Source organism: Phalangium opilio, unplaced genomic scaffold (assembly GCF_054372755.1).
Source record: "Phalangium opilio isolate 3A_F unplaced genomic scaffold, DU_Popi_V2 ptg000087l_1, whole genome shotgun sequence".
Classification (NCBI taxonomy): Eukaryota; Metazoa; Arthropoda; class Arachnida; order Opiliones; family Phalangiidae; genus Phalangium; species Phalangium opilio.
The window spans coordinates 1,158,628-1,230,716 of NW_028324192.1; the positions used below are offsets into that span (position 1 = coordinate 1,158,628).

The following is a 72,089-nucleotide window of genomic DNA, read 5'->3' on the forward strand; positions in this document are numbered from 1 at the left end:
TCTAACGACCCAGCCGCGTCAGAGATACTGGAAAGGCTAACTTGCTTTTGCACTATCAGCGCCCTCTTCGATGATGACGTGCATGGCGTTACCTTAGTTACGCCAATAGAACAGAGGCGTGTCACCTGACCCGAGAAATTACAGGAGGGAAAATTCAAACTAGAAAATCAGATGTGTTTTCTTGCTTTTCAGTCTTTTGTAACGTTATGTTTCTAGTGTTGCCAAAAAAAGTATTATCAACTTCTGATTGTGGGTCGAAATATAGTATAAGTTAAATATTTAACAAAAAAATTTGGTGGCATATGCGGAATAGAAAAAGTCAAAAAAACCGTCCCACGGAAAAAGAAGGCCTATACAACAACTTCGTTTTTCATTTTACTCTTTTTAAACGTGACAATACCGACTAGCGGGAAAGAGTTGGTAATCAATTGGCAAAAAAAGTTGGAATTTCCTACAAGGTAGGCAAGCCTACTTTAAACCATCTCTGTTCCAACTGTCAGATATATGTCGGCATTGCCAACTAAAAGACGTAGTCGGCTTCATGAGTCGGAAAAGTGTCGGAATAAGCATGGTACAGCTGAATGGACCGTAAACCGACTATTCGACTTTTAACCGACTGTTATGCGGAAGGCTTGTGCTACTGGGGTATTGTGTATGCTAGAACTTCCTCGAATGCGTTTGTAGTCTGGTGTTCTGGACAGTGTTGGTAACTGGTAAGATTCTGAAATGTTTTATTTAATTTTATAATTTAAGTAAGATTAGTTGTAGAAAAACGGTTACCCCTGAATTCCTACGATGAAGAAAAAAATATTTTTTATTTTCATTCTTAATGGCCAGTTGGGTTTATTTTGGCAAAGGTTTAACATTTTACGTGAATTCTCTTCTATTTTTCTCTTTCTAACTTTATCATTGTCGCTACTATTTGCCTAGAAAATTCATAAATGCTCTTGATGCAACAATACATTTTACCAGAAGTAAATGAACCGAAGTTATTGAAGAATGGATAATTAAACAAATGCATTGGCCCCGTCGAGGGGGGGGGGTTGAAACATTGATGTATTTGTTCCCCATTTTCTACCGAGAAAGGTCGTGCAATGGTTGTTGGGATACTATCTGACGCGCCACATAATAGCGACCTTTGGGATTAAGAAATCGGGAAAATAGCAGAAGTAAAATGGCCGTGGGTTGAAGCAGAGGCTTAAGACCGTAAGTTTAAGAAAAGACGTTATGATTTAATAATAATAATAATAATAATAATAATAATAATAATAATAATAATAATAATAATAATAATAATAATAATAATAATAACATTCATTTTGCGAAGAAAATCGCAGGCAACCACAGAGGCAAAGCCTATTCGTTAATAAATTTTGGAATGGAACTTACGGAAGGGAATTTATTGGAGGAAGCTATATCGTACCTTAGGAATATCAAGCGTCCATTTCAACTCGAAAAGATTTTTATCAACAACTACTTAACTCTGAAATCACGAAAACCTATGTGGAAGGGTTAATCACGCTTTATAACACCTTGAAAATACAATGCAAGTCTCCAACGCCTAAGAAAAGAGGAAGGCCCAGAAAAAGACCTGTTCATTCTGTGGTTACCACTTTGGAAGAGGATTCTGATGTTAATTTGTCGAATTCTGATGAGGATAGGCCTAGTCAATCGACTCAACCCATACCAAAGCCTTCTCAAACCAAAGCTAAAATTAGAACTAATCGGTCGATGGCAGAATTAACTGTACGATACTTCTACGATGTCAAAAATCTCAGGTCTAATCTCATTACTAATGACTGCAGCCATGATGAAGCTATGCTAATTAATGTGATTACCTCCTCAACTCTGACATTTTGCAAGATTTTAACTAAGTATCTAGAAAAACTGAGCAAAGATGAAAATATTAACAGTACCGAGGAAGTTAACTACGCAATACTTAATTTTAAAGATGAAACTGACTCGGCTCTCTATAAACTTGGGGGTGGATGCTTAGGGGAGATCCTATCAAGAACATCAAAATCTAGCGTTAACGTAAAACATGCAATGAAGAAGCGGATAGCCGATCATAAGCTCCAAAAGGTTGCACTGCTTATTAAAATGAACCCTTTAGAAAAGGGAAGTCTACCGTTGGATTTACAGATAAGAGATAATGGAAAAATTATTTATCCGAAAACCATTTTCTTGGATTTTATACGTGCGCTTAATCAAAATGTTCGTGAACACGCAAATAAAGCAGCGTTGATGAAACATGGATCAGAAATGATTAAAAAATGCGTGGCCGAATGTATCGCTTTTATACAATGTAAAGAACAAAAGGTGTTATTTGATGCTGCCTTACCAGAAGGCTTTAACTGGGAAGAAATGGACATCAATAACTTTTACAAAGAGTGGACGAGGAAAATGATCCATGCCAGAATCCAAGAATTCATTTCAAGCAGCCTTAAAAAAGGTAAAGGTGGTCAAACTCTTCGAGATCAGCTTTACGGGTTTAAGGGAAAAAGTACCAAGTTTAAATCAAAAGCCAAGAGCTGTGCAAGTAAAGAGACTACTAGTCAAACAGTTAAGCCCAAAAATTTGAAAGTTCCCTCCCAAAAACCAACTAAAGTGACTCAAGTGAGAAGAAACAAAAACATTGTTCCGAATACAGTCAGCTCTAATTCACCAAAAGCAAGTACAAGCAAGGAGACTAATAAAGCATCAAAATTGAACTTAAAAAGGGCCAGATCAACAAGTGAGTCAAGCAATAATTTAGTCAATTTAACATCTCAGTCACTACCAACTGCTAGTCAAACGTCTAATCAACGATGTTTTAAGAACCCCCCGAAAGCAAAGTAAAGTGAAAAGAGGCAAACTAATAGTTCCAAATCTAGTCAGCCATAATTCACCAAAAGCTAGTACGAGGAAGCAGATGGATAAAGCATCAAAAATTAAATCAAAATCAGCCAGACGAGCAAGTGGGTCAAGCGAAAATGAAGAAAGTTTCCAAAATAACCCTCTAAAACAAAGTAAAGTGAGAAGAGGCCAAAAAATAGTTCCTAATTCAGTCAATATTTCACCAAAACCAAGCACAAGCATTAATGACAACTACGATAATTCCCCAAAAAGACAAAACTGTGATACATTAAAGAGAAATAATTTATTTCCTAGCATCAACAGCTGTGATACAAAGGCGAGATCCGTCCCTCGTAGGAACAAAACCAAAAAACGTGACAGTGATTATGTTTAAGAATAGAGAAGCTTGATAAAAACTAAACAAGTTTTATTTCTGGATTTGTATTACACTAATTTTTAAAGAGTACAAATAAAATGGTCTCATTTTTAATATTAAATGTCTGATTCACGGATTGCAAGTAGTTGGTCTCTGTAATTCTTATTGCCTTGGTGTTGTCCTTCAACATATATTCTTGTCATACCAGCTTTTAATGCAGTGTTGAAATTAGTTCCCGTTAGTTTACTCGATGTTGCATACTTAATCTGCGAGAACAAACTTTCTATAGCGCTTCCATTTATTCTAATCTGGGATAAGAAGTATCCTGGATAAAGATCGAAGAAATCAGCCGCTAAGCCTTTTAAACCAAAAACATTACTCTTATTTCGAAATATATTTAAATATGCCCAAATAACGGTTGAACACTCTTTATAATCAAGCTAAAATATCATAAACTCATAACTCAGAAAACTAAAAACAATATTAAAATTACTTGCCAATTATGTCCTTTAGCCACTTCGTGAAATAATCTAAGCCGGTCTGAATGTTTGCCATAACTTCACAATTTGGGCTTTCAATCTTGGTCCAAGAAAGAGTTCCGTTTTCAAACAAATTATTACACGCTTTCAAATAGTTAAACGTGGCCATCACTTCTTTCTGGTGTAGGGGGGGGTCTAGTCACCTTTGGGTTTGCATACTCATAGAGTGCTGAGAGAACATCATTTTGCTACATTGATAAAAACTCTAGTTAGTCCTGAAATGTTTAAGTATATCTTACCTGCAGAGTTACTTGTAAAATTTTAGCTGGTTGGACATTCAGCTAGTCGACATAACTTTGGACTAGCTTCGGAACTAGACGGGGAATATTTTGCGATCTTAATTCATCATCTCTTTCTTTTAGCTGTTTAATCTGAAGCCATCCAAAGTTCACACCATCATTACAAAAGCGTTTCGCTCTTTCCGGATCCGATGAATAAAGGGAATTAATTAGGCTCTTCAACTGTGAAATGCATTTATTTATAAGTTAATTTTAAATGGAGTTAAAGATGAAATTACCTCGTGCGAAGGAAAAATTATCCAGTGTATATTTCGGTCTAAGCGGTAAGGATTTGGGAAGCAGGGTGAAAAAGAAATATCAATATCGTCCATGTCATCCCTATTTACGCAATTAAATGGCCCTCCCAGTCCGGCGGTCAATTTTACTAGAGAGAGATTGGCACTCGCCCCATCACATACTATTGCCGCAGTTTTAAAACCACAGTACTGAAATGATTGGATGACTTCAAACAAGCAATTAAACGTAAAGTGAGTGTCGGCTGTGGATGTGGTGGAAAAAAATGGTCCCACAACATCGTAATTTGCAGTAACATCTCGCCACAAAAACTGGAGCATGTATTTAGCTTTGGCGATGTTTTTATCGTCAGAAACTTCTTGATAAAGATCATCTAGATACGCATAGTCTTCTTTAGGCATAGCCAATCCTATGAATTTGTGGTTTTTGCTGTTCCAGACCACTTTTGCAGCGACCCGAACCTCATCAAATATTAGTAAGCCATCGCACTGGGGTTTTTGTAGGCCTAGAGATACTTGTTTTTTCGCAAAACTGTCATATGTAATTTTCTGTTCCTTCAAATATTCCATATTAATTCCAGGTTCATCCAGTTTTTTGCTTGTCTTCCTTTGAACTGAACGCCAAGACGGTAAGTTTAAGATCTTGAAACCCTTCAGAGCTTCGTAGGCAGCTTTACTACGGCACGCAACAGACAGAGCTGTAATTTGCAAATTTGTAGGTTTAAATGGTAGCTTATTGCATATTGGAAGAAAATGAGGCTACTAGAACCATGGTTTATTTGTACGTGAACCACGTGCAGCAGCATGATACTTATTTATTCAAAAGTTTGAAAAGCTGCCCTAGTCTAGGATATCCTTAATTTTCCAACAGATATGAAGTTCGGTTAGATCTATTTTCAAAGGTTTTTTTAAAAAAGAACCATGGAAAGTAGTTGGTTTTTGTTTTCAACCAAACCCGAAAAGAGGAGGGGGGGGGTTTGAAACATATTAAAAAACGTACCAATCCTGTATGTAATGATGCTCCAGCGATTACCTTTGTAACCAGGAGCTAAGGAAAAATATGAGAGTAAATATTACAATAAGTCAGGTTATCATAAAGAAGTGCTTACCATTTTTGTCTTGATCAGCTTTAAATTGTTCTTTTTCATTTCTCAAATATATTGCGCAATCTTGATTCCAGATTTCTCTAAGTCTTTTGCGATTGTCTTTTGTACTTAAGTTTGTTTTGTTTCCAGAAAGAGCCTCGTCGATCTCTTTTGTGAAGTTATTATTTATCACAGTCGTGATGTGTTTCATTTCGTCATGCTGCTTTGGTTTCAAATTCACTTTAAGTGCTTCAAGTTTTGCCATCAATTTCGAATTTTTAGTCTTGAGATTTTGCAATCGAAAGAGCTGGTGACGTTTCTTTTTATTTGAGCTATAGGGGGATAAAAACTTCTCTGGAAATGTGGACGAAGGATCCATTTTTCTTTTACGGCACGGAGATTTGATTGATTCTTCGCGTCGCTTTAAGCATACTTTCAATTATCGAGCAAGAGTTTTGCAAGCTGTACACACGTTTTGTAAGGGCCCACTAGCGTTGCTTGGTTTTTTAAACCACACTGGACAATCTGACGATGAAAAATGTTTCTTGGGAAACGAGTGCGTAAGGAGTTTTTTGGGTTTGTTAACCAAATAAGGTATTATTTCAATTGAATCTTTATCGATACCACCGCAAAGTACATAGTCTTTGGCACCAAAATCACTGAGAAACTCTGACACCAAATCATGATTTAGCCCTTTGTCAGAAAGAACGCAGATGTTTCGAATACACCCTCTAAAGAGTAGATGATATTCCAAATAGCCAAGAGGTGTAAGGATCAGTTTTGAGGGCTCGCAACCAAATTCTGGCTCGAAAGCATTCTTTCTCAGTACTTCAATGAAACACTAAGAAGGGTTTCATTATAAGTTATATTTTGGGGAAATATTGAAGCATAATAATTGTAGTATAATATACCTCCTTTGATGAAGATAGCTTCTCAGTCCAAACTAGCGTAGTAAATGTTGACACCAACATCTTAATTCCTTCCACAAAATTTGCCCAAAAGTTTTGCAATTGGCTATTCCACGTACATTCCGTCTTTCAAATACACTTCGGAATAAGTTTATCTGCTCTGTATTGTAAATTGTAATTAACTATTTCATACCTGACATTCTCTGGTTACTTTACTGGTCAGCTTTGCATTCATTTGGCGCGATAATTCCACTGCTTCATTAAGCCTTTGCACGGCTTCATATTCGGTAAACAAAGTAAATGTACTAACGTTCTTGGTTTGACTCGAAGCGTTTTTCTTTGGATTTAACGCGTAATAATTATACTGGGTTGATTTTGCGCTCTTCATTTTTTAATTGGACTTAAAGATGCAATTTATATACCCTTATACTTACCGCAGTAAACTATAAATACCGACATAAGATTAACCGCCTGCCTCACCCGACTCACGACACGAGTCTGCTTTACAATTTCCGGTTTCGTAAGAGTTTTCTCACGTACTACTTTCGCCATCTCGATGCCTATTCGCTAGATGTTTCAGCTAGCGACCAATCAGACCTTAGCCACACAAACAACACATCGTACAAAGTTTTTAAGAGCATTTGGCAATCTATAGTTTCTTTTGTCGTTCCGTGACAAGCTCTCATTGAAATATTTGTATGGAATTTGCCGAAGTGACATACTTATCGGAGATAAGTTATAAACTTATGATTAAATATTCTACCGGTTCATATGCCTATACTATAAACGAGGAATATTGGAACTTAAACACAAGCCCTGAAAACATATTTAAAGAACTCGGACACTATTATAGCAAGAGCCTTTTTCTTTAAGTCCAACTTGTAGATAACAACAGGTGTACCTTACTTTTTGCTTAAGTAACGAAATATCGTCTCTTCCTCCAATGTCATCAACAAAACCGACCTGAAATATTTAAATTTAAAAAAGGCAATAAGCGCTCTAGAAACTTAAGGACAGCAGCATGTCGGGATTCTTATTAAAATTTCGCTGAAGGATCAAAACGGGTTTTGGCAGGCAGTGGCGTACATTGTACCCCCCTAAAATGTTACTAGGGCGCTAAAATAGGTCTGAAAGGGCGCCAAATTTATAATCAAAGGGCGCCAAAATGATATTGAAATAAAAAAATGAATTGAATAGACTATTTCGGTATTACGCGCAGTGCCGTTTCCCGACCTAGTGGCGAAGCTAAGAGCCCGTCTTTTGTAAGGCATAAAAAGGCTTATTCAGCTTATCAATGACAGCCTCACAAATTTGAGGCGCTGAAGACCGTTCGCGCCTTCACAAAGATTAATACCGAAATGGTCTTCTGTGAAAATAGGGCGGACTCGGAGAAAACTTGTTTCAAAGGCAATGGCAGCATGAAAGTTGGACGACGAAACCCAGTCTTTTTCTGTTTGCAACTCAATTCGTCTCTTTCTTGTTGTGCCTGCCACTTACACTTCTGCAGAAAGAAGTTTCTCTATATTGAAGCTTTAAAAAACGTACTAACAGCAAGGTCCCAGAAGTCCTATAATTCCCATAAAATCCTATATTTTAGAAAGTATCCTATAATTTCACAAATAGTTCTATAAAGTCCTATTTTTGGTAGTTTGATGTAACTATTTATAGTCCGAGCTGTATAACGTTTTAAAACTCAGAATTAGCCAAGGTCTCATTTGGTCAGGCTCATTTGCTTGGCTCGCTCAGGTAATTTTTTACCTTAAATTTTCTCTTATTGAATTTGAATTTTTTTAGTTTTTATTTGAAATTATAGCAATTACTTTGCATTCTGTGCTTCGTGCCAATTTAAGTTCACCTAAGGCCTTTCAGCTGAATTGTCTGAGCTCAAAGATTAAGCTTTATTTTATAAGAAAGATATTTTATAAATAGGGTTTTCTCTGAAAAATATTTTTCCTGTCTGATACTTTTAAATAGTTTTATTTGGTAACTTTTCTATCACTTTTTAGTCTTATTTTGCATATTGTTTTTTTCAAGTATTAGTCAATTTCCCAGTAAATCTGAATGTGTGTCTTCTGTGTGAGCCCTTCAGTGTTTGATTAAATCTAGGTGCTATAACGCTCTTTATGACATCTCACATTCCCACTTAAATAAAATAATCCACACTCTAGGACTTATCATTTATGAGTCCAATATAATCCTATAATTTTATAAATCCGGTCCTATAAAATCTTATAATTTAGCAAAAACGATCCTATTTTTCCTATTAAAAAATTCTCTAAAAGAGTTGGTGCCCTAACTTAGGGCAACAATTACTCAAAAAAGACTAAATCGTTTAGCAGTGATCTAAACATATCCAGAGACGATTGATAAAAATTTATTGTGCAAATCGATTTCAACAACCAGCACCTATCGGATACCAGTTTTTGAATTCGACATTTCACATGTCACTGCATTTAAAATACTATGTTTCAATCTTGTTCAAAATATTTTTGGTCATTTTTCTTAATTTTGGGAAGGGGCTGCCCAAATCCATATTTAAACTGGACCCCCCCTTAAATTCTAAACGTTCCTATGGGCCTGTTTTACAGGATTACTGGTATCGGGGATATATGGATTTTAAATAACTGAAAAACACTATGATTCACATGAAGTAATAAAAGGTTAATGAAATACTTACCTTGTGAGTTAACACCGTAATTAACGATCCATTACACTCTTTATTTCTGGTATAAATAAACAACAAGAAATATTATATTTGTAAATATGCAAATTAATCATCGTGAACGGATAATTGGCTGAAGAGGGAAAGCTCCAGTGCTAAAGTTTTAATTTAAATAAAACCACTTAAGAATTTCATGAAGTAGTAGTATTCATTTTGAAAATTATTTTTGATAAAACTATGGATCAGAATTTTGGTATTATGAGATTTAGAAATAAGTGCCCATAAATCTGTAGAAATTGAGTACCTATCGATGGCGAAATTGACACATGGAAGTGAGATTTTTTGAGAACCTAAAACGTGAAATTCATTACGTAAAAGTATAATTACTTGTCTTTAACTTGCCAAAGTGTATGGTGCACTAAAAATCATTTCCAACTAACTTCCTCTCTAAAACTGCTCTAAAATAAAATAATAGTAAAAGTCTAGGTTAAAAGTCTGATAGCCATTTAAAAACTAATCAGGTTCGGTCAATTTAATCCCAACTTAAGTAAATCAGTCTAGTTGTTAGCATTCTCCACTAGAATTATATCTATAAATTTGAGAAAATTTGTTTTCCACCGCTAACTAGGCCTATCTATTTCAACAGGATTTTCTGAATTCATCCTTTTTACAGAAAATACGAGAATCCATTTTATACTATCAACGTGTGGACTCGATATGCCGCGAAAAGTCTAACGCACACTCGCGTTTTGAACTCATTTCTAGGCTGCTTAGCAGAGCCATAAGTAACGTAACAATACTAAATATGATAATCAAATAAGGTAATGTAGCCGTGTTTCCAAACAAAACGTGAAAATCATTGTCAAATATTTCTTAGAACTGACTAATTACAAAACAGAGCCAACAGTCATATACACCAACAGGTAATATGGCTTTGAAGTTGCGCTTCTTCATTTTACATTCACGCAAAACTAACAAATATGTTAGATAGACAGTTGGAAAGTAACAATACTTAGGTATTGGAAATGTTCTATTGAAAGGGTCATATTTACTGCTATTATGATATTATTTGCTTGTTAAATCGACGTTGCGCTCTGATTACTTTATGAAAATAACTTAAGTATATAATCCATATCTATATAATCAAGAATAGCTGAATCTACCATGGTCGTTGAAAATAGGTTTTAAGCCTTGTTTTCACGGACCAAAGTTTCACTGAACTAAAAGAAATTTTCACCATTTTTTTTGGTTTTCATTGAAATTGAACTATTAGCGCGAGCTGCATTGTGGAGATCATGGCTTAGCTTAAATGTTGTGAATTGTACTATTTGCAAGTTAGCAACCCATTAATTTTGCGAAAAGTCTCAGTTTCATCATATGAATAACGACGAAGCAGAACTTAACTATAGTTAAAAACTCAACAATCCAAACGCCTTCACTTCAATACAAGTTGGGAAACCAAAACAAACCTCTCCGAGTCGAGACGCAATTAAGAGGTTTTCGTTAAATAAATAAATATAAATTATACTAATTATTTTAATCGTCGATACTTTACCTTAATTGTAGTTAAATCGTTCTAAGAAACTTTATTCCTAAAATCATTTAAGTATAGTTATTTTAGACATTTCAATTCAAGAGTAATAATTTTTGGAAATTTCGGTTATATAAGGCGATTCATTCACTATAAATGACATAAAACCCGCAATTGCGTGAACCTTTGGTGGAAGCTCTGCCAATTGGAGGCTAGACGTTTCTCTTAAATCTAGCCGATCGCCACTTATATTATAACCCTAACGATGATAATGGAGTAGAAGCTAATATTGCTTTCTGCGAACGCGGTGACAGACGCACACAGGCACGTCCAGTGCAATACCTCTCTGTGACGTCATCTTCACTCGAAAAGGTAACAATGGCACAAAAAGCACTTCTGGGGTGCTGACCAAAACCACGTCTATGTCGTTAAGAATTCATCTCTTCCACCGCATAAATTTCAGTAAAATTTTCCTAAAAAATAGAAAACCAATTCAGCCAACCTGAAAACGACATAATTTGCGTTAAGATACCTCTGAAAAAAGCTTGATTTTTTCCCGCGTTTTTGGCCAGTGAAAACCAGCCTTACCATAAACCGCAACAAGCTTTCATTATATGTCCTTAATGTTTAGTTTAATGGTACATTAATTCTGAAGAGCATTACATTTATAATAGAGATAAACAATTCAGATTAAGCTCGCTCAAAACCTTTTAACTTAATTAAATTGAAAACATTTTAAAAGTTTGTTTACATTTTATGTCCTTAATGTTTAGTTTAATGAAACATTTCTTCTGTAGTTTAAAAAAACAATTTAACTTAACCTTTTAAATTCATTACCTTCAAAACATTTTTGGTAGGTGTTTTATGGAACCAGACCTTGCTTTCTGATAGTGTTTTGTGCGTTTGCATTACTATGCTTATGAGGACCGCAACGAGAAAGCACACCAATCATGTGGGGACCGTAGACACTTATGGGGACGCACACCCCGGTCCCCATTAAACCCAAAAACAACATTTGCTCAAATTAATTATTTTTTGATTTTAATTGCTTAAGGTGGTCCCAACAAAGACGGTAAATTACAAATTGCCGATTTTGTGTTACACACGGACTGATAATAGCGCCCCTTATCGGGTTTCGCAAGAACTAGAAAGCACACACTACTACTCCTGGTATGAGTGAAGTTCCCATAAGAGTGGTATTTTAACAATGATCACAAAAATTAAACACAAACGCACCGTTTTCTCTATTTTGAGAAGATAAACGCATGAATACTTGCTATCTTAAGTAGCTCTTATATAAAGCGACTATAGAAAGGCACATGTGTTGCCAGTATTACTGTATTAATAAAAATTTAAGAACTCATAATTTCAAATGATAATAATAGTATGAATAAAATTATGGTATTATCCCATTGGACCGCATCCCATTCGACCGAAACCGCTTTTTGTTTTTTTATGGAGAATATATTTAAATTTCCAGCCCAATGGCGGGTTTCTGCTGAATGGGAATTTATTTGAAAGAATTAGTTAGTTAAATGTCTGTGAGGATTTCGAATCTTCGCAGCAGCATGGTAAAATATCAGGCTTTTAATTCAGAGGCTCGGGTTCAAACCCAGAGAAGGAAATTGTAAGTTAAGTTAGGTTAGGTTAGGTTAGGTTAATAATATTTTATAAATCATTTAACTATTCTACGCCTTTTCTAAAATATTTATGTTTAGCTTCATTGACTTCTCTAATAATATGCCTTTTCCAAAACATTACTGTTATGTTTGGTTAGGTTTGGTTTGGTTAAGTTAGGTTAGTAATATTTTATAAATCATTTAACAATGTTACGCCTTTACCAAAATATTGATGTTTTATACCTTCATTGACTTCTCAAATAATATGCCTTTTCCAAAACATTACTGTTATGTTAGGTTAGGTTAGGTTAGGTTAGGTTAGGTTAGGTTAGGTTGGGTTTGGTTAGGTTGGGTTTGGTTAGGTTAGGTTAGGTTAGGTTAGGTTTGGGTAGGTTTAGGTTTGGTTTGGTTAGGTTTAGGTTTGGTTTGGTCAGGTTAGGTTAGATTTGGTTTGGTCAGGTTTGGTTAGGTTAGGTTAGGTTTAGGTTAGGTTAGGTTTGGTTAGGTTAGGTTTGGTTAGGTTTGCTTTGGTTTGGTTTGCTTTGGTTTAGGTTTAGTTAGGTTTGGTTAGGTTTAGGTTTGGTTTGGTCAGGTTTCGTTAGGTTTAGGTTTGGTTTGGTCAGGTTTGGTTAGGTTAGGTTAGGTTTGGTTTGCTTTGGTTAGGTTTGGTTAGGTTTGGTTAGGTTAGGTTATGTTACTTCTATTATTCGAACCTTACAGGAGGGATTTCTACAATTATAGTAACTAGTTTTATCCTTTTTCTTATTCAATTGAAACAAGTAGCCATTATTAATGTAAAGAAAGCCGCCTTTATTAGCAATTCTCTCCGTTATCAATCACTCTTAAAGTTAAATTTTGCATTTCAAACATCAATAATATATATACAACGAAAACTGTAGGGTAAAAAAAGCCTTAAAAAGTGAAAACGTTTGCTTTTTAAATTTTGATATATATTATCCCAAAACCGCACATTTGGGCTGTTTTCGGTTGAATGGGAAACGCGTTCGGTCGATTGGGATTCGGTCGAATGGGACACAAGCAAAATTATACGGTTTGGGCAATATTTAAGTTTTTTAGTAGGCCTCTATGATAAGACAGCATACCACCTCTAAAGAATAAAATATATAGATATATACCTAAAGATTACTAATTTGCACTACGTCGGAAAATACCAAAATTGAGAGGTTCTTAAAGTCCATAACGGAGCTAAGAAGTCAATATCTGAATAGCTAATGTGTAACTTGAAGTGTACTATACAATGCCTTAATAAATTTTGTAATTCCCTTAAAGAGTGGGTGAAGAGGAAAATCAAGTGATTTTTATTTTTGCACACGCCATCTGGCGGATGCAAAAATGTTAGTCTCTATACGGGACAATTGACGAGGGAGAAGCCACTCGGCAATAAAGTCTTTCTGAGGGTGTAAGATGTGAAGCCTATTACGCCGTATAACGCGGAAATACACTCGGGATTACTTTCTACAGTTTTTATTTCAATATTAGAACGGATTGTAGGCATATCGCCCGAATTTACGGCATTAAAACCTCCAAAGAGGTAATACTGGGAGAATACGCTAGTGCCTGATCCCTCGAGCGCGTGGTTCCCTCGAGCGCGTCGTTCCCTCGAGAGCGTCGTTCCCTCGAGAGCGTCGTTCGGCGAACGACGTCGCCAGCCTGCAAGGATGCCATATTGGGCGGGAAAGACGCCAATTGGGCTGCTTCTCTAGAATATTGGTAGGGAATAGGGTTGGCTGTTGGCTTAAATTTTGGAATAGAAATACTTCGGGAATTATGCAAAGAAGCTGTTAATTTTGGTGTCAGAAAATAATGGAATTCATCTTCTTTTGAAACTTAACCTGAGAAATTTTAATTAAAGAATAGCTTGATATCTTTTCCAGTGGATAATTGTTTGATATTGATATTTTCTTTTCATTAATTTTAAATCAATTGGTATTGACATCGGTTAATTTACGATATTGCCCAATTGATCATCACTAATAGTTTAAATAATTTCAATTAAACGGTTCAAAAACTTCAGGAACAGCTTAGTTTTATAGTGAATAAAATTCTAATTTTAAAGTAATAAATTAATTTATCGTAGGTAATTAATTTACTGCCTTAGTGTAATTTATGCTCAAATAAAATTATGCAATGAAAGAGGAAGTGACGTACATTTGGGTAAGTGTTTCACGGGAGATTCAAATGTCATTTGGGTTAAAGAATTAAGAGAATAATTTGAAATGGTGAAATGTTTGGCGGGAGATTCAAATGTCGATTTGGATTTGGGTTAGAGAATAAGGTTTTAAGCTCTCTCTCCTTATGGAACCAACCCTAATGTTTACATTTTGATTTGGGTATTTAATCATTGAAATTTTTAGAGAATAGTGTCCCTGGATACATTTCAAGTATTCTGCTTATTTCCGCTCTCGCGAATTTCCAGGAGGCTCAAAGTATTTGACTTATTTCCGCCCCCTTTTCAACCTTGTCTTGCTGTGAGTTATCAGGGTTCATACAAACCTGGAAAAATCAGGGAAATAAATAGTTGACGAAAACCACAGTAAAATTCAGGGAAATCAGGGAACTTTGCGTCAAACAGACATGAACATACCCTCCATAGGATTAACATTACACTAATCTTAGGAGGCTCATAACTCTGGTTCTACTAGAGATACGGGGATGTCCTTCGAGTATGTTATAGTCTTATTTGCCTAACATTCAACGATACTAAAAACTTGGGATTTTGTCAAACAGGGGCCGAGTAATTAAGCAAAATTTTCGTGAACATTTCCGTCCATAGGATTAACATAACACTATACTTTGGGGGCTCATAACTCTGATTATATTAGAGATACGGGGATGCCCTTTGATTACGTGATTGTCCTATTTACCCTTCCTCCTTTAACATTTGCTCCATAGGATACTCCATATACGGGAAAAATCTGGGAAACTCAGGGAAGTATATGGAGAAAAACCTGGAAATCTCAGGGAAATTTGTTTTCCAAAGTTGTATGAACCCTGCCTATTGTGTCGGTTTTCTATTTAGCCGGGACGGAAATAAGATAACTTTGAGACACTTATAGGGGTCACTGCCTCACTGGTCCAATGTCCTATAAATTGATTGGGTGTGCAAAAATGTCCTGGTTGCTGGACCAGCTTGTTTGTCGATTCTATTACTAAAATTAATACCTGTTTGCATAGTAAAAAGTTCCGGCAATATCTCTAAAGTATTTAAAAAACAAAATAAATGCCGATTTTCGCCTTTTTTTTTTAAATATTTTACCTAACCTTCCACGACCAATCACAAGGCGCCCTCTATCGGACGCATTCAACAGGTCGAAAGGTTCACGCGAGTCGCGCCTTTTCCGCAGCGTCTGTCTGCTTCTGTTGAGTGTTGACAAGTTCGTAATAAACGAGTTGTTTACTTGCGGGCCCGCGGAATACTTCTCTCTTGGCCTTTCTCTCCTAATAAAAAAAAAAAGTTGTTTACTTTCATACTTTTGACTGCGTTTTACATAAAAAATATCTAATTGACTAATTTCTGGTAAGTTTTTACGTCCGTTAACGCCATTTATTCTAAATTATCTGATAATAATCAATTAATCGTCGAATTTTTCACGAATTCTCCAGTGGCAAGGCTTAGTGTAAATATGCCTGCTTTTTGCTAACAGCACTTGCATCCTTTATAGTTTATGCTGCTAAAATTATGGGGGCAAATATTTGCAATGTGTAGGCAACACATCAGGGAAATATTTTGGAAAATATATCGGTTAATCTTTCTAAAGAATCTATAATACGGATATAATTATCTAGAAAGGCAAAAGGAACAATATTTTCAATGTTATGCAATGGGGGTTTTGGAGGCGTTAAGTTGGTGCCTTATGATCTTACCCCCCATGAAGTCTTGAACATAATTTAGGGTATGGAACCACCAACTGAAGATTTGGGTGTCCTACCATATGCTTTTGAGCCGTTATTGATTGACCACCCACCCAGAGTTTTTGGTTAATAGCGATGATGATAGTGAACACGATGAAAATGACCAAAATATTGATCTTGGTAATGCCCAGCAACGTGTGGGCAACACAAACTGGTTAGTTGTACGTTAGTTTCGCTTCATGGATTTGAAAATTAATTTGTTTCATATTAGGTGTATTTGTAACCATTGTATCCCAATGGATACAGTACATGAAAGTTTGTGTTTTCGGGAAATGGTCAAGGTGACAGAGTTAACACCGGATTTGGAATGCGTAGTGGATTGGAGAAAATTAAAACTGAATTGTTTAGATTTAGATGTGGTTGGGCCAGCCTACTACGCATATGTAGACGACACTAGTGACGAAAATGAGAATAACATTCATGAGTAGGCATTCAGCTTTCTAATAAGATAGGCAGGCCACTGCGAGGATTTTGTTGTTTCAAGCGACTCGAAAACTATGCCTGATGGCGATTTTATTTTTAGACGTAATAGATATGTTGCTTATCGGCAGTTTGTCAGGATTTTTTTTAAGCGCTTAGGCCGCAAGCGACGCACCCCTATCCCTAGCTGTGCCATTGCAAAAATTCGGGAAACATGGCCCTCAGAAGATTATTGTGGGTTCAAATATCCTAGGATGAACAATTAAAACTTTTCTTTCATTTTGTTTTTAAATAAAGTATTTTATTAACACAAGTGTGTCTCCTTTATGTTTTAATAATAATTTGGGAAAAATAAGTAAATCATTATTTTTGAAATCTTGTTCTGAATTTTGCAACTAAGTCAGCTTTGCTGACATCCTTCTTATAGAGAGATGATAGAGTTGCTACAACTGAAGGAGAACTGACCAAATGACTTGCCACTGGCAGGGTAACAGTTTGTTCATAAGCCATATCCATTAATTTTTGGGCATATTCTGCAAGTGCAATAGCTTCGTATACAAACTGACAACTTGAGAAACACAGAAGTTCAATTTACCATAGGTGCTTTCCTCTAAGACTTTTTTCACGGTAGGAGCACCAGCTTTAGCTTTCGGATAGCTTATGTAATAACGTTCGTCTCCTTCAGCTGTCACAGCTTGTTTTTTTTTGCCCATTTTCGTTGTAATGAAGCGCAGCAAGACATACCCTGTTTTTCAAAATTATCTTCACATTTATATATTCTTGGCACCTAAAAATAATTGGGAGGAGACAAACCTTGACCACATGGAATCTTTTGTAAAATGATACATTTTAGGGCAGAAAGAATTCAGCGCAGAGTGAAATACTTCCACCGAGTATGTCTGATATTTGCTGGAAAGCTGATAAAAAGCTGCAAGTGTGTTTGGAGAATTTATGACTTTGCTGAGCTCGTCAAATAATTTAGTTTCTAAATAAGGAAAAGAAAAACATTTAGGTTTTACAACATGATGCTTCAAATAATTTAGTTTCTAAATAAGGAAAAGAAAAACATTTAGGTTTTACAACATGATGCTTGTATTAGAACTTCTCACCTCTTGAAAGCCATACTCTCGGATCTTGCTCTACAATTAGCCCATGCAAACATTTTGGGTATTCTTCTTCTTGGCGTTCGTGAACATTTGTAATGTAGTTGAGTAGAGAGGTCCACTTCGCCTTTCTTCTTTGGTCATCGATGTTGCCCTAACCCAATAAACGTGATTGCCAATTGCAGGTATCCATCAATTTATAGCATTGTAATTTTTTCACTTTCCCAATTGTAACTAATTTCTTCTTTATGTCTAAACATAAAACCAAATAGTTATTCTCTAAATATGAAGCGTTGCTGCACTTCTTTCGCAAATCAATTCTTTAATAACAAAACTGACACGATTTTAAGTTTTGCAGTGCCAGTTGTGAAATTCATGCACATTTTTAATGGTACATCTTTCTCAAAAAAGCAATTACTCCTGGATTACGGTCGGAGACAATTTTGGCAAGGCCAATCATCATGTTAGTGAAAACTTTCAAGCTTCTTTTCAAACCATCGAGTTCCATCTGGTTCGAAGCAGTTACGTCAGTTGACTGAAATACCAGAGATTGTAATTGAATAATAACTCAATAAAAGTAACCAGGTATTTTAGTTCTTGAACGAGTTCAATATACACTATTTTTTTTTGTTTCTGCATCCATGAACGTATACGTCCGATACTTAGCAGAAAAACCAGGGCTATCAGCACGCCCATCACCACACATAGTGTATTTCTTCGAAGGATCTGAGAGGAGCATTTTTTATTGTTCCCTGATCCACAGCAATGATTCAATTTATTTTAAATGAGCTCTAACTTTCTGCGAATATCCAAGCAATACCTTTTCAATTACAAGATGAAACATCCGTTGATAAACAAAATACATTCTGGATAAGGAAACTCTAATATTTAAATTTTTAAAAGCTCGCAAAAACTTGGAAGGTATTTTGCCGGAAAAATAAATAGATGCTGCCAGAAGGTAATTCCCCCACGCAGTTAATCCGAATCTTTGTTTGCTTTCCCAAGTGTCTACATGACCAGCTATGCATTCAGTTGTGATTGTCAAGCATGTTCCCGATACCTTTCTAGCCACATGGCTGATGGGGTTTTTGCAATTTGGTCTTCGACAAATTTTAAATAAGAGAACCAATTGCGAGAGGAAAACCAGATATTTATCCTCTAAATGGGGCTTGCTCTCAGGAATAGTCTCCTCTTCATATCTAATCCAATAATAGTATAGAATTAAAATAAACTGTCCATCCCCCCCGAATCATCGAATGTAAAGCTAGTATGAACTGTGAACTAACTCGTCTTCTGAATCTACATCTTTACTTTCTTGAGTGCCACAAAAACAAGGATAATTTTAACACCAATGATGATAATGCTGTAGAAACTAATGTTGCAGATTGGCATGTATGTGGTTTACACAGAAGACTAGTATTTTGATGGTGTTGTTAGAATCCAATAAGTACAGATTGGCGTGTATGTGGTATATACCATACCAGGAGTTCATAATAGCCCGAAGTACGAAACTGGTTAAAAAGCCCGTAACAACAAAGTTTCGCCGTAAAGCTCAGCGGATTCATACACCGCTTAACTCCCAAAGAAATAGTTACCCCATTTTTTAGCGCCCACGCGCATTAACTAACACACTTCCGGTTTAGCACTATTTTTATCTTGTGATTTTGATAGCGAAAATAGCTCACGTCTGCTTCTGTCGGAACGGTATAAGTTAAGCCTTGGCTAAGAAGTTGGCTTTTAGTCAGGGTTTCTAGTTTTCTACAAAACATTTAAACGATCGTCAATAATGTTTTGTTGTGATATGTGTGAGTGAGAATTCCGTGGTTAAATTTAAACGGTTTGGACAAATTTATTCGCAGTATCTTTAATATAAGAATTGCAACGTGTTTCTACGTCCACCATATCGCCATTTTTCTTTTCGACGGAGATCCCAACCAACGGAAGTTTTGGAACGAAAACCAAGGAGCATAGATACCACTACGATATACTGTAAGGTTGTATGTCCATAAACAGGCTAATCCTTTCTATGCGCAACGACAGAATCTTGTTGTTCCCGATTTTTACCATTAGCTCTATGGCCAGTTTCATACTTCCCCCCCGAAGGGGGGTTATTATGAACTCCTGACCATACGAAAGACAAGTGCATGGTGTGTGGAGATAGCGTAGTGAAGTACAATTTTCCTAATTTCTGTGAACTTCGAACGCAGTCCGGAAATTGCGAACACATTTGCTGTGAAGGCGGTGACAGACAGATACGCACAAAGACATGTCCAGTGTTATACCTCTCCGTGACGTCATCGTCACACGGAAAGATAAAAACCTGTGTCAAGGGGAAATTTAAGTGATTTTTTTATGAATTCCTCTAATTCCAAGTCATTACAGCATATTGAACTCTTCGAGAATTAATTCCCAATGATTGAAAAATCAAAATAAGTAAGAATTCCTTCAAATATTTGGAATAAGGTAGTCCTAAGAAAAATTAACTAATTTTGATTTTAAAAATCTTTGGGATATTTTTAGGATGTTTCACTATGCAGGTAGAATTAGTACATGATTTCTCTTTTCACCATTCACGCTCTAAGCTCATATCGAAAACCCTATAACTTAAAACCACACCATATGAGGTAAAAATGTTAAGAAAGCCCAAAGGTGTTTATCCGCACCATTCAAACAGTTTTATATTAAACAACAATGCGATTCGGAATTGGTTCGGTTAAAAACGGTTGTGTTTACACTTGGTTACAAATCGTTTCAAATCGTTTCCAATGCGTTGGCAACGGTTCGTGCAAGCTCGTGTAAACGGGGCTTGTATTTCCGTTTAAAAACATTTCAATAAGGGTCAATTAACAACTTGCCGTTTTCCTAAGCACCCTTTGATAGAACACCTTCCAACTTAAACAAAAACACCCTTTAGATTAAAGCACACCTGGAAGAGTTAATAAAACCTAAAGGTGTTTCTACGTACCATTGAATCGCCATTTCCTTTAAAAATTACCTAAAAAGAGTCAACCAGCACGTTTTTACGGAGAAAACACCATCTCAGTTACAAAACACTCAGAAAAGAGTAAATAAACACATCAAGGTATTTCCAAACACCCATGAAACACCTTTTTTTCTAACAGTATTCCTTCACGGACCTTTAAGGATCTTTCAAGAACCCGTATTTTTTTCATGAACCCTCAAGGATCTATTGAGAACCTGAATGTTCTTTCACGAACCGTGAAGGCTCTCGCAAGAACCCAAATGTTCTTTCACGAACCGTGAAGGCTCTCGCAAGAACCCAAATGTTCTTTCACGAACCGTGAAGGCTCTCGCAAGAACCCAAATGTTCTTTCAAGAACGTTCAAGGATCTTTCAAGAACCCGAATATTCTTTCAAGAACCTTGAAGGATCTACTAAAATTCCACACGTTATTACAAGAACCACTTTAATTAGATACGATCTGCTAAGAACCTTCCTGTCCTACTGTGAACATTTATCCACGTTTGGAAACCTTTAACGTTCCAACAAGAACGTAAGAGTTCTATTGAGAACCCTTAAAGAACCCTTTTTTACCGTGTAGTCTAGTATCCCCTCTAAATCTTTGTATGGCTCGCCATTGATCCAGATTAATCATGGAGACCATTATCGATAATTGTAGTTAAAATTGTGTGTTCAAATTTTATTTTTATTAAATGGGGATTCCTCTTTTGGAGTCCTCTTCTTCTTTGAATTGTGGCTAAGTGAAGTGGTGGTCTTTCCACAATTCGGTTTGTTTCCCGAGGGACTATTGAGTTGCGGGAGTTGGCGTTTCCCGGAAACGGACCTCGTTGTCTTTCCATTCTAGCGGACTTGCAGTCACTGGCATATAGACCTAGGCCACAGCAGTTGAAGCATATGACTGTCCTGGTTGATTACCGGAAGAAGTTGTCTCTCCTGGACCTGATTCTGTTGACGTCACGTTCTCGCCGTTGAAGTCGTGTATCTCTGGTCTCATAGAGAAGATTTCTGGATTCAAATACTCGAGTTTGGCAAGGATAATCGTCTCGTGGTTGACTTCTTGGTTCAAGGTGGGTCTGCTTTGTTTGGGGAGTGGGCCTCGGGAAATGAGCTTGGTAATTCGGAGTGTAACAGCTTTGAGGAACGACATGGACAGGGAAAGGACTTGGCAATCTTTCCGGAAGTGGTAGGTTCGTGTGTGGGATGTTAGCGTTCGCATGAGAGATGTACCGCTCGAAGTTCGTGTCCATGTTAGTGTAATAAGTTCCGATGTACGGAATGTATCATTGATTCGTTACTATCGGGGATAAACCGTTGGGGGAGCTACTTGTTGTATTGCTTGATGTTGAGGACTTATTTGTGGTTGAGAAACCATCTGGGGCTGTATCTGATAGACTGGTGGTTCCTTAATACGTGAGCGGGGCGTGACTTCTTCAGCCAATGAACGCTGGAACTCTCTCTGTCTAAAGGGAGTAGTAGTATAGAAATGGGCTCATCGCGACAGTGACACCCCGTTGACACCTGACACCCAGTTGGCGTCTGACACCAAGATAGTGTCCTCACGCCCGATTTTTCGGCGGGGAAAAACCAGGGGGAAGCAGTGAACCCTTGACACCCTGTTGACTTTGCGACTTGCGTGGAAATTTTCAGGGGAAATACCATGGCGTGGCTGGGGAAATTAGAAAATAAGGCGTCATGTTAACTTTCGGTGTTGTGACCGGTGAGGAAATATACATGATAGGACGCGTGATAGGATGGTATAAAAGACGGGGTAGGTTTAAAGATAAGCTACAGCGCTTCTCAAACTGTGGTCCGTGGACCGGCACCGGTCCGCGGACAAGCGACTCTCTGGTCCGTCATACATAGTTGAAAAAAAACCGGTCCGCAAGGTTAAAAAGTTTGAGAAGCGCTGAGCTACAACTCTCCAAGCTTCACTACAAGACGTTGAATTGTACAGGATATACTCAGCCCATCAAACAGAAATGGAATCAGTCAAATTATAAGTACCAATTTTCTTTTTAACATCTCAGTTAAGCCTTGCTAAATTCCCCCTAGGATATAATATCCGTGTTTTGTTAATTTTTTCCTCATTTATCGATATCGATTTAAATATGAAACACCCATTTACCGGACTCGTAGCCAGGGTCATGGGATGTGGGAAAAGTGTTTTTGTAGGAGATTTAATTAAGCATAGAGATATATGTATTTCAACTTCCCACGAAAGAATAATTTGTTGTTACACGGAAAATCAGTCGAATCTTTTTAGTACCATACTATCCCATACCCCGAACTTGGAATTCCATGAGAGTTTGTTGGATGTTAGCACCTTAGATGCTAGTGTGAGGAATTTCTTTAAAGTAGATGATCTTTTATGTGATATAGCGAATATTAAGGATGTAACAAATCTTTTCATTAGAGGATCCCACCATAGAAACACAATTCATAGCAATTTAGACAAATAAAAAAACGGCAATGTGGACTGTGGAGATAGCGTGTAACCGATTGGCGAACAGCGTAACCCTTTGACTCCCACGTGGTTACATTGGAAAAGTCTCCGCTGATGTAAACATGAAAATTATTTGACTAATAAAATTACATAACGACACTGTCCTCCTGGATTAACCAGCACCACTGCTACTTATATTTATGGATTAAACAATCCACTGTTGGTAACAAATAGTAAAAAAAGATAACGTAACATCATTTACAGACTGGTTCATTAGGATTAAATATGTTTAAACGAATGATGATGCGTTGGTTGAGAGTAGGGTCAATAAGAGTCTCCCACCCCATGCACTGTGGAAGGCAAGGGCCGATGGCGCCAGTGACGCTGGAACTTTCGAGAATATTTAATTTTATCACAAACACTAAGATAAGATGAGGGATATCTAGAAGAAAAATAAAAACTCGGAATTCAAATCAGTTCACTTCTAGTGCAGTGAAAATTTAAAAATGAATTTTTTAATGCTGATAAGATAACGGGATATCTCAGAAAAAAATAAATCACTACTGTAGCGGTATGTTTATATTCCATAAAATCCAATATAGACAAAGGTTGATAACACTCCATTTGAAATGAAACGTGTTCGCTTCTCAGGGTGCATAGTGCATATAATACCATATGAAGATAGGGTCAATTATGATGCAAGAAATAAACGACACTTCAATATGTTAATTAGATTAAAATTCGAGCCATTAATTTTCCCTGTATTAATAAAATGGCGAATGAAACATCCTCCCGAGTGAGGGAAATCCCAATGTGTGAAACCTTTTGTAGGGGGTAAAACCCCGGAAAGGGTGCCACGGGAAAATATTCTCTACCTAGATTGCAACATGTGGTGCCCCAGAAAACCCATTACTCACCCCCAAAATATACAGTTAAAGTTATAATGACGTAGAATGCAATGACTGTATAAATAACCAGACCAGGCAAGGTAGAAAATCATTCCAGCCTCAAAGTTCGTAGAAAGGACGAAGAAGGATCTCGACGTACGACTGTATGAAAGTAGACGGTGAAAAGAGAGTGCAGTTTTCGAATACGACAGTGCACCTGATTCCTCACGAAGACAGGAGAAATCATGAATTTCACAACCTACAATGTTTTAGAATGCAAATAAAGTGTAAATACGAGGGCATATTAGCTCCGATATTGAAGTTGAAAATTGAATGCATCGCTAAGCCTTGTCATGGCTTGAGGTTTTTAACGCCATGTTGACTCTACATGGTAGAACATCACGATAAGCCATGTTAAAGAACGTCATGTTGGCGTGATTAGAACCCAATCATACCCTAGAAGAAAGTCACGTGATAATACAGTATAAAAGACGAAGTCAGTTTGAGGATAAGACATACCATAAGAAGATCATCTCTCTAAGGGCCCAAGATTCTATGTTACGATTGAAATGTATGTATGTCCGATTTGGTTAGCCATCCGTCTCATTTCAAGTGGTATAATTGTATAGCCTAAACAGAGGCCGAGCGCATTCGCTGCAGAGTAACCCGGCATTGAACATTTTTCCCTCCTTCAAAGATTTCTCACGACAGCTCTCCGTGATTTTTACTAAGCGCGAATTTACCTCTTGTGTCTGAGAGAACTGGGGGGTTCTGGAAATTCTCTTACTTATTTTTCCCCTCTAATAGTCTAGAAACTTCGAATATTTTATTGGCGGTTTGCAACACACGTGATAAATGAAGCATCCAATAGAGAGGCGGGATCCTTAAAGTGGACGATTTTGTTTAGTCGGACGGTCACGTACGTTTAAGGGGTCTCGAAGGGGAACCCTGGAACCGAGGCTTGCGGTATTCGAATCACTTGGCATTTCTACACACCCTTTAGCGTCAAAATTTAACATTAAATAGAAATGGATAAACGATTATTCTCAAAACACACATTTAGTGCAATTTCGCGGCAGAAAAGGCTATTCTGATAGTCCAAAAATGTCGCGAAAAGTCTTTACAAGTGGATATCAAACCTAAAACTTTAGCTAAAGTAACGCAAACGTTGCTTCCTCCACCAAAGCCTAAATTTGAAAAATCTTTTCAAGTGAATATCACGACTAAAACTTCGTTTAAAGAAACGCAAAGATTGGAGGAAAAAAAAACTCATTGTTTGATACAACAAAGCATTATTATTGTTATTATAAATAAATCCCTTTATTAACATATGGTGCAAATTATATTTCAATTTGTAAATATAAAAACCCAAACAGATTTGGTTAAGTTTGTGGAACCAAAACCTAAAAAATTTCGTAAGTTTTGTCTTAACAATTTTTTTATAAAATAATTACTTCCTTTCAAATTGATTGTCTTAAATAAATCCGAAATGTGTTTAACTATATTCTTGAGAGGAATGAAAGAACTCAAACTAATCCAGTAAAGTTTGCGGAACTAAATCCTAAAAAATTTCCTAAGTTTGGTCTTTACAATAAAATTTATAAAATAATTACTTCCTTTCAAATTGATGTCCTTAAATAAAATCTAAATGTGTTTACATATATTTAGAGAAGAATGAAAAAACTCAAACTAATCCAGTAAAGATTACCGAACCTATACTTAAAGCATGTAAGTTTTTGATATAGGCCTATGCTAATTTAATTAATCTATTGAAATTTAAATATATTATTTCAGATTCAAACAAATTAATGCAGACAGATTTTAAAGGAAATTATGCATGCATGACTATGTCAGAGAATGCTAGTTTTCGACAAATTTAATTTATTACACGAGAAAGAGACCTCAGTTAATCTCATTGATAGTGTCAAAACTACACAGAACATTTTTTCGATAACTGTTGAAAAATGTATTCGTCTCAATCTGGATTTAAAAGTATTATTTACTAGCATTAATTCTTATTAAGCAGAGTTGCCACAGGCCAGGGAAAATCTGGGAATTTCAAAATGGGCTGAAAGAAACGAGACATTGGGGTTTGTCAGGAGAAAATAGAGGAGCATCTTGTCGTGTTTAAGGGCTGTTCACAAATTACGTTACATAAAAAAATCCGATTTCCCCCCTCACACATCGTCACATGTATCAACCACCCTAAAAATTACTTACCAAAATCTTACCCTTCAAAAATTTATTTATTAAACTAGCCAACAAAATGTCCAATTTCTAACAAAAAATTACTGGACTTTTTTAACTTTGGCAAAACCCGGCTGGACGCGTGACGTAATTCATGAACAGCCCCTTATTGAAAAGAAAAACAAATAGACATTTTTTTCTGGTGCAATTCCAACGTTTAAAAACCAACGTTTTAAAAACAAAAGCCTTTAAAGGCACAGTATCACACCCTATTTTTTCAAATATAGAAAATTTAGTTCACTTTTTTAACACAGATGGTGCCATAATCTATATGGCCCTCTTTTTTAGCTAAGTTCGCACTTGCTAATAATCTTTGCTAGCTGGACTAGAAGGCGAGTCTATTCTGTATTTTGGGGGTGTTGGGCTAAAAGTCGTGGTTAATATGAGGAGTTGAGAGGTGGAACAAATCCGTCGCACGTGTTCCATCAACTTCTTACCAAGTCGGTTTTCCCGCTCTCGCTTCCTAAATTCTTTTTTTAATCAAACGTGTTGTGTATGTTCGTGCCCGTGCGGTTTTATTACTAACGGTTAGGCCGGTCGTTGTAGAATTTAATTTATTATGGAAATAATAGAAGAACCTATAGGATTTAAAAGTAAAACATATAAAGTGAATGTAGGAAAAGCTGTTTTTGAGAGGTGGTCAGCTGAAAGGAAGAAATTTTCTTTCACAAACGAGCAATTTGCTAATTTTCTATTTAAACAATGGTGAGTTATTAATGAAGATAAATAAGTAGTGTTGTGGTGAATGATTGTTGAGAATCCCTGCGAAAATTGTTAATATAGTGTGGAAATAATTTCATTATCACTCTATTTACAATTTTACTATTGAAGTGGTGAGTTTATTCGCAGAATTTCTCTAACACAATACTTTGGCATTGCATGATATTTGAAAAACCCTAAATACTTTTATTTAGGGATGAATACCAAACTGAAATTAAATCTCAAAAGAAAATGAGAGAATCAATTCATAATTATCAGAATAAAAATAAAGGTAATTATTAAACTTTTCTTAATTAAACACCCATTGGAACCATGAATAAAGAAAGCCGCGCGTGAGGAAATATGTTTTCACGTTATAGGATAGGTAACTCCCTATTTCGAACGACAGCTTATTCTTTAGATACAGTTTCAACATCTTTTGTCAGCACGCACAAAGATAGGTTACATAGACACCTATCATTGCGCGTGCTGGAAACTGATGTTTGAACAGAGTGCATATAGAATAAACTGTCGTTCGAGATAGGGAGTTGCCTATCCTGTAGAGTGAAAACAAATTTCCTCACGCGCCGCATTCATTATTCATGATGGAACTATATTAAAGCCATAAACTAGCAAACCATAATAGTTGATGTTAAAGCCGAGCAGCTAATCACTCTCAGCTTCCCTGTACACCGATTATAGATTACGCGTAATCAATTTACGGAAGTATTGAATACTAGATCCTCACGGTCAAATCGAAAAAATACTCTCACCAATTGATTACTAGGCCCTATTTTCAACTAAGAAAAATTTAATTTTCGGCGCAAATATGTAACTGAACCTAACCGAACCTAGCATTGCCAAGCCTAACATAATGCAACCTAACCTAAATTTAAATATCATTTGCGCCGAGCAACTTTGTTTGAAAAGGGTAGGGCTTTCAGTGATTTGGATAAATCATTTAGTACAGTCAAAGGTACGGAGTGTACACCGATTACGCTGAGTGACTGGCCCTCGGCTAAAACCAGGAATTATGCTATTATCCTATAAATTTCTGGTAAATTGTAAAATGTTATACTGGTTAGATGCATCAACCCAAACAGATGAAGATCCGACTGTGTATTATAATATTACACCCTCACGGAAAAGAATAGTACCTCGACTTAGATATAAACATTCCACTCCAATAACGTGAGTATTCTGGCAGCTGTAGTTAATATTCTGTGCTAGTGCTAATATAAGCTTTTTACAGCTCAAATTTTAATGCCAAAATTGCTGATTTAGAGAAAAATAACTTAACTTCGAAATTTTCACAGTCACCTGGGTATGTTCATTATTTTACATTATTAAATCTTGAAATTTCACTAAAAAGGTATTTATGTTTAGTGTTGTAAGAACACCTTAAACTTCTAAACTTGATGAAAGCAGTGTAGATTTTATCAGTCCAACAGGTGGGATAAGTTCGAAGTTTACATCACCATTATTGATGGATAACTGTGAACACTTAAAAAACCAGGTATGCCTAATACATAAAATTTCCATACAAACTAAATAAGCTTAATTTCTTTTTATTGTGGCAGTCTATAAAATCACGCGTTAATTAGTATTGTTATAGTTTCAGCCAGCAAATGAAGAGTTATTATATTGATAGCTTAACGGAAGCAATTTCATTGCAAAACGTGATTTTGAGGTATGACTAATATATTGCTTAAGATTAACTAGTTTGAATTCAAAAGTCTAACACTTTTCATATTAGGGTAACGTTTCAGATCCTCTAGTTCTAGAAGATTCTGGCCCTCGAAATATTTGCAAGGACATAAGTTTGTTAGAAATTCCCGAAAAACTCAAGGTTTTTGAAAATTATACATCTCGATTTGAAAAGACAAAATAAAGCCACATTTGACAAAGTGATAGGACTCGTATATACATGACAACATAAAAAGGGCTATTGCTTATTAATCTGAACTATCAATTGTTGAATTTTATTTTGAAATTAATTCAAACAATATCCTTCGACAATTCGAGCAACTTGATAGCCCTTGTAAATAACGTCTGGTGAAGGTAATATTCTTCTAATGCTTAGAACGCAGCAAGCCGGCACCACAACTCTCATAAATGGTCCTAGTCTACCATAGTCAAGTAGCGTATAATTGCGATAGGCGTGGTACCTGAATTACATTACATATTAGTAACATTTACTGATAGTGTTAAAAAAGTATTGCCAGTCATTTGAGAGTGCAGTTCAACTAAAACGGCTTATTAAAGTAATTACAGTTTTGTTCCATTTAGTTTGAGGTTCCAACAGATTCCGAACACGAAATGAACTCACAAATGACTGGCAACTCTGAAGATCAATTAAAGCTAAGAAACGAGAAGGAAATTTATTTAGTCACTTTAGTGAAAACTATATATAGCAGAACATAAGACGTTTTATCATTTTATGCATCTATCTCTTACGTACCTGAAGTTAAGTTTTGTTGCGTTTAAACCTCGTCGTTGGGCACTTTCTTTACGAAAGCGCATGCTCACGTGAAGAACTGGTCTATATAAGCAAACAAGTTCAAACATTGCCCTGGTGCTGGCACAAGGCTTTTGTCTGCAACAAACATTCTCCGCAGCTGTGGGCATTGGAGCACAGTTTCCAAAGACGCAGAAATTATTTTCCCCATTCGTTGGGTCTCTATCACATGGATATTCCTCAGCACTTACACCGCATAGGATATTTAGTGCTTCAGGTATACTTGGTGCTACTTCGAAGAAGAAACGCTCTAGTTGCTCTCGTGTGGCTTCACGCCCTAAAGTTTTAATTTGCTCCAAATTTTTTCCGGCTAATTTTTTTCCAGCAGATGCGTCTTCCGGATTGGCAGGATCGTTATTCTTCTATTCAAATTCAAAATAACCAATATTAAATCTAAGAACTAAAGGAGAAACAAAACTTTCGCCTACCTTCTGAAGTTTTAAAACTTTTTTCTTTTCGGGTTTTCTTGAAGAATCTTGTGTGCTAGCATTACTTTTGCTAGATTTGGTATTTTTACATCGTGGTTGGCATCCATCGGACTCTTCTATTACTTTTTCGAAATCATCCGTATTTATTGTTGGTACCGAATCCTTGGTATTTATCAATCCTACACGACTAGTCTTTCCGCTCTTTTTGTCTAATTTCGTTTGCTTCGGCGGTGGATCATCTTCAGCAGATTCTTCGCAAGTGGGAGTCGATTCAGTTTCAACTATAGGTTCCGCAAAATCGTCTTCACTCAAATCATCAGAAGAATCACTCGGAAGTGTTGTGGCACCGATAAACAATCTCGATCCTACTTCGTTTTTGTCATAATCCGATGTATTGTCTACCAAATTGGTTTCGAATAATTCTTCGGCAGCTGTTACTTGAAGGTTTTCAAATTTGAACGATATAAAGTATAATTTTTTGTTTTTTTTCCCTGCCGCAAATCGATTATTTCGTATTCTTTATTAGCTTTAGCTGACAGCTTTTCAGATTTTTTCTTGGCTTTAGTTGGGAGCTTTTCACATTTTTTTCTTAAGATAATCGGCTCACTATCTTTTTCTGTTAGTTGTTTCACTTTTTTCTTGGACCTTTGAGTTTTTGGCCTTGCTTTTTCTGTCTGTTTTATGAGTTTCTCTGAATCCTCCAAAGCTTTGATTTTGTTTTTCAGTTCTGATTTTTTGGCAAATTGGTATAATTTATCTCGGAGTGTTTGACCCCCTAATTGTAAATTTTTAGAGTACACAGAGAAAAGTTCTTGAATCCTGGCGTGAGTTACTTTTCGGGTCCATACTTGAAAACAAAAATTTACGGCATCATCAGACAGCTGGTTTTAAATGTTGAGAGACGCAACTCCATCCATAAATAGTTTCCTAATGTTTTACTCCAGCAACACAATTCTATATTATGAAATCAACCCATATTAGTAATTATACGCATTTGTTAGGCCTAATTAGACTTTCATAAACTATACTTACAAGAATAATATTTTTTCCATGTTTTTTAAACCCATCCTTAGTTGAAATGCGCCTTACTGTGTCGTTTAACTCAGTTACATAAGGATAGAATGTCTTCTTAGGGTAGCACATGCCTCCTCTGTCCCGTTTCACTAGTTCTATAGGCAAATCACCATTCGCTTTCTCTTCATCGGTCATTTTAATTGCTAAGGTCAACCGATACACTCTTTCGTGGTTTTTCCTGGTTAACGGTTTAAGCCTGTGGTTTGCCATTCGTGTTTTAGAGATTTTTCGAAGACCTTCTAATGTCCCACCACTCAATCTAATCAAAGCACTGAGACTTTCCTTTTGAATAGTAGCGGTATCTGGCTTTGGTTTGGGCTTTTCTAATTGAAATTCTTGGGAAAACCTAAATAATATACGAAAAAACAGTTACAATCAAATGAAAAGTCATGCTTATACAGTACTGTGGGTATCAAAATAACAAGAGTGCTTAATGATGTTATGATACTGCCAAAATGATAATGTTGTAGAAACTGGTATTTGAAGACAAATTAGGTAAGAATAAAAAGCATATATTACCTGAAAGTTACGGCCATGTAGAAATTAAATAATTCCTCCAAATCATTTTGAGAGCCAATTAGAGAGTTTTCGTAAAGAAATTTTTCTTTAACGTTGGCTTCAGTAATCTCTCGTAAATAACACATGAGAGACTTGTTTTGCAAGGCCAATTTTAGAAGCTCGCCAAGGCCTAACTTCACGCAATCAGATTCTAATAATCTCATGTTAGCTTCATTTCTTGTGGGGGTTTTTTTAATATGTTCTTCTAACTTTGATTTATCGTTTATCTCACTTATCAATTCTTTTAATTTGTCCATGACTGTCCACGCAGCACAACTACCAGCTACACATTATTCCAACCGTACAGATGTCAGTCTCAGATAACTCACTACTGACAGACGACAGAGCCAGAGCTTGCGAAATGTAAACAAACCCAGTCCTTCCTCTCTCCCCTCCCCGCCTGATTTAGTTTGATTCCCAACCGCTTGGGAGCGTTATCTCAGAGCTCGCGTCTAGACTACGACCGGCTCAGGATATCGGTCGTGGCTGATTTTGAAAATTATTTTTCTCTCCCGCGAATTTCACGAAAAATTCGGAAGGAGCCCCTATACAAAATCTACGTCACATCTAGCAGAACTAGATGTTTTTGCTAATAGATGCGCTTGCCGCTTTGGCCCTTAGAGAGAGAGATAATCTCCTTATGGACATACTACAACTCTTCAAGTCCTCCTCCGAGAATTGCTCCTGAAGTCATCCCACAGAAATGGACCCAGTCAAATTGTAAGTACTAATGTTCTTTCAAAATAATATAGTTAAGCCTTGTCGAGGTTCTCACCTCTAAATGTATTTCATGCACAGCTTTAGGGATATCTTCAACATGTTCGAGCTTTCTGGTACCACACCTCCTGCACCCTTTCAGGAAACTGAATATAGGACAAGCCCATCCATTACCTTAGAAAACACCGTCAGACGGAATAACTTGAGATTAATAGAAGAATTTGGAGATATCGGACGGAGTAAGGATTACGGTAAATCTGGAAAAACTACGGGAGAAGATATTGCGATATATCCTTTACCGAACGGGGTAAATTATAGAGACGGCAGATTATATTATATATTGCAATACGTTAATGGGCCTGATTTAAACTTCGGATTGAAACCATTGGCAATGTACAGACTGTTAAAAAAGTCTTTGCGCGTTGCGTTTTTCGCACATATTTTACTATATTTCAAAAACTATTCAAGCTAGCGCTCTGGAATAAAGTGCGTTATAAAAGTTTTGCATTCCTCTTTCATATTTTACCCGTTCCACAGTTGTCCTTTGCATACTTATACCGGAAACCGGAAATGTCAAAATTATCAACTTTGAAAATATTGGATTCTCGAGGATATAAATAAGATTTTCGGATTCCTTGGGCTCGATTCATATTTGAAAAGTTTTCACCAAATTCAATTCGGATGAATAGGTCACGAGTAATCAGCCTTTATTCAAAATCTGGCAAACTTGCTTAGAGTGGCGATAATTCATAATCAAGTATCGAATCTTTGTCCTAATAATGCTTGTTAGATGTTATGGCGCTTAATGCATATATATATGATTGGTCTTGAGGCGCAATACTTTGAAACAAATCAGACGTTCATTAAAGGGATGGTGAAGTGGAAAATAAAGTAATTTTTTATTGATTCTTCTTTAAGACCAATCTGCATCGTGAAACATCCAGGAAATAACACCGAACGATTTTTAAACGACAATTAGTTTGAAATTTCATGGATAATTTTAAATAGGGATCTCCGACCAATCGCGTAGCGCCCCGCCTTTTTATCAACAATTTTCTCTTGGCACGCTCCGTGTTGAATCAATTTATCGCGAGATTTGAAAAAATTTGCACGATGTGACAATTGTGGTGCGAGACATGGAGTGTGCCACGAGAATTTTGTTAACACAAAGGCACGGCGTTACGGGATTGGTCGGAGTTCCTTATTTAAAACTATTCTTAAAATCATAGCCTAATTTGAATATTAAAATCAATGGGAGGTATTTCCTAAACTTTTCATTGTGCAGACTGGTCTCATTATTAGTAGAAGAATCGATAAAAAACACCTTTATTTCCACTTCCCGCTCCCTTTAAGAGAAAACTCGTCTTTTGAAGAGGAGAAGCGGTTTGAAAATATTGTTATTTGGGCCATGATATCATATTATTTAGAACTCATATTAATTACGTCTAGGTCTTCAGCCCGATTCATTGCAGCCTAGTGAAAATCTCATTCATGATGGCATATGCGCTTCACGAGATCCCTTCAAATTGACATATTCGACTATTCCATATAAGAAACAACTTCAGAGGAGATGGCTTCTATGCTAGGAATGTTCGCTACGCGATTGAGCTTCTCTAAACGGAGCCTGAGGTTGGGCTATAGCCTCCCGCGTTTACTGCAAATGTGAGGCCATTGAAAGATTTTTTATTTTAGAAGCAGAAATAGGGAACAGAGTAATCTGGGCGCGCGTCAAAGTCCCGGACCCCCTTCCTCGGGACGGTGGGATATGAAAGAAGAGGCTATAGGCCAGGACAGATAGGCTAAAAAAGGGCTTGACCTAGAACATTTGAACATAAAGATGAAAATTGGTACATGTGTTGTTTTTGACCCAACAAAAAAAAATACCAAAAGTCCCCTGCTGTAGAGCGCGAGCTTTCGCCGCCATCTTGGAAAATGGCCGCCGGGAATGCCTGCTTCAATGTATTCCACATTCTTCTTCAAAAACTATGAAAATTGGTACATATTATGATTGTAACCACTTCAAAATCAGTAAAATTTTACAGCTCTGAGTGTGATAGTTCGGTCGCCATATTAGAAAATGGCCGCCGTGAATGCTGGGTGCACTATATTTCACCTTGTTGAAAAATTATGAAAATTGATAGGTATTTTAATCAGAGCTGTGTGAACATCATAGTAAAATATTGAAGACATTCATGAGATAGTTTGGCCGCCATGTTGGAAAATGGCCGCCGGGAATGTCATTTAGATACAGTATATTTTTCAAAATTTATGAAAATTGGTAAATATATTGTTGAAGACCGTCTAAACATCATACTTGAATATTGGAAGACGTGCTGCTGATAGTTTGGGCGCCATCTTGGAAATGGCAAATATATTATCTATGAATAAATTTTTTCTATATATCTTTATTGAGTATGAACGTATTAAACACCATAAAAGTAACTATTTCTAAGTCTATGTTATCGACCCCATCTATAAAAATGGTCTCTGAAAGATTACTATCCTAAAATCTGAAACACAGAAAAGCAAAGCTATATTACTCAGATGTTGATTAGGTAATATCGTTTAGAATGGGATTGATACATTCTAGTGTCGTTAAGGATTAGATTTAAGACACGTTTTGAACATTTCGTTCATATTTTTCGTCATCCTGAAGATTTTTTTTATTTTAACTAATACCTTGACAATGTCCGCACATTGCCTAGAAATCCAATCCCGATCGTCTTCATTCACAGTTCTTTACACAAGATGTTCTTCGGATTGCAGGTACAAAGTAATGAGTGTTATAAGCTCATCTGATGCAGGAAGGAGAGAGGTGTGAATGGGTCCTTGACTTTCGCGATCGCGAACCCGTCCCCACTGTTCAGGATTAAATCGTTTCCTAGCTTTTGTTCACTTACTATTGTCATTAAAAACTCTCAACGTATTTGTAAGATGTTGATTATCTGTCATTACTTCAAACCCCGCCTTATCATAACCACATCCAGTTACAGCATGTGATCTCTGAACTCTTTTTTTTCTCAAATGTCTCGATTTGAGATTCTCTTCTTGGTGTGGTTTTGGTTTCAGATTTAAGAATGAAGACGTTCCAATAGTCTAGCTAAAGGACCAAGATATTACGCTAGGAAACGATTTAAAAACCGAAGAATGGGGATGGGTTCGCATTCCCGAATCCAAAGACCCATTCACACCACTCAAGACCAACTTTTAATACTCATTATCTTTAAGTGCAGAACCTCTTGTGTAAAGAACTGTGAATGTCGACGATCCGAATTAGTTTGCACAGCAATGCGTGGACATTGTCGCGGTACTAGCTGTGATGGAGCTGAGCAAAAGGGTTAGTTGTGGCTGAGGGGGTCCGAGTTCAGGGTGCCGGTTCGGGAGTTGCTTGTGTTCGCCCTTGGTTCAGACCGTTCCATGCCGACCCGTTTCCCACAGGTTTTGCTAGGCCGCTTCGCCCCCGCCCAGGTGTTGCCTTAATTGGCTTTCCGCGCCGTTGGCAACACTCTGAGGGTCCTGGATACATTGCATGCGCCGTATGGCACTGCAACCCTCTGACTGGGCTCGCCGCTGACGGTGTCCAGCTTCTGTCACATGCTCAAGGGGCGTTTGTCGGACCCGCTGGCCGATCCCGTGTGCCCTGACGGCTGTTCCGCAGGTTCAATTTGGAATATGATAAGCGAAAAAATCCTCAGGCTGACGATGAATATGAACGAAATGTTAGAGGTTTGTCTTAAATCTAATCTTTAACAACACGAGAATCTATAAACCCCATATTAAATTGTATTCCCATATGCAGAGAATTACGGCTTTCAATAACATTTCTTTCTTTCAGAATTTAGGGTGTTTATTACGTTGATGAAAATAATCTACTCAATAATTTCGAAAAGATTTATGCATTTGAAATATATATTTAGCATTTCCAGCAGTCATTTTTCAAGATGGCGCCCAAACTATCAGTAGCACGGGTTCAATATTCAAGTATGTTGTTGAGACGGTCTTCAACAATATATTTACCAATTTTCATAATTTTTTAAAAATATACTGTATCTAAATGAAATTCTCGGCGGCCATTTTACAATATGGTGGCCAAACTATCCCATGAATGGCTTCAATATTTTACAATGAGGTTCACACAGCTCTGATTACAATATCAATACATTTTCATAATTTTCTAACAACATAGTGAAATATAGTGCACCCAGCATTCACGGCGGCCATTTTCCAATATGGCGACCGAACTATCAAACTCAGAGCTGTAAAATTTTACCATGACGTTCAGGCGGTTACAATCATTATATGTACCAATTTTCATAATTTTTAAAGAAGAATGTGAAATACATTGAAGCTGGCATTCCCGGTGGCCATTTCCAAGATGGCGGCGAAAGCTCGCGTTGTTCAGCAGGGGACTTTTAGTATATTTTTTGTTGGGTCAAAAATAACACATGTACCAATTTTCATCTTTATGTTCAAATGTTCTAGGTCAAACCCTAAAAGTCCTGGGCTACTAGTCATAGCGACAAAGGTAAAAGGGAATTACGTATTTTTCGCCGTCCCAGTGAGCAACGTCATAAAATTTGAAATTTTAAACTTTTTATTACGTGTTGGAGGGAGGGGCACTACACTGGGCTATGAGTCGGACTGATTTGAACGCTAAACGTTCTCTATTCCTACCTCTAAAATTAAATCTATCTCTGTTGAGGCCTAATAATAAAGCCGACCACAACCAAAGCATGGGCAAAGGCATATTTCACAACTGACGTTGAAATGGAAAAGCCTAAAAATTAAATGAAAAAAATGAATGCCGGTAAGAATGATCACAACTGAAAATAACAGCTAACAGCTAAAACGAACCCGAACGGTAAACACTTGAAGTTGGTCTCTCTGCGCTGCTGGTCTGCAACTCCTTTCGTTTATTTTCTATGGCAAAATTACTAGCTTTGGGAGTGGGATATTAGGCCTTTTTGTGTTTTAAGACTTTTATTGTGTAGAAAAGAAAACGACCCTGTTTAACGAAACTTTGGATAATTTTTAATATCTAGTTAAAAGTTGAAATTTATTTATAAAATTTGGACGAAAATTGTTAAATAACAGGACTTCCTTTGAGTTTCAAATTGAAGAATATTCGTGTGCTTTATTGAACTATTTTTTACAAAAAAGACAGTCACTTTCAGTTTCAATTGTTGCTTGATACTTTATTGGACATCCCCTAGCCTTTAAAGGAAGGATGAAGAGGAAAATATAGTGATTTTTTGATAGATTTTTCTTATTATAAGACCATTATATGCACAGTGAAACATTCAGGAAATACAGTCTCCGAATGATTTTAAAATTCAAATTAGGTTCAGATTTTAAATAATTTGAAATAAGCACCACTGACTAATAGCTAAACGTCCTGCCTTCCTGTTAACAAAATTTCCGTTGCACGCTCTATATCTCGAGCCACGATAGTCACATCGCGAGCAACTTTTATTAAATCTCGTGATAAATTTCATAAGGCAAGCAGCGTGCCACGATAATTTTGTCAATAGGAAGGCAGGGCGTTATGCGATGGGTCGGAGGTCATTATTTTGATTATTTCAAATTATCCATAAAATCTGAACCTAATTGCAATTTCAAAATCATTCGGAGATATTTCCTGGATGTTTCACTATGCAGAATGGTCTTATAATTAGTAGAAGAATCGATAAAAAATTATTTGATTTTTCATTTCACCCTCCCATTAAACACATTCTCAATCGTATTCTAAAAGACAGAAATAAACTCTAATGAAATTAGGAGGTAAAGCATTGTAATATTAAAAATAGAGATCCGCCCTGTTTGCTGGTATTTATTTCTCCGTATGAGTAACCAGCTCACGACGGAACCGGTATTAATATTAATAACCTGATAATTATTCTTCTTAAAACATTGTTTTAGTGTATGGTTTCAGGCTCATCAGGACAATTTCCCAGCCCATACGTCCCGACTCGTTGCAAGGTTTCTGGAGAACGAAGGAATTGAAGCTTTGGATTGACCCGCTCTCTCGCCCGACTTGAACCCGATTTAGCGTTTATTTCTGTCATTTAATAAAAGATTAAAAATGTGTTTAAGGGCTAAGGGAGGTTAAGTAAAATAGAATTGAAACTGAAAGTGACAGTCTTGTTTGTAATAAATTGTTCAAGAACGCAGACGGTATTTCCTGGATATTTCACGAGGTAAAATAGTCTGATAATTAGAAGAAGAATCAATAAAAATAACTTTATTTTCCTCTTTATCCTCCCTTTAAGGGCTAGGGTATGTCCAATAAAATATCAAGCAACAATTCAAGCTGAAAGTGACTGTCTTGTTTGTATAAAATAGTTCAATAAAGCACACGAGCATTCTTCAATTTGAAACTCGAAGGAAGTTTTGTTATTTGAAAATTTTCCTCCAAATTTTATAAATATTTTTCAACTTTTAACTAGTTATCAATAATGATATTAATGGTTATCCAAAATTTCTTTAAAAATGATAATTTTCTTTCCTACACAATAAAAGTCTTAAAACACAAATTGGCCTAATATCCCAATACCTCCCAAAGTTAGTATTTTTACCATAGAAAAAAACGAAAGGAGTAGCAGACCAGCAGCGCAGAGAGACCAATTTCAAGTGTTAAATTTTCTGATTGCTCACTTAAACTACGTTTTGCTGACAATGCTGACGGGATCGGCGAAAAATACGTTATTCCTTTGTACCTTTGTTGCTTTGACACGCCTCTTCTTTCATACCCTTCCTTTTCGTGGAATTTGACTCGCTTTTACATTGCTCTATTCTCTATTCCCACTTCTAAAATTAAATCTATCCCTGGTCTCACATTTGCAGTAAACGCGGGAGGCTATAGCCCAACCTCAGGCTCTGTTTAGAGAAGCTCAATCGCGTAGCGAACATTCCTAGCATAGAAGCCATCTCCTCTGAAGTTGTTTCTTATATGGAATAGTCGAATATGTCAATTTGAAGGGATCTCGTGAAGCGCATACGCCATCATGAATGAGATTTTCACTAGGCTGCAATGAATCGGGCTGAAGACCTAGACGTAATTAATATGAGTTCTAAATATTATGATATCATGGCCCAAATAACAAAATTTTCAAACCGCTTCTCTCCTTCAAAAGACGAGTTTTCTCTTAAAGGGAGCGGGAAGTGGAAATTAAAGTGATTTTTATTGTTTCTTCTACTAATCATGAGACCAGTATTCATAATGAGAAATTCAGGAAATACCTCCCATTGATTTTAATATTCAAATTAGGCTAAGATTTTAAGAATAGTTTCAAAAAAGGAACTCCGACCAATCGCGTAACGCCGTGCCTTTTTGTTAACAAAATTCTCGTGTCACGCTCCATGTCTCGCACCACAATTGTCACATCGCGCAAATTTTTTCAAGTCTCGCGATAAATTTATTCAACACGGAGCGTGCCAAGAGAAAATTGTTGATAAAAAGGCAGGGTGCTACGCGATTGGTCGGTGGTCCTTATTTAAAATTATTCATGAAATTTCAAACTAATCGTAGTTTAAAAATCGTTCGGTGTTATTTCTTTGATGTTTCACTGTCTTTTGGAAAAATCAATAAAAAATTACTTTATTTTCCACTTCACCATCCCTTTAATGAACGTCTGATTGGTTTCGAAGTATTGCGCCACAAGACCAATCATATATATAAGCATAAGGTGCCATAATATCTAACAAGCATTATTACGACAAAGATTCGATACTCGATTATGAATTATCGCTATTTAAATCGAAGTTTGCCAGATTTTGAATAAAGGCTGATTACTCGTGACCTATTCATCCGAATTGAATTTGGTTAACACTTTTCAAATATGAATCGACCCCAAGGAATCCGAAAATCGCATTTATATTCTCGAGAATCCAATATTTTCAAAGTTGATAATTTTGACATTTTCGGTTTCCGGTATAAGTATGCAAAGGACAACTGTGGAACGGGTAAAATATGAAAGAGGAATGCAAAACTTTTATAACGCACTTTATTCCAGAGCGCTAGCTGGAATAGTTTTTGAAATATAGTGAAATATGTGCGAAAAACGCAACGCGCAAAGACTTCTTTAACAGTCTGTACAGTCCCGGACAAAAGTTTCTGGACATTTTCATTTGGCTGCCATTTTGTTCCTATTTGAGCTAGAGTAACAAAATAGGACTTTCTAAATTAGGTTTACTTCTCAAAACTATTTTAAAATTACAAATGACACTGTGGCGCTAATAGGGCGTTAGCAATAGCGGAAATAGTAAAGCCCCCTGATAATGACGTTACGAAATAATGCTTCAAATGGATCAACAATGCTATCGTTGCACGCGTCTTGTCACGTAGAATCCGAAACTGTTTACTAATTGAAAATCGGTTCTGAAAATCAAAAGTTATGACAAAAAACGTGACGTTCAAAACAATAGGAAATAAGCCTAACAATTATTAATTTTATCTATATCAACTTAGCTCCGTATTAAATATTACGATCAGAAAAACAAGATGTTCCAACCCGAGAATTTTTAGTTCCATACTGACATATGAGAAATGAGAACTTATGAATTAGACTCAGTCTTCAGAATTGGAGGGTTGTTGGTGGCGGTTTGAAAACGTCTAAATATTTAGAGATTTGGAAATGTTTAATGATTTTTTATAATTTCCCAGTTGCTAATACAGTGGGTGGATATTTGGGGATAATTCTTTTGACGGATATTTTACGGCAGACGGCGTTATGTGTTGAATCGCTATTAAAAGTTGGACGAGCCGCGGTATTGGATGATGAACAGTGTTTCAAGAATATTCTTTGAGAAAGTTTAAGGAGCAAAATAGGTGGCATGACTAAAATACAGGTGTAACAGAGATAGTTTATTGAGCAAAATAGGTGGCATGACTAAAATACAGGTGTAACAGAGATAGTTTATGGAGCAAAATAGGTGGCATGACTAAAATACAGGTGTAACAGAGATAGTTTATGGAGCAAAATAGGTGGCATGACTAAAATACAGGTGTAACAGAACTTATTTTACGTTCGGTAATTAATGTTTGGACGCATGAGAATTGGATGTTGAGAAATGCTCTGAAAATAATATTGTGGGAATAATATTTCGAGGCAAATTCATGAGGATGGTTGAGAAGACATTGTTCAATTCAAAGTGGATGAGAATGGTTTGAATTATAATAATATATATATACAGATTAAATCATTCGCAAGCTCTTATGACATGAAAATATTTTACGACGTGGATAATTTTAACGTATTTCCCGCTTTCTCGGCTTTACTCTGCAAGTTTTCTTATTCCCAGCACATTTTAAACGTGATAACTATCCCTTTAAACTTTACTTAAGAATTTGGTTTTTTGAAAATTATGGCTGTTTTTGGAACATAGAGCAAACAAGATGGCCCCGGCCAGATTACGCTTTTCGCGCCCTCTAGTGACTAGAATTAGTATTACTATATTCATTGACCCCGACAAATTTAAAATTTTCAGGTTTTTTTCCATTGTTTATAAAATAGCATTCCGATTATGAATAAAACCAATCTAGTAAGAATTTGGTTTACAGTTTAATTAAATAAGTAATTAACTGTAGTGTTCAAGTCTTGGTGGATTAATTAGGGAAGATCATTGGCAACTTGTAATATTGCGCTATGCATTTGTAACAGTTTGGTTGAGCTTAATGAGGTAGATTGTAATTCAGATTTAACTTCGTTTAAGTCACTATTTTATACTGTCCTTTATGAGGTTATTGTTATTGTGGTGAAAAGTTTGTTTAAAGTCATTATTTATACTGTCCTTTATGAGGTTATTGTTATTATGGTGAAAAGTTTGTTTAAACTCATTATTTATACTGTCCTTCATGAGGTTATTGTTATTATGGTGAAAATTTTGTTTAGCTGCTGTCTCATAGGTTGAGCCTTTCAGGCGCTCGTCTGTTTCGGAGTGGGCGGCGGCGAATTGGTGTCGCGGATGTGGTGGTGGTCCTTGGGACCAGTGACCCTCGCATTAATTATTATTTTACCGGTCCCACTATAAATTAAATTTCTAAAATGGTGAGAATAAAAAGCACGTAAAGACACAAAAGTAAAGAAGCTGAAAATTCTAATTGAATTTGAATTTTTTACTGAAGGAAAAAGTAGCATATAACCATGGACTAAGCAATTAGTATTGCTTTGTCCATGATATAACCATCCATAACTGTTAACTTTTATTTCTTATCACAATTTTTCAACTAGTTGCCACTAAATATCAATCAACATGTCTAATGATATTTGAAGTTCTTAATCCTTTTGTTAATTGTTAATTGTCGTTGATTCAGGCGTGTAATTAATGATTATTATTAAGACTTGCGGTTATAGAAAAAGATAAAAAGAGTTACGTTTATTAATCGTTCTTTACATGTTCACGCGAAAAACCCGATTGCCTCTCTCTCGCCGTTTACTGGCTAACCTCCTGTTTCGTTATTGATCGGCGATAGCATAGCTATCGCCACCTATGTTTCGAATGTTTTGGCGCCTCATTCAAATATGCGTTTAGATAGATAGATAGAGCTAACACTTTTCTGAACTATCCTTATTCCTTATTGCATTTTACATAAATTCGGTGGCAATATCTTCTCTCGCCATCAGTAAGCCAGATCAAAATCTTGTAATGTGACCATACACTACTGAGAAATACGACTACTGACAACTAGTACTGGCTATGGTCTAGACTGTCGACTACAAGAGACTCATTCTAGAGTATAGACGCTAGACAAGATCAATAGTCAATGGACTACAAAACTTTTGTAGGGAAGTTGTAGCCAAGGAGTACTAACTACCTAGGAGTAGAATTGGTAGAAAGTGTGTTGAGCTAGAAAAATTCTAATAAGGAACCCCGAATTTATAAACTGGTCCCACCGTCTATTTTTTCCAAAAACCATAATTAATAAAGTGCTCCCTGATACCACTGACCCCAACTTTGGAATAAATAAACTGGTCCGAGCAATTAATAAACTGGTTTGGGACTTGTAAACCTGTCTTATTTCCTACCCTGTAGTGACGAGCCCATGTAAACAATAAAGATGGCCGCGAGCTACACGGACGCTCAGGAGGTTTAAGCCTCGGTCTTTAGTGTATCGGGGAGTCGGGGACTCGGGGTCCGAGTAACGGGAGTTTCTGAAGCTTTTGCAAATCTTATTTAAATTTATATTTTTATTATTATGTCGCTACTCATTCATCGATTTTACAGTTTTGGTCTTTAATTTCGAAATTTTTGCTAGATGCCTGGGTTTATGCTTTTACTTCAAATTAATTAACTTTCATTAATTTTATCTTTTGTATATTTATATATGTGCATTACGTGTTTTTGTATTGTCCCGGTAACCACCATGAATAGGCTTTGCCTCTGTGGTTGCCTGCGGTTTTCTCGCAAAATAAATATTATTATTATTATTATTATAACCGATTTATATTACTGAACGAATTGTAGCAGACCAACCTAAAAGTTAGGCCAAGGTTTTTCAACTGTTGCTTATATTTAACTAGTTATGCCACCGCATGGATATTTTAAAATCCTTTCCTAACCTTAGAATTAAACCTTCAATACCTTGATTTAACTTTTCATTTATAATCCTTATTTAATTTAAGGATGATGTCAGTTTGTAAGTCTCGTTAATTTAATTCCCCCTTTCCCACAGAGAGGGTCTGAAAGTTTAAATCACTTGGCAGAGACTGGAGATCTTCAACATTCAGTGACAGACTCTGAATCTCAATGGGCATTTAAAAATCTGTATAAATTTAAATTGAAATTCCAAATTGTAATTAAATACTTTTTGTTTGATACGATGATATTAACGTAATCAATCCTTGAATACTCTATTGGTACTATCAACACCATCGTTAAATTTATTACTTAAATAATATAGTTTTTTTAAATATAATAATCAAATTAGCGACTTATAATTAGTTAACTTTAAATGAGTATGTTTCATTGATTAAAATTACATTTCTGAAAATTGTTAGGTTGATAGCACTTTCATGTTTCATGTAGAAATTTCATATTTCCGTGGATGGAGAGATGAACACGTTGATTCCGTTTGTCGTTGATTGAAATTAGATTCATTTTGATCATAAATTTCATTTTATATTTTGAGTTCTTGATTTTATGAGATTGTTGATTTTATTTTTATAATTATCACTTACGTAACTGTTATTAGGAGATGAACCCAGCGAGAGCGGAAACTGCCAAAATGATTAGCTGATTCCGTTTGTCGTTGATTGAAATTAGTTTCAATTTGATCATAAATTTCATTTTATATCTTTGAGTTGTTGATTTTATTTTTATAATTATCACTTACGTAACTGTTATTAGTAGATGAACCCAGCGAGAGCGGAAACTGCCAAAATGATTAGTTAATTTTGCAAAGAATCTGCAATTTAATTCTGCCAAAATCTACCTATTATTTTATGTCAGTTCCGTTAAGTGATCATTTAATTTTAAACTTGCCAAACAATTAGTGAGCAATGGTACCTCCGTCCCAAACTAGTTATAGTTTTAAAACGCTGACTCGAGTTTCATTTTGTTAATACATTTAATTTTATTAGAAAATCAACCTCCCTAACTTTTAAGCAGTAGCAGACGAGTCTTCAAAAACGATATCATTGGTGAAATTAGAAAACTCTCTCTACTTAGCGCGCCTTCTGTCGGGGAGAACTTTAATTTCTTTTTTGATTAATATGATAATATTAATTGTAATGTTTAAGTTCCCAAGTAGAAGTCTAATCTTGCCTAGGATTAAAAAGATATATAATAATTATAAATTGCAAAAAAAATTGCAAGCAAATGTCTCTCCTCCTCTAGCGCGATACAATATATATATATTCGACAGCATCCAGTGGCGCGCGACGGGGAGGTGGGGGGGGGTCCATATCTAAAGCTAGACAGCTCTCTCTCTCGTCTCGTGGCGGGCGTCGGGGAGGTGGGGGGTGCGTATCGTTGTACCTCTCTCTTCTCTTCACTATAATTTATCTCGCTCTATATTACAAGCAAGCGTGGCTTCGTGGTAACGCGCTCGCTCGGGCGTCTTCACTGACGTCTCGTATGGATTGGGACATCGCAGGTTCGAAGCCCTGCACCGACAGAAAAATAATTTCAATTGAAATTAAATACGTTACGCCACCTATGAGGTGTAACGTGAACTACGGGTGAATTTCGAGTTGAAAATTCGCGGGAAATTTAAAATTCGAAATATTCATTTATGTCAAAATTCATCAGGTCACAACATTTCCAGTCACAACATATCCAGCCAGCCGTCCAGCCAACAGAGGTCGGAACAATACTTTTCAGCTCTAAAGAGCGCGAAAAGTAAAAAGAGAGAGAGGCCCTACAAACGATAAAAAGCACAGCGTTTGCAATTGTGTCGTGTTTCAGCGTATGAAGGTTGCTCTATATATTTTTTAGCTTAGAGTAGAGCACTTTCAATGATCATCGGAAAACAATCAGACTCAATAGCCTATACTTTGCCTGCTATAATATAGTCGGTAAGCGCCTTGGTTTGTGACATTGAGAATTTAGTATCTCAATTTTTCTATCGTTAATTTGGCAAAAAAATAAATTGAGTCTGCTTCCATTATTAACCTTGACTATTTCCCCTAAAATAATTTGATATTATTCTTTTGTAGTTTAAAGTTTACGTTTCATAATCTATATGGATAGAGGGACAATTAGATTTACACAATAATCTAAGACGCCTTGGATTTTTTACTTGAAATGAGAAATTTAACGGGCGCCCATGTATAGAGTTAAATACCATTTTCTTGCCCTGTCAAAGGTTGAAGCTTCTCCAAGGTTGTTCGGATAGAAATTTTATTTTATTTATGTATTTTTTCGCAGATGAAGTTTTACTGAAATTATATCATGAATATTTAGAAAAGAATTCATCTTGAATATTTAGGAGAATTCCAACTTGAATATTTAGAATAAAAAATCCATCTTGAATCTTTAGTATTAACAGAGTAGAAAAAAAACAACCGGCGTTGCCCATCGAGATATATTATTACATTTCAGGCCGCCATTTTTAACGAAGGTGGAAAATCGAGCTTCAAAAGACATGAAGTCAGTCTTACGGAAATTGGGAACCAGTGTTTTAAATGTTATAGATTCGGTTGAAACACGTAGACGCCGCCATTTTTCAAGATGATGAGGAATTGGAAAAATCTAAGAGCCCGCCTACTGCCTTTGAGTACCGTCCCTGCAAAATTTCATACCTCTAGACAAAGCTGTTTGGACTAGGAGTAGAATATCAGTCAAATTGTAACTATAGATGTTAAGCATACAAGTTACTGAGGTTTACGTAGGCGTCCTTGTGATTTAAATTAAAATTTCGAGTTTAAAATTGAACTTGTTGTCTTAGATTAGTGGTGTCTTTCAAGTTTGAGTAATAAATGGTTTAGAGAACACTTTAGGACACGGGTTTGATTTGTTGGTTTTCGAGTATTGTTTCCGGTTGTAGTATACTTTTGACGGTTTATTTACTGTTCTAAAAACGCGATAGAGGTTTGCGTGCAGTTCAATGTCGCCATTTCGGTTATTGGAAGTAATTAGGTTTTAAATAAGATCACAGGACAACTTGTGTAATGAATTTTAAAAGAACTATACGATCATATTTAATGCTTTTTTTTATTAAAACTTGTTCAATGAAAAAACAGTTGACATCGCCACTTATCATTTCAGTATTTACATGTGTGGACACCTTTCCACTAAAACCAATAATTATCCGTTAGAAATAGTTCCTACGATATTTATAATACAAGATTTTAAGAAAATTTTAATCAAATCTAATATACCCCAGTGTTGCCAGTCATTTTTAGTACAAAAAGTTAGCCAATTTGGAGCTAGATATAAGCCGAATTGATTTCGAAAGCTGTTGGCAACACTGCCATCTTTACTGTAAAGGAAGGGAGGAATTTTCTCCTCTTAGTGTTTGAGTAAAATCTTTCATAGTTGCATGCAGTAATAGCTCCACAATATTGCTGGGGGGTGGTGAGAAAATATGAGGTTTCAAAAGGTGTACATTAGTTTATAGATAGCTGAGGGAGTTCAGGCACTGTAAAAAAGTTTGACTCTGATGCTTTATTAAGTGTATAACATCCTTTCATGAAGTGTTAAAATAAGATAGCTTTCAACATTATTTTAGATTAAGCTTAATGTTTTGTTTGAAATATTAGTTTGATCTCAAAAGAATGAGAAATTAATTTTGAGTAAGGTTAGTGTATATTCAAAGATAGTTTGATATACAGTGCAATATATTTAAATGGATATGCGGGGCAGTTAATTTGTTTTAAAGGGATATACAGGGGCAACTAATTTATTTTAATGGGATATACAGGGGCAACTAATTTATTTTAAAGGGATATACAGGGGCAACTAATTTATTTTAATGGGATATACAGGGGCAACTAATTTATTTTAATGGGATATACAGGGGCAACTAATTTATTTTAAAGGGATATACAGGGGCAACTAATATATTTTAATGGGATATACAGGGGCAATTAATTTATTTTAATGGGATATACAGGTACAATTAATTTATTTTAATGGGATATACAGGTACAATTAATTTATTTTAATGGGATATACAGGTACAATTAATTTATTTTAAAGGGATATACAGGGGCAATTAATTTATTTTAAAGGGATATACAGGGGCAATTAATTTATTTTAAAGGGATATACAGGGGCAATTAATTTATTTTAAAGGGATATACAGGGGCAATTAATTTGTTTTAAAGGGATATACAGGGGCAATTAATTTGTTTTAAAGGGATATACGGGGCAATTAATTTGTTTTAAAGGGATATACGGGGCAATTAATTTGTTTTAAAGGGATATACGGGGCAATTAATTTGTTTTAAAGGGATATACGGGGCAATTAATTTGATTTAAAGGGATATACGGGGCAATTAATTTGTTTTAAAGGGATATACGGGGCAATTAATTTGTTTTAAAGGGATAAACGGGGCAATTAATTTGTTTTAAAGGGATAAACGGGGCATTTAATTTGTTTTAAAGGGATAAACGGGGCATTTAATTTGTTTTAAAGGGATAAACGGGGCATTTAATTTGTTTTAAAGGGATAAACGGGGCATTTAATTTGTTTTAAAGGGATAAACGGGGCATTTAATTTGTTTTAAAGGGATAAACGGGGCATTTAATTTGTTTTAAAGGGATAAACGGGGCATTTAATTTGTTTTAAAGGGATAAACGGGGCATTTAATTTGTTTTAAAGGGATAAACGGGGCATTTAATTTGTTTTAAAGGGATAAACGGGGCATTTAATTTGTTTTAAAGGGATAAACGGGGCATTTAATTTGTTTTAAAGGGATAAACGGGGCATTTAATTTGTTTTAAAGGGATAAACGGGGCATTTAATTTGTTTTAAAGGGATAAACGGGGCAATTATTTGTTTTAAAGGGATATATGGGGTTCGGTTAATTTATTTAAAAGGGGTAGTTATTTTTTTATTATTATTTTTAATTTTATTTACTATGGAAAAAGTTACACTCAGTAAACGGCAATTGAGGAGAAACAGAGCTAAATATTTGAAAAGTGTAGTTGATAGGATATCCGAATATCCGCAGTCTATATCTGAAAATAATTGTGTTACTTATGTTGAAGATTTACGAAATGGAACTAATACTGTATGCGAGAGTGAGGGTTATATTAGGGAAAGCTTCAGTGAAAGTGATAAAGATGGGGATATGGTGTTTGATATTTCTGCTACATCTGATAGTTCTGAGAGTTCTGATAATAGCTTTGACAACTTTTCAAGTGGCATAACCACTTCTAGTTCAAGTTCTTCTGATGAAGAACCTTCTGATTTGGCCCAAGACCTTAGAGAATGGATCATTAACCACAATGTAGATACAGTTAAAGTTAACAGCTTGCTTAAAATATTTAAAGATCACGGTCACAATGAGTTACCCAAAGATTCTCGAACACTTCTAAAAACTATTAGGCAAACTTCGGGAATTTCGAAAGTGGCCAATGGCGAGTACTGGCACATTGGTTTTAAAATTGGCTTGAAAACATTTTTGGATTTGCATCCTGATTATGATGAGCCTATTTCATTTGCAACAAACATTGATGGTATTCCTTTAACTGATAGCTCAACCACCAATTTTTGGCCTATTTTGGTAGGCGTGTTTAGTTTTAAGCATGGCATTGTTGGAGATGTATTTCCAGTAGGCGTTTTTTGTGGTGATACGAAACCGGGATCACTTGCTGAATATCTAGATAACTTTATCAAGGAATTATTAGATCTCAGGGAAAATGGGTTTATTTATGGTGGAAAGTCTTTCATATGTAAACTAGATGGGCCCTTTATTTTGGATACTCCAGCCAGGTCTTTTATCAAAAACACAAAGGGTCATACGGGATACTATTCTTGTGACAAGTGCACTATTCAGGGGTTTATGCTAGATCATAACATGATTTTCCTGCAAGATATAACAGAAGAGAATGTTTCTCTTCGAACTAATATCTCATTCCGAAATCAGAGTAACGAGGAACATCATTTAAGAGGCGCTCGTTCACCCCTTGAACTTTTAGACATCGATTTAGTAGTCCAATTTCCGTTAGATTACATGCACCTTTTATGTTTAGGAGTAACCAAGAGATTTTTAAGAGCATGGATTAAAAGAGGCAAATTCGTTGTCAGGCTTAGTACTCAGCAAGTTACAGAGCTATCATCAAGGTTAAACGCGTGTATACCACATATCCCCAGTGAGTTTGCAAGAAAACCAAGATCACTTAAACATGTAGATCGTTGGAAAGCAACTGAATTTCGACAGTTTCTTTTGTATACTGGTCCAGTCGTGTGTAAGGGGATTGTTGCCAATGATGTAATGGATCATTTCAGATTGCTTCAATGTGCAGTTTATATCTTAGCTTCACCAACTTTAAGCAGAACACTCGTTGATTATGCCGCTCAACTTCTCGAATTGTACGTTTTCTCTTGCTCTGATTTTTATGGCCAAAAATTTGTTAGTTTAAATGTGCACAGTTTAACGCATATAGCTGCAGATGTTAAAAGATTTGGCCCTTTGGATGCATATAGCGCTTTTCCATTTGAGAATCATTTGCAGTTCTTAAAGAAAAAGTTACGATCCCCAAGTAAGCCCTTGCAACAATTGTGCAAACGCTTAAATGAAGGTCAAAAACTTTATTCTACAAAACATCGCACTGACGGTTTAGTTCTTTAACAACCATTTAAAGACAGGAGCCAAAATGTTCCATATGATGCACAGTCTTTTAAAAAGCTGCAAACCCAGAACTATATTTTAACGACACGTTTGGCAGATAGTTGTGTTAAATTGAACACAGGTGAAATTATTAAGATTAAACATATCTATAAAACTAAATGTAACGATGTAATGTTAGCTGGGAGTATCTGCAAGTACCATGATGACATTTTTTCATATCCTTTACCCTCGTCTAAGCTAGGCATGTTTAAAGCTAGAATTTCAAAGCAAGTGAAATCTTATTCTTTAAACTTATTTGAACAAAAATGTTTTCTTACTTTACATGAAAACAATTCTATGGCCTCAATTATTCCCCTTCTACATTATCATTAGTGCAATAGACTCTTTAATAAATTCCTTTCACAGTTTCCTGTAAGAGGGTGTATAAATTGTCCAAAGAGATGGACGAAGTTTGAAATCTTAGCTAGGGATTTTTTTGGTTATATTTAGATGTTCGTGATATTTGCGTTCGCTGAAGGAACAGTTGAGGCTGTTCCAAAGTCATGGTGCTTAAACGAAGAGTCTTGCTACTGGCCACCACAAAGACTGCACAAAGAGATAACAAAATTAATATCTACTTCAGCAAAACCAGATTCAGATTGGATTCTTTATGAGGGAAAAATTCTATTGCAGACTGGTATGTAGTAATATATTGAGCTTTCGACTCTAAATTTGTAAATTTTAATACATTTTTAAAAAGCCCTGTACAAAAGTGCACAGGAGCACCTCAAAAAGTCAGAAGTAACTTCAGACTTAGCAAGCGAAGGGGAATTCGGTCGAGGGAAGAGACGGAGGACTACTGTTTCAAATAAAAGCTTGGCTAATTGTTTGGAAAATTCTGATTCTGATACTAATTGTTCCAATGATTCTACTGACTCCAAGATAAAGAAAAAAACGAAGGGGCGAAAAAAGATTTCACTACCAGAGGCGCCCCCTATTCCAACATCAAAATGTGCGTAATTAACAATTATACTATACTTCAGAGATAGTGGTCTTGAGTGACTTTTTATTTAATTGCAGTTAGCGGAGAAAATGTTGGCAACCGATGTAGCCAAACACTTTCTGAAAGTAAAAATTTCATCACATATCTTTGATTTTTGAGCCTTTCCTTTTCTAATATTTTCTTTTGACTTAAAAAACTAGTGGGCAGTTCGTTTCTAGGAAGCGCAGACGCTTCTCTATTAAATCATAGTCGAAAAGGTAACGCGGAATCACGAATTTGCAATTCATCTCCGAGACTTGATAAAAAAGATACGTTCAAGACAAAATATAGGGATGATTCACCCTTTGTATGCAATGACATTGATTCACCTTCAGAATCCAATGCAATAGATTTTTCGTCTCAATCTTGCGACAGAGAGAATTTGCTCTCCAAAATTGTAGTTTCTCCCCAAGCTAAGTCTTTGGAAGGTGTTACACCCTCTAACTCTTACCACAAAGAGAGTTCGCCTATTAATTTCCCTGTTAAATCCAACATTGCTGATATCTCATCTAAACCCAGTGATGTAGACAATTTATCGAAAGATAATGGTGACTCTCCTTCAATGCTTGTAGAACAGCTAGTTGCACCATTGGTAATAGAAAACAGTCCAGGCATAACCAATCAACAAACTAGTATTTCCTCAGTGCACTCCAGCAACGATTTAGATTCTTCAGATGGCCAATATGATTGTTCTTCTAGAACTCATGTTGAACGCGGTAATTCTGGAAAAAAACGCGCTACTAGTAAAACCTACGCTGGAAAAAGTTCTGTAGGAAACGTTCAGAAGGAAAGTGTTTCTTCTGTAGCCAAAGAAAATCACAAACGAAAAAATGACAATTGCCAGGATTTGTCAAAATCTCAAAGAAACCAAAATTTTGAAAAGAGTACCATGTCACAAAAAAGAAAAATCTTTTCGCCTTCAAAATCCAAAACAATTCACCAACGTCTTCTAACTGTTTCACCATCTAAAGCGTCAAAGAGTCGTTTGAGTCTGAGAGATCTATCGCCCGTTAAAAATAACAGGGGTAATAAAAATAATGGCGATGAAGTTTTTTCGAACCAGGAAAGGAATTCCAGAAATAAACGGCTGTTGTCTGCATTCGAAGAAAATAATCGCTTAAATGCAGGCACTTGTGTGCCTCTACAAGAATGGAGCTCTCCCATAAGCAGGCCTCAAGGAAATTCTCTAACCCGTTCTAGTGCAGACTTAGCTCTTAACACTGGAACACCAAGAACATCAATGCATACTACGGCTTCACTGGAATTTGATGGTAGAAGACCTTTGGATAGTTATTATAGTAATTATAGTTATTCTAGTTTCAGTAAAAACTAACTGATCGTCTTTTAATTAGCTTCATCTCTAGGTAGATCACCAGAAGCACGTATAAACTCCAATAACTTGGATTACTTAAAAGGTATCTTTTTGTTTTTTTTTTGGTTTTGTAGCATCAACAACATCCCATGGGATGGGCTGATTAAAGTAGACAGACGTAGAAAACATCAGGATAACTCACCCCTAAAACTTTCTCGTTAATTCAGAATAATTTTCAAAGTTTTGATTTCAACTCGCTAGCCCTAACGCCATTTTGTCATAAAGTTTTTGGTATGTATAAGTTCACAAGACACGAACTTTCCACGAGCAATATAAATTATTGTGCTATCATGGAAAATTCCTTTGTCTCATTAAATTTTACATAGGAATATTTTGTTGCAAAATGGTATTAGGCTTAGCGGGCAGAAATCAAAAATTAGAAAATTAATTACAAATTAGGGAGAAGGTTTTGGTGAATTATTCTAATATTCGTATGAATATTTTAGCAGCCTTAATAGACTAAAAATAACTCTTATTTGTTCTTTGTCCCTTCAAATTTTATCATAAAGTGGATAATATTTAATTGCTTCAAATTAACAGGTCAAAGTGATGAAAAATTCAAGCGAACGGTGATTTTGATGCTAACAGACTTAAATACCAAAATGGATACATTACTGAATAATTCTAAAGAAAGTACAACTGCAATTTCTCAAGATTTAATTGAGATAGAAGAATTTCCTGACCTACCGCTTGCTTCACTTCAAGACGTGAAGTTAGTCGAGAGACTATTGATGGATAAAGTAATTAAGAGAAAAACTGTGAGTTTTCAATCTTCTCGAAAACCATGTATAACTTCACTTTTAAAACTGATCTTTAACAGGTGAAAATGTTTGCATCCTATGGAGGTAAAAAAGTAAAAAATTGCTGTCAGAAGTTGTTTAATAAGGTATTGACACACGAAGTAACTCTCCAATTCAACTGGGTTGGTTCAGAGAAGAAGTACCCTTTCGTTCAATTAGAACTTAAAAACGTTTTTGTTGGTTAGCTAAATGCTAGGATATTATATAATTCTTGATTTCAAATTGGGAATTATGTACATTTCAGCGGCGGTACAAATGAATTTCAAAGGATTGAAGGAATTCCAGGCTGAAGATGCAATTAAGAAGTATCTGAAAGGAGCATTTGACAGAAATGGTGGTCGTGCCAAACGAAGAAAGAAGGCTGAGGAAGTGAAACAAAAAACTGCTGAAGAAGACTCTTATGGACAGTCATCTGGTTCAGATACTGAATAAATTTTTAAACAATTTATGTGACGAAACTTTCTTTTGAAATGATTAAAACGTTTTCAGTTAATTCACGATATTTAACATTATTTAATTATTCATTATAAATAATTGGAGGCCAACGTAATTTGTGGTAATTTATGTATATATTGAAGATGATAAGTGTAGGTTAAAAGAAAAAAGTTGTATAATCTGTAGGATAATGTAGGACCATTGGTTGGGAAATATAGGCGAAGTGGTGGTACCATTTAGGCCAAGTGTTGTTTTACTGTTGGTATAGTGCAGAGAAATTGATGGGTCAGTGGTGTAAAAAATAAGGGTGAAAGTTTGGATAAATAATGGCCTAACTATTGGATAAGTGGTGAAAATATGTAGGCTGAGCGAGTGGTTATACGCCAATAGAGTGGAGGCTAAAGGATTGGGTTAGTGGTGGTAACGAATTGGCCAAACAGTTGGTACAATAGTGGTTACATGCAAGACAAACAATTGGGTTAGTGGTGGTAACAAATTGGCCAAACAGTTGGTACAATAGTGGTTACATGCAAGACAAACAATTGGATCAATGGTGAAAAGCTGTATTTTGAATGATGGAATGATTGGTGGCAGAGAGTAGGCCATGTGAGTGTATACGTGGTGATTACGTGTAGGCTGAATGTTATCTTAAGTTCTGGTAAAGTGTTGGCGAATTAGTTAGTTGAGAGGTGGATTAAAACAGGGGAGCCTTTGGATTGAGTAGTGGTGATAGGTAGGCTGGGAGTGGGGTCGGTGATGGTAAACTAAAAGAAAAGATGTGGCAAAAATTATTTCTTAGGATGGTAGATAGGTGGATAAGTCTAGGCAAGCAGTTGGCAAATTTTAGCAACCCCAGCACCGAGCCAGTAGTTTGCCAAGTAGGACATGGCCAATTGCTTGCCAAGGCTTTGCCAACAGTGTTGGGCCAGTAGTAACCCACCAGCTGGTGGCCCAACGATTTTGTGCTACTAGGGTAGTTCTTACCCAATAATTTGAAACCTTTTTCAACCTAACCTAACCAAACCAAACCTAACCTAACCTAACCTATTCGGCCTCTTAAGTGAAAATGAGCCCTAACGTTAAACATCAATACTTTGGGGGTTTTATGGGGGGTAAGACTCTTTTTTTTGGAAATTTGAAAAAAAAACGGCGGCCATTTTAGATCTAAATTTTACGCTCTATCGAATGGTGTGCTTGATTTTGCTCTAAAAGGATTTTTGACCTTATTCACTCATACCGAAATTGTACCCGATTTTCAATTATTGCACACTGAATAACAACAATCCCTTTTTTAATGTTTGAAAACTTGACGCCAGCTTCAAAGATCTCCATAGCCCAACCGATTTGCGGGGTTAAAATCTCAAAGTTAATTTCGTTTGATGCTACACTATAAATTTGAGTTTCCACGGGTAAGTTCTCATTGCATAATGGCTCGTTAGGACCAATTTCATCATTTTCTAAACCAGATGATACAGTATCAATCTGAACTCGGGTTGTAAAACATTTGGTGATACAATTTTGTTGTATACCTGGTATTTTAACAAGGGTTCTAATAGCATCTGTACTCAGTACATCTGTTAAAGGTACTGGGTCAGGATGTTCTCTACTTGGTCCATTTAAACCATGAAAATGCCGGCCACATAATCTACTAGATTTTCTAAAATCATTGATCGTGAAGTTTGGTCGACCACACGCTGTCACCCATCTTTGAGATTTCTCCAGTTCAGCTTTGCGACATGGAAATCTAACTAAGCAGTCTCAAGAAGGTTCAGTAGATTTGCTTTTCGGTCTTGTACTTCGAATACAAGAGCTAAATTGTAATAATCCGTACTCGTATAAGCAACGAAAGTGAATATTTTAATAAAAATAATGTATTTTATTGGCCAAGGCTAATGCTTTATCCTTAGTGGGTTAGGTTGGTAGTGGTTGGTTTATTGGTTACTGGCCTTGAAATAAAATTAGCTTTGACAGTTTATGCCTGATGGCTTGGCCTTTCAATTCCAGATTTTTATCCTTAGCCAATTTGTGAAGCCTGACTTTGCAGTACAAGTTAATAGTTTTTTTAATTAAAGTGGTTGCATGGTGTTCAATACCCACTTCAGCATCAAACATGTGTTCATGTAGATCGGGGAAGATATCCATTCCTACAATTGTTCGTAGAACAGCAAGTTCAATGGCCAAAGTTATGTTTTTGCATGGCATACAAACTGATACATTTTGACGAATGCAGGACTCCGTTAAACGACATAGCTGAAAAACACTTTTTGATGGTCTATGCAACCCACCATTGTCTTTCAGTTGCGTAAACCGCGAATGCATATTAAAAACATAATTATGCTCGTTTGGGGCTCTTCGAGTGCCTGGAGACAGGTTTTGCAGCTTATGACTTTGCAAAGCCAGCAATGTAGAAAACTGAATTTTCTCGGAAAATGGATGAATTTACTTGTTGAATGTAAAATTCTTTAATTTCATCATCTTCTTGATTTTGAAATTCTCCTACTGTTGACGCTTGCATTTCAGTGTCATATTCCGGGTAACGGCGAACATTGCAAAGTCTAGGGATTTCAGTTTCGTCAAGAGCAGTGACATTTCCGGTTAAAGTAGGAGTAAGGCGAGTCCCTAAAGATCTTTTGTAAGCGCCTTCAAACTGTTTTTGTTGTTGGATTATTATTCCAGCCTCCTTTTCCACGAATTGTGTTAAAAAATAATTCCAAGTGATCTTGGGAAAATTTGTAGGTTATTAAATAACTTTAAGGAAGGAAACATTTGGTTACTGTTGCATTTAAATGATTAGTGTAGATGTTTTCATTTTCATGTGCTATTGCTTACACTAATTGAGGCATTTCTGGCATGAGGTGTTTTCTGATATTTCCAGGATGCTGGTGATTGAAATTGCTAACCCTAATGGGCCAGTCTTCCTTTAACGAAAAGATTTCCTTCCTCGTCTTTCAAGTTTAAAAGTAATTCTTTAGTTTGTTCTAAAGATTTTCTGGTAAGCTCAAATTTATTTTTTCAAATAGGAGCTTTGTAGCCTTTAGCGAATGGAGACCGTGAGTTCAGGATATCAAAACATCTAAAGGCAATAATTAATCTGTGGGAATTATTGTAGGGGTAGATTTTAATTTCTAATTTTCGGCGGTGAACGTAAACCTAGAGAAGAGGCGCGACTTCCTAAACCACTCAATGCACTGAGAAGGTTGGCAAAGTCGCGCATGTTCGGTAGGTTTATGTTTACCGCCGAAAATTAGAATATTGAAGATCCCATGTTTCCTTCACCTCATCTGTTAAGCCATTGTAAATCTTTTTAAAATCAGCCCAGAGGTTGCGAAGCAGCTTAATCATATGACACACATCCAGGATCAGGTAAATTATGTCGTCAGGATCTGAACTATTTCCTGGATTAGGAAAAGAAGGATTGAGAGCCTCGGGGTCCAAGTTTGCTGCCTGGATTTTTGCCATGGTAAGGTTACTGCTTAACCCATCACATACTTATGCAATGCATTTAATTCTCGTCTCAAAGATGCGACAAAAGCACTCTGTAATCAAGTTTGAAAAAAGCCAGCCTGGTGTACCGTGTACAAAAAAATAGCCCAAACTAATTTTCCAGCTTCCATTCACCGCCACTAGCATAAACACCAAGGCAGATGAAGCTATAGTTTGTTCCTCTTGCGTATTGTCCGAGACCTTTCCGTAATTGACAAACCCAGTGAATTTATCCCCACACCACGCTACATGTTTTGTAATAGACATTTCGTCTATGTCCAGAACGGCTAAGGTTGGATATTTATTTTTTTTAGCCGTTTGACGAAGAAACTCGAATCTTTGGCTGGTAAAACCAGGTTTTCCATCGATCCTAGCGGACCACTGTCTGATGGTGTTTTGATGTGGTAGACAAAAATAACTTCGCTAAAACTGGTAAGCTTTTGGCGAATAAAAGTGAAGGGTTAATGCGAATTGCTTTATCTCCTCTGAGTAGGGCCTTTTTGTCTGGTTGTTAGTTCCGAGTTCACTTAGTTCTTTGAATAAAGCTTTGGATGTAGTTGAAAACCTTTCATTGATGTTAACAAGATGCTCTTTAAGTAAAAAATTTTGGTCTTCCAACTCTCTTAGCAACTCTTGTAAATTTGTAATTTTTGTTCCCGTCTAGCGAGTTTCTCAGCGGCTCTTCTGAATTTTTTGGCAAGATTTTGGATCTTTTCCTCCAAAAATATAACCTTTCTTTTTAGTGTTTTAACAAACCTTTCCGGGTCTCCACTATGGTAAGAATAGGGTTCGAAAATTACGGTAATTTTGGAAAATGGTAAATTACGCCGTAATTTACCATTTTCAAAAATTAAATTATATTGATAGTTTTTAAGCTAAATAATAAAAAATATCACTTGAACACAGCTATTCTGTTTATAGCATAGTATCTTACATTATTTAAACACCGAGTTTTGATGTTTGCAGCTCAAAATACTTTTGAACAGCAACATCCACTTTCTTCTTCTTACCAATTTTGCGAATTATTGCTATTTCACGTTTTTAGAACAAAATTCTAGAGAAGGCCCGATACCAGTTTAAACCGATACCGATATATCGGTTAAGTCAAATTTCGGTGCCGATAATTGGTATCGGTATGGGTTCATCTCTGGAAATTTCTAACAACTACAGCTTTCCAGCTGAAGCAAACGAACTCGACAACAAGAATAGACAAGAAAATCAAATTTCATTTCCTTAATAAAATTTTTCCCACGCTTGCCGTTCGACCTTCTATGACTTACTCATGTCTCATGGGAAGAAATAAGTGTGCATGCACGGGTAGAACAAAATATGGAGCTTTTAGACCATTTTCGAAGTGAAGAAAATGAAAACTCGGTGGTAAATTACCATCGTGGTAATTTACCAGCGAAAATTACCACGGTAATTACCGTTTTCGAAATTTACCCGAGAAAATCGTAAATTATAGTTACCCTGGTAATTTACCGTGTAAATGACCATGGTAATTAACCGATTTAGAACCCTAGGTAATTTACGCGGTAAATTACGCCGTAATTTACCATTTTCCAAAATTACCGTAATTTTCGAACCCTAGTCGCGAGTCATTTCCTGAACCGATTGTGAGCTCCAGCTAATACTAATGTTACGATCTATTTCAAACTCTTTGAGAAACGATCTTTCATCCGGAACTTGAACATCAGCGGATTTATTCTCATTCCTAACGGGATTATCAACATCAAGTGGCGTATCTTTTTTACCATAAGATTTCTGTAATGAATATTTTTAAGTTTATGTGCTACTAGAGAACTTCTTTGTCTTTGAATCACCGAGTCTCTACTACGGAACCATATTTCTCTAGATTAACTAGGGTAATTAATCAAGAATATGTCTAATTAAAACCGCTAAAACCAGAGAAATTCTGCTCGAGTGCAATGAATACTCAATGCTAAAACCTACGCGCGATGCTCCGTGGACAAAATTCAAAGTAAGACTGTCGCCGTGTATTTCTTTTTCAACTTTGTGCAAGTTCTTAGAGACAAATAAAATGATTATTATAAAAGTCTTTATTGTTTCTAGTTTTTTAAATAATGAACCTTCGATGGAAACGCGGTTTTATTAAGGCACCGTTTGCCATTTTGTAGTTCAATTTCACTTTCTAAGAAATACTGACTACAAACGTAATCACTCTTAGAAGCGACCCAATTTTCACGGTTTATGGTTTGTACCCACTTTTGGAGTAAATCAGGCTTAGAAAACGGAAACCTGCACTTTCAGGAATGATATGCAAATTTTTACACCATAATTAAATTAATCATACCTATGAAACGATAGTACGTTTGAGGTACCTGAAATGTTTCGACAATGTTTGAACGCGCAGTTCTTAACCATTTTTAGATTTGAAACAAGAACTCATTAGGGGAAATACTTAAAACATTTATTCAATTGAATGTTAAACCCAAAAAAAAGTTTCTTTAGAAAAATATTTATTCCAAGTGAATGATACACCTTCAAAGTTTGAAAAAATATTAAGACTAATTTGGATTTCTCGCCATTTCCCACGTGAATTATTTGCCACCACTTTAGTTTGTCTCCGATAGATGGCGTTTTATACGACTACCCCCAGAAAATAGCGGCTGCCTGCTAGCTGTCCCTTCCGCGTTTTTTTCGTTAAGCCTAAGCCAGCGAAGTGGATCTAGACCCTTTATAGTTTTACTATATCTAGGATCAAAACAGAGTAGGGTTGTAAGTCGGAAAATGACCGAGCTATATTTTTCCGGAAAATTTTCCGAATTTTTCCGCTACCGGTTTTTCAATTAAAAAGTTAAAACTTTAAAATTTTTCAATTGCCTTTCTTTTCAAAACATTCATTATTTGGTTTTAGGTGAATTCGGAGGGGTAAAAAATTGTCCAAGGGCACAGAGTCTAGTGACCCCTATTCTCTATAGAAAAGAAAAGCTCACTCATTGGCTATCGCTTGCATGCATAGGGTTACTGTTTGCTCTTATGACGGTATAAGGCGTTAGAGAGTCGAGACCTAACCGTTAAGAGACCCAAGTGAAACTAAAATTATCAGGCATAAAGGATAGTGATTGTCTGCGTCATTGTAAGGGAAACGAGGTGTTTTGTTGTTAATGTTATTAAGTTTGCTAACCCTGTTTAAAGTCACAAATTATGGGAAAATCAACCACTAATATTTGGTGGTACTTTAATAAATATACTAAAGATGGCAAAATAACTGGAGAATGTTTTAAATCTTTAAAAGTTAGATAAATTGACTCAAAGCTTACATAATTGCTAGTTTTATATTTTTCCGATTAGCGGAAAATTTTCCGGAAAAGTTTCCGGAAAATTTTCCGCGTTTTATTTTTCCGGAAAATTTACAACCCTAAAACAGAGTAACAGACGAGATTGGAGGTCATCATTCCGTCGAAAAAGAAATATTCTGAATCCGAAATTTGGCAGACCGCGAATGAAGCTCTTAGTGAAACGAGGCTATGAGTAAATATCGTGCGGATGGATAGTGCGGTCAATTAAATAGTTACGTGGATAGCCAACAAACATGAGTCATAATAGTTGTAAAACAAAATTAATGTTGACAAAATTCTTTCCTTCTGAACCTAAACTCGAAAAAGGATTGAGCCATGATGGTAACTATATTTGTAATGATATCACGGAAATTCACCAGGTAATCTGTATTCTGTAGTCACACTTTCACAGGAGTTTAATAGAAAAACAAGGGCTCTTAATCGATAAATTACCATGGTAATTTACCTGAGTAACTCTAATTTACAATTTTCTCGGGTAAATTACGAAAATGGTAATTACTGTGGTAATTTACCACCGAATTCTCAATTTTTATGGAAAATTGTCTAAAAGCTCCATGTTTTAAAAATCGTTATACACTTAAAAATTTTGCTCCAGCTGCGCATGCGTACTTATTTGGAAAAGGAAATAAAAATGCTATAAAACTGGAATTTTCATTACTAAGCATAACTATCGTCAATATAATTTATTTTTGAATTATATTGACAAAGCAATTTATCATTTTTCCAAAATTACCGTAATTTTTGAACCCCAAGAAAAACTTTAATTTCTATTATCAGAAGCAAAGAAATCACCTGGAGCATATGGAAGTGAATGCGGTTTAAGCTCGAAGTCTAGAATCGAAGATTTGGACTACTGTCAGTCAACTTCAGATTGTATTGAAGATCACAATGAAAGGCTTGTATCTGGGAGGACCATTCAAAATAAGACAAATGAAGAATTAAGTAATACCATTTGGAACGATGGATCAGATGGAATCGAAATCGCCCCAATGCAAAAAACATTTACCCAGGACAAAGTTTTTTGGACGCATGAGAAGCTTTCATAAAAATTGGTTTCTGGAGAAAGATTGGCTAGAGTATTCTTGCGCAACAGATGCTTGTTTCTGCTTTCCGTGTCGAAAATTTTCAAATATGTCCTGAGAAAATGGACCTAACGTTTACAGTTAAAGGCTACAAGAACTGGAAGAATCCCCTGTCATCAAAGATGGGTTTTCAGAGACATGTTGATTCCAAGTTTCATAGGGAAGCCTACATGAACTGGAAGGAGCATTTAGTTAGAGAAAAAAATGAAAATTCCATAGCCAGAGAGCTGGTTGACAAGCAAGTGAAAAACAACCAGTACTATTTAAGGGGGAGGACAACTGACCTAAAGTTCGAATCTATTTCAAACGATGGCGCTCAGATCTGCGGGGAATAACACAATTCTATCCCCCGTGTAGTAGGTATTATAGTGGATATTTAGAAGTTTTCCTTCTATAAACCATCCCTGTATTGGAATTCAGTTAACTATTTATTATTATTCAACGCTATACTAACGCCGATAGAAATAACTGTCATGAAGGCTTTAATGTATTGAACATTAGGTGAGACGAACCTGATCTCGCATCTTTGAAAATGGGGAATTTTTTTATTTTTTATTTTTTTTTTCCCCAAGCGCTGTTAAGATTACCAGTGAAAGGGAAAGGGCGTGCGTTACTGATCAGGGATAGATAGCGACCTGAACAAGAGGGGATATTCACCTCGACATTTTTCATTAAGGGGGAAGACCACTGAAGACAACCCAAAAGAGTTCGAGTCCAGTGTTCAAAATAATAGCCCCATACGGATAAAATTTTACTCACTTATAGATTAAACCCTCTCCTAGCGATTAAAATAGTTTTCATTATTTTTAACTCAATACGCGCCGAGGATTGAGAGGTAAAGTAGCAAGCAGCGCCTCTAGCGGATTGAATTGAAAACTCTTGGCGGGAAATTCGCGAATGTTAGATTGGCAATTTAAAGATGGGGAGCGCTACAATTGTAAAATACGTCGGATTTTTAGCATTAGAAGGTTTACAAAATTATTTTAGGGATTCTACTCTTCGAATAGTCTAAAATCTAATAAAAAATGAATATATTTTTAACGTAAACAGATACTAGTAATAAAAACAAAATACCGTAGTCACTGGAGAGTGTACAAGGGAAACTTCTGTAACCAAGCAAGTTTATGATATTACCATCTATGTAAGTGTTCGAATTAAATAAATATGTTTAGGCTGTGAGTTAATTAAATTAACTAGCAAGTGATTCTAGACAGACAAATTTTTGAGGTTAACTGTACTGTATTTGGGAATTTGGGTGCTGGGATTAGATAAGATAGTCTAAAAAGTTACTTTTTCTCTTTAAGCGCGTTAATCCATTCATTTATTTTAACCCAATGAATTCTAGAATTTCGAAAACTGTTAAAATTTCACCCTTTCTGGGAAATTTCAGTAATAATTCCTACAACTAACTACACAACAAGCCTATGGCTTCATTCAAAGACGCGGTCATTTTCCCGCCAATTTGTTCTTCTAAAATCCGCTAGGTGGCGAACGCGGCGCCTCGCTCGGCGCGTATAGAGTGCTGTCAATTGTGACGTCAGATCCAAGGTTAAACGTCACGAGTCTGCCTTTAGCAATGGGCGGCCATGACAGTTACCGTTTTTTCTTTATGGGAAAACAGCATGGGTGACGTCACACCGGCGCTTCTGACAGCACTCTATATTTAAGTCAGAATATTTTTTCCCGCTGGTGAAGTTTTGGCTGTAGTTATTCAAGACCAGCTCTTACAATTCAATACCTAATTCGAAAGACAATTTTGAGCTGTATCGATTAAAAAAATTTTCAATTAAATCCGTCCACCTGACCTGTGAACACCTGAGAATGTTACGGGAATTTTATCTTTGGATAGCACAATTTCTTTCATTGACCACCATTACGCGAGTGGTTTGCCCCTCGCGTGACACCGTTACCCCTTTTTCAATAGAAACGCTTGTAATATCTGTAAAGCTTTTCTTCTTGAAACTACAATACCTATAAAACTAGAGCTGTACTTCTCTTCCCTATTGAAAGTACATTTAGTATAGCTTTGAAGGCACTGAAGTATTCATCTGAAACATGGTGACATTTAAGAGGGTCTGAACTAGGCCTAATGCACAATAAGTGTAGCGCTATTCGAAAGAAGGGATAATTTGAGCGTCAGATAAGGTGTGATTCTTGCTCCTAAAATGTACACGTAGTTTATTTTAATACAGTAATGGCAGTGCCGCGTATGCAAACGTCATACTCTTCTCTCTTAGCTCAGTGTCGTTCCCCTACTGGGCGCGTACAGTATCCCCTCTTACAAGAGCGAGCCCAGATGGAGGGATACACAGTCTACGCACCTCTCTACCGCCGCTAGTAGTCAATTTTGTTACAACGAGATCAGTTTTTAATTTATTTAGCAGCAAAACTTTTCCTAAGACTTTATATCGCTAACCAACTTCGAAATTAAAATGTATATGGCAACAGAGTTAAGTCTTTCTAATCACCCCTAACAAAAAATCAAGTTAATCGAAAAAAAAGACCGCCAAGTAAAGTTCTTAGTCGCAAAAAGCGCCATCGACATTATAGGAAGAAATATTGCGGCAATACCAGGGAGAGAGGGAGATGCCGCGTGAATAGCGCGAGGTGTCTCTCTTTTGGGTGGGGGAAGTAAATTTCCCAGCCAACGGGGGTAGTATCGCCCGGGCTACTGCGAGCTCTACTGCGCAAAATCCAAATTTTTTATCTCATGTAGCGACTATTCGTGACGTCACTTCGCGCATGCTCAATGATCCACCGAATGACCCAAGGTAGAGAGAGAGAGAACATAGTATTTCACACCCCCGTTATCAACCCCTTCCCGCTAGATACGAGTTCTGTTAGCATTAGGCGGCTTCTCCCTCTCTCCCTGGCAATACCAAGTATCAGACAACGACCACATCTCTTTTCGACGCCAGACCGTTTGTGAGCCAAACAAAATTTAGAGAGGAAGGCTAGCAGTTCAGTTTCACTCGGTACTTGAATAACTCGGCTAATTTCAGAGGGCCTGACAACACTGCACTGCAGTTAAAGCTGAGAGAGGGGGAGGAAATATCTCTAGCCCTTTAGTGGAAGCTATCTATATTTAGAATAATAAAATAGCATAAAAATTGCTTTAAATTAATCTAAATCGATTAAAACTGGTTGTATGACCATTTCTGACTCCCTTTAATTATTAAAAATCATTTAGTAAAGTAAATTTTATTTGAACACCCGGGAGAGGGTCAGTGAGGCCTAATTTCAAGAAGGATAAACGATTGTCTACCATTGGGTCGAATCCCATTGAATCGAATGTCTCGTTCGACCGAATCCCATTAGACCGAATACCGCAATTTGGGCGGTTTTCCAATCATGAATTTTCCTTTCAATCCTATTTTTCTATTGATTTTCCTATTAAACTTCTTGTTATTGCAGAAAATACTAAACCAAACGTAACCTAATATAACAGTAATGTTTTGGAAAAGGCATATTTTTGGAGAAGTCAATGAAGCTAAATTTCAATATTTTGGAAAAGGCGTAACATTGTTAAATGATTTATAAATTATTACTAACCTAATTTAACCAAACCTAACCTAACATAGAAGTAATGTTTTGGAAAAGGCATATTATTTGAGAAGTCAATGAAGCTAAACATCAATATTTTGGAAAAGGCGTAACATTGTTAAATGATTTATAAAATATTACTAACCTAACCTAACCTAACCTAACCTAAACAAACCTAAGCAAACCTAACCAAACCTAACCAAACCTAACCTAACCTAACCTAACCAAACCTAACCAAACCTAACCAAACCAAACCTAACCAAACCAAACCAAACCTAACCTAACCAAACCTAACCTAACCTAACAAAACCTAACCTAACCAAACCAATCCTAACCTAACCAAACCTAACCTAACCAAACCTAACCTAACCTAACCTGACCTAACCTGACCTAACCTAACCTAACCTAACCTAAACAAACCAAACCAAACCTAACCTGACCTAACCTAACCTAACCTGACCAAACCTAACCTAACCTAACCTAACCTAACCTAACCTAAAAATAAAATTGATTTTCTTATTAAACTTCTTGATACTGCAGCAAATAATATGTGTTCACCAATAATATTCTTCAATAAATTTCAGAAAATAACTTCCATTTTTGGAAATTGTCTAACCCTAACCTAACCATACCTAACGTAATCTAACCTTACCATTAAAAGATCTCCCTCCCAAGTACTGACGGCGCTCGATGCTGCTTAACTTCTTCGATCATCCAAATCACTTTATCCATTGCGCTACTGGAGCCCGGCAACTCAAGGAAAACGCTATGATTTTATATGTGTAAACCCATCCCATTCAGTCGAAAGCTCTTCCATTTAAATATTCCCATTCAGTAGAAAATCGCTCTTTGGGCTATAAATTGTTTTAAATTTGGCTACAATTTTAGAAATTTGAATTCGATCCAACGGGATTCTATCCAATAGGATATTACCGGATAAACTACAATTTTGTTGGTGATAAGCGGGAATAGCCCCGAAATCCACGAGCAGCAAAATTCTTTGACGAAGCGAATGAAGCATTTCAAAATCGCATTCACAGTCTCCCATGTTAACCTCTCCCCTCGGTAGTTCTGTACAACAAAAGAACTCCAAAATCTCGCTGCGGGGGCCAACCGACCAGTTTTACCTTTACCCTTCGTTCCGCCAGTCTTTATACCAGCATAGAAGGAAAACTTCTACATAGTATGAGAAGTTCAGAGTTTAGCCTATACCCAGATAGGGTGCCCTCTATGAATTAAGTATTGAAGCTGTCTAAATTTGAAGTTTTTCTGGTGCAGCTCTTTTATTAGTGGACGGATTTAATTGAAAATTATTTTAATCGATACAGCTCAAAATTGTCTTTCGAATGACATATTGGACAAAACATTAGGTATTGAATTGTAAGAGTTGGACTCGAAAAACTACATCCGAAACTTCACCGGCGGGAAAAAATATTCTGACTTAAATATTGCGTTAAAAATAATGAAAAACATTTTAATCGTTAGGAGAAGGTTTGAACTATAAGTCAGTAAAATTTTATCCGTATAGGGCTATTATTTTGGGGACTGGACTCGAACTAAAACGGGCTATTTTGATTAGACTTCAGTTGTCTTCCCCCTTAACGGGTTTTTCTTTGGGAGACCGATGAAAACTTATTTTAATTTGAAAATGTGTAGCTATTGCATTCAGGAATGCAACAGGTATTTCCCCTAACACGGTTGCACGACTTAAGTCTGTGCTTGAAGTTTACATATTTCACATTTTTCTTCAATATTTCTCACCAGAATGAGTAGCAGACAACGCGTTCTTCAAAAGCACAAAAATAAATATGTTGTCTATTCTGCCGCGAAGCTGCATCTCCTGCCCTCGCGTAAGATCCTTACTCCTACTTGAAACTTTGATAGAAAATTTATAGAAGCATCTAATTGCCCGGACGGTTTTTGTGAATACGTGGACAGAAACGAAAACCTTGTTGTCAGAGGATTTGAAAATGAAAACCTGATGCATCACTCCAACGCGTTTGAAAATCAATTGCCCTCTGCGACTCTGCGGTACGGAACTTCTCAAACGAGGCAGCAGAAAACCGATTTTTATTTGCAAGATATTTCAATGCGATGAAGGTGCCTTCCCTTTGTAGTGGAACTTGCTGGAGTTCAAAGTTCGAATGTCCCCCATGATGTTGATTAAAATAGCGAGGCTTAAGGCTTTTTGAACATACTTCATTGCGGCTATTTTTAAACTAAATGAACATATATAATATTTAAACCATCCAATTTCAATTAATATTTGCCATCTGCATAGTCATTAATTAGTTGAAAAACTGCCAGTTCACACTTCCTTTTCTTATTGGGAGTGAAATGAGCCATAAGGCTTGGTTATATAAGATGCAAAATCCGTTTTCTTCTTTTTCAAAGTGCTTATTTCACTAAAATTAGAAGATTCAAATTTTTTTTAAAGATTTTTCATGTTCAAAAAATTTTCACACTTGTTGATTTTCGTAATTTCATTAAAAACGATTTCTTCAAAGGAATTTGGAAGATTCTATTTTTTGGATGGTGGTTTAGAAGAGACTTTTGGGACGGAAATCTCTTTTCGCTTATGGTTTTCTGGCACGTCTACCCTGATAATATTATCATCAATATTTTCGGTTCTAGAACTGGATCTTCATTCGTCTAGAACTTATTCTTCACAACCGAGTTCGAATCTCTGAACTTACTTTAATTAGACAAAGTGCCGCGATTTCTATTGAATTTCTTCTACCGTAAGGAGATTGTTTGCTTCTTTGGTGTTATTTCCTTTGTTTGTCGCACCCTGGGATTCCTTATGAATCTGAATATCCGCTTTTCTTTGGTAGTTACTTGTAGTACTGAAATATTACCGTGCTAAGCTACCAAATTTTTAGAACTTGCTTCTTGTTTTTGCTTACTCTCGTCGGGCAAAAATGTCTTTTAAAAATAAAATATTTTAGAAGTAAGTCCATTTGATACAATGGAAAGATTCTTCTTCAAATCCTTGCCCATTGCGTGTAGCAGTATGAACATTGTAAATATTTTGAAATTGATCCACCAAATTTTATAGCTAGGTAAGTGGAGGTTTCCAGAAGATGCAAAGGACTTATAGAGAGCCGGTGATTTATAGTACACAAAAGGACACCACTGAATCACCAGTGGATGCCATCTCCTCATTGTTTTGCTATTCAAAGGGCTCATTTTCAACTGAGTACATAAGAAAAGTTTTGGAAACTCTACTTTTTATTCTTTTAATCCTTTGTGGATGACATCTTCTAGCCATTCTTCCCCTCTAGCGCTGACAGTCTCTCTGATCAATTTACTAACTTTTTATCCCTCCGATTAAATTTTCCTTTCAGCTTTATTTCCTTTTAGTACAGTCATTTTACCACAAAAATAGAGGGAACCCGGAACAAATTGAAACAAAGCTGAAAATTTCAGACCTTATAGATTTTCGGGCGCTCGTTAACGTGGTAAGGTCTCCCACACTCTCCCATTGGTGGAATTTCCACCATATTGGAAAATGGCGGACAAAATCGAGATAACGTCTAATAACTATGGTTCTACTTAACCGATTAAAACGTAATTAGCCTTCAATTGTAGATTACCTTCAGACACAATTAAACTTATAGGATAGTTTGCCCTACAACTAACCGGAAGTTGACAATCTGACCCTGAATATTAATCTCATATAGAAAATCGGGATTTAAAGCATTTTAAGGTTTCTATTTTCAGAATACATTTCCAAAATCGAGAAAACGTTTAAAAACTCTGGTTCTACTAACCCGATTAACACGTTATTAGGCTTCAATTGTAGATTACCTTCAAACATATAATTCATCCCAGAGATATGTTACCCTACAACTAACCGGAAGTTCACAATCCAGCCCGGAAAGTAAGGCAAATCAAATTTTTGAGTATTGCGAAACGGTTTCAAGCGAAATAAGTGCATACAGGGTTTTAAGCCTAAAATATATTATTCCCATTATATTTTTACCTCTTTAAGTGACGATGACGTCACGGAGAGGTATTATACTGGACGTGTGTGGGGATGTGTCTGTCTGCGTTCGTAGTTGGCAAATTGGAGCAAACGTGTTCGTAGTAAGCAATTTTTGGCTCTACTCCCAACGTTGGGATCAAGAAGTGCGTGACAATCAGCTAGGTTACGAGAAACGTCTAGCCTCCCAATTGCAGGGCTTCAACCAAAGGTTCAGGCAATTGCGGCTTTCTTATCATTTATTGTGAATCAATCGCCTCCTATACCCAAAATTTCCAAAAAATAGTTAAAGAGGCATACGCTAGAATTCAAACGTCTACAATAGCTATGTTTAAAATTATTTTAGGAATTAAGTTTCTTAAAACGACTTCAGTAGAATTACGTTAAACTACTGACGACTAAAGAAATGAATATCAATTATATCTTTATAATTATTTAAGAATAACCTCTGAAATGCGTTTCGAATCGGGGAGGTTTATTTTAGTTTACCAACTTTACCAACTTATATATTAGTATATTTATCAATATTCGTTAAGCTTAAGATAAATCATCGTCATCTACTTGAGGTTGAGCCTCAAAATATCTATGTTCATTTGAAATAGATACTCCCATGCAGTATCTACAAATTGAAGAACAGACTGGACCAGTTTTACGGCATTCACATTTCAAGTCACAGACTTCCTTGCATTTACGAAAGATCATCTGCAGAAGCTCATCTGGAGCAGGTTGTGGGGTGATAACGACTGGTTTGAGTTCAGATCCTACCTGTCTCCAACCCCATTCTCTAGTATTTAGGCTGCTTCCAAGTTTTTTGGCGGTACAAGGCTGTTTTACCCTCTCCCGTACTATACATTTTGAAATTCCTATTTTGAATAGATGATTTTCATTAACGTAATGAACAACAAAAAATGGATATCTCGAAGTCGAAATTATCGAAATGATGGCAATCGAATCAACGAAGACTGGATAACAAGGATGCTTGTCTTGTAACTGCCTGTATTTTAAAGCCAGGAGTATCAAACAGAAGGGTAGTCGATACACGAGCAACTCACCACTTCTGTAATAATCGAAGTGCGATTTCATTCTACACACCTTAGAGATCGGATGTTTTCGTTGGACAAGGAGGGACCAAAGCACTAGGCGTTGGTACAGTTTGGCTACGCTTTGGGAAGACTGATTTCTGTCTGAAGAATGTATTTCACACTCCTGGGATGAGACATAATTTAATATCCGGAAGACGACTCGACTTAGCTGGATACAATGGTCAGTTGAAAAATTCGAACTTAAGAACATATCTCAATGGCAAATTCAAGTTTCAAGCACCGGTGTATCAAGACTTCTACACTGCAGAAGCACAAGTACTGAAGATAGAACCGGATGGCAAGGTACCAGAGGCAAATCACTCATCAAAAATTGGAACAATGGATCTTTGGCATCAATGTCTGGGTCACATCAACGAGCATGATCTAAAAAACGTAATTAAGAGTGAAATGCTACGAAGGCTGAATAAAACTATGGGAAGTTTGGAACTCTGTTTTCCTTGCAAGTTGAGTAAAAGTACATAAAAACCACACAAGTCACTTAATGGAATCAGGAGCACAGAGTTACTTCAACTAGTCCATACAGATGTTTTGGGGTCCTTTACCAGTCGCTTCACTGGGAGGAGCCAGATACTTTGTCATCTTTATCGACGACTTCAGTAGATTCATCTATATCTTTACGATTGCTAAGAAGGGTGACGTATTGTCTTGTTTCAAATGATATCAAGTGAAGGCAGAAAGACAGACAGAGAAAAAATTTAAGGCATTGCGCTCAGATAACGGGTTTGAATTTTGTAACACTGAGTTCAAGATTTATTGCAATCAAATGGGCATCACGCATAAGAACACAAATTGTTATTCGCCGCCAATGAATGGAGTTTCCAAACACCTTTACCGAACTCTAATGAATATGGTCCGCGCATTCATGGAAGAGGCAAAGTTACCAAATTACCTATGGGGAGAACTTGTAAATACAGCAACTTATCAGAAAAATCGACACAGACATTCGTTACTGGGTGAGAGGGTGCCTCCAGAACTGTGGACTAGACGAAAACTCGGCGTTTCTCATCTCAGAAGAATAGGCTGTTCAACGTGTGTAAATATACCGAAAGAAAAAAGAAGCAAGTTTCAGTTTAGAGCTGAATGTGGTCTCTTGGTTGGGTACGTGTTCGAAACCAAGGCTTAACGGGTCTGGATACCGGATAGAAGAGCCATCGATGAATCAAAACATGACCTTCGATGAGTCGAAACCTGGGGTGGATAATCTGAGAGGAGTAAATTTGAGTGGAGAGGAGAAATATCTGGATTGGTCGATGTTAAAATGGCATGAAAATGATGAAGAGAAAACACACTTGATGAGAGAACAACACTTAGAAGATGGACACAACGAAGCACAAGATTATACAGTTCAAAAAACTTAGAGGATGGACCCAATGAATCACAAGAACAAACAGTAAATAAAGGGCTGGTGGATGGATGGTTGAGGGAAGTGGCTGTTCGAGTTGGTGGAGCGTCCAAAGGAAAAGTTGACATATACTACAGGAAGGATGGGTCCAGATTATGTTCAATACTACAGGAAGGATGGGTCCAGATTATGTTCAATACTACAGGAAGGACGGGTCCAGATTATGTTCAATAAAGGGATTCAAGAATTACCTACGGAGAAATAA

At 36.3% G+C, this 72,089-nt stretch overlaps 3 protein-coding genes and 2 long non-coding RNA genes across 7 annotated transcripts; 3 read left to right on the top strand and 2 right to left on the bottom strand.

Annotated features, from left to right (window-relative positions):
- Positions 1-4,821: 4,821 nt before the first annotated feature.
- LOC149649729 (uncharacterized) lies at positions 4,822-15,652 on the bottom strand. Its single transcript, XM_089849199.1, has 11 exons — positions 15,638-15,652; positions 15,442-15,546; positions 13,619-13,842; positions 8,953-8,998; positions 7,182-7,238; positions 6,765-6,842; positions 6,710-6,718; positions 6,469-6,657; positions 6,279-6,401; positions 5,283-6,208; positions 4,822-4,980 (listed from the first exon to the last, which is right to left on the bottom strand). Exons 1-10 carry the CDS (start codon positions 15,650-15,652, stop codon positions 5,807-5,809), a joined length of 1,248 nt encoding a protein of 415 aa, XP_089705325.1. The 3' UTR covers positions 4,822-4,980; positions 5,283-5,806.
- Positions 15,653-16,770: 1,118 nt separating this feature from the next.
- On the bottom strand, positions 16,771-24,574 carry LOC149649730 (uncharacterized). 3 transcript variants are annotated; one of them, XR_016371609.1, is made up of 7 exons: positions 24,375-24,574; positions 18,364-24,311; positions 17,885-18,295; positions 17,550-17,795; positions 17,254-17,425; positions 17,036-17,185; positions 16,771-16,973 (listed from the first exon to the last, which is right to left on the bottom strand). It is a non-coding gene; the product is annotated as an uncharacterized LOC149649730 (long non-coding RNA). The 3 variants fall into 3 exon arrangements; XR_016371610.1 differs by having other exon boundaries at positions 17,885-18,078; positions 18,160-24,311; XR_016371608.1 differs by having other exon boundaries at positions 17,885-24,311.
- A 941-nt stretch (positions 24,575-25,515) lies between these two features.
- On the top strand, positions 25,516-29,019 carry LOC149649731 (uncharacterized). Its single transcript, XM_089849219.1, has 8 exons — positions 25,516-25,583; positions 25,650-26,807; positions 27,017-27,093; positions 27,887-27,992; positions 28,054-28,125; positions 28,188-28,317; positions 28,417-28,491; positions 28,558-29,019. Exons 2-6 carry the CDS (start codon positions 26,662-26,664, stop codon positions 28,204-28,206), a joined length of 420 nt encoding a protein of 139 aa, XP_089705345.1. The 5' UTR covers positions 25,516-25,583; positions 25,650-26,661; the 3' UTR covers positions 28,207-28,317; positions 28,417-28,491; positions 28,558-29,019.
- A 2,595-nt stretch (positions 29,020-31,614) lies between these two features.
- LOC149649732 (uncharacterized) lies at positions 31,615-32,294 on the top strand. The gene is made up of 2 exons (XR_016371595.1): positions 31,615-32,099; positions 32,178-32,294. It is a non-coding gene; the product is annotated as an uncharacterized LOC149649732 (long non-coding RNA).
- Positions 32,295-50,341: 18,047 nt separating this feature from the next.
- Positions 50,342-54,025, top strand: LOC149649733 (uncharacterized). The gene is made up of 8 exons (XM_089849200.1): positions 50,342-51,011; positions 51,075-51,326; positions 51,395-51,442; positions 51,518-52,627; positions 52,709-52,771; positions 53,269-53,486; positions 53,549-53,708; positions 53,773-54,025. Exons 1-8 carry the CDS (start codon positions 50,825-50,827, stop codon positions 53,958-53,960), a joined length of 2,226 nt encoding a protein of 741 aa, XP_089705326.1. The 5' UTR covers positions 50,342-50,824; the 3' UTR covers positions 53,961-54,025.
- The last annotated feature ends 18,064 nt before the right edge of the window (positions 54,026-72,089 follow it).

Bases quoted from the DNA above. Each gene is read 5' to 3' on its own strand.
- LOC149649729 (XM_089849199.1), bottom strand. The intron at 7,239-8,952 runs GTAAGTATTTCA...TAAATATTTCAG, and splicing joins TTACGGTGTTAACTCACAAG to GTCGGTTTTGTTGATGACAT. The intron at 6,209-6,278 runs GTATATTATACT...AACCCTTCTTAG, and splicing joins AGCTATCTTCATCAAAGGAG to TGTTTCATTGAAGTACTGAG.
- LOC149649731 (XM_089849219.1), top strand. From the start codon at position 26,662: ATGGAAATAATAGAAGAACCTATAGGATTTAAAAGTAAAACATATAAA. The intron at 26,808-27,016 runs GTGAGTTATTAA...ACTTTTATTTAG, and splicing joins AATTTTCTATTTAAACAATG to GGATGAATACCAAACTGAAA. The intron at 27,094-27,886 runs GTAATTATTAAA...TATACTGGTTAG, and splicing joins TTATCAGAATAAAAATAAAG to ATGCATCAACCCAAACAGAT.
- LOC149649733 (XM_089849200.1), top strand. From the start codon at position 50,825: ATGTTCGTGATATTTGCGTTCGCTGAAGGAACAGTTGAGGCTGTTCCA. The intron at 51,012-51,074 runs GTATGTAGTAAT...ATTTTTAAAAAG, and splicing joins AAAAATTCTATTGCAGACTG to CCCTGTACAAAAGTGCACAG. The intron at 52,772-53,268 runs GTATCTTTTTGT...TCAAATTAACAG, and splicing joins TAACTTGGATTACTTAAAAG to GTCAAAGTGATGAAAAATTC.